At 40.8% G+C, this 55,000-nt stretch overlaps 1 protein-coding gene and 1 pseudogene across 2 annotated transcripts; one reads left to right on the top strand and one right to left on the bottom strand.

The window, feature by feature from the left end:
- The first annotated feature begins 8,796 nt into the window (after window positions 1-8,796).
- On the top strand, window positions 8,797-16,194 carry LOC143287465 (cdc42 homolog). Its single transcript, XM_076595467.1, has 5 exons — window positions 8,797-8,918; window positions 11,314-11,452; window positions 12,219-12,401; window positions 14,013-14,210; window positions 15,607-16,194. The coding sequence occupies exons 2-5, from the start codon at window positions 11,348-11,350 to the stop codon at window positions 15,694-15,696; spliced, it is 576 nt and encodes a 191-aa protein (XP_076451582.1). The 5' UTR covers window positions 8,797-8,918; window positions 11,314-11,347; the 3' UTR covers window positions 15,697-16,194.
- A 7,865-nt stretch (window positions 16,195-24,059) lies between these two features.
- On the bottom strand, window positions 24,060-50,762 carry LOC143287464 (caspase-3-like; annotated as a pseudogene). The gene is made up of 9 exons (XR_013055967.1): window positions 50,489-50,762; window positions 46,908-47,051; window positions 43,942-44,179; window positions 41,183-41,295; window positions 38,612-38,800; window positions 36,585-36,798; window positions 31,735-31,951; window positions 28,884-28,993; window positions 24,060-25,663 (listed from the first exon to the last, which is right to left on the bottom strand). The product of XR_013055967.1 is annotated as a caspase-3-like (transcript).
- Window positions 50,763-55,000: the final 4,238 nt, after the last annotated feature.

Genomic DNA, 55,000 nt, shown 5'->3' with positions numbered 1-55,000 from the left:
CGTGGGATACTGCACACAGCGAGAAAGTTCTGTAGCAACACATATACTGCCAGGTAAGGCAGGGCTTTCACAGTGTTTTTTTGTCCGTACACTTTGTAGTTGAATTTAGTCGTGGGAAATAAACGAATGTCTCACTCAGTGTGAAGAAATGCAGAAACTGAGGAGTAAAGTTGTTACCATCCATTGAAACACTGAGTATCTGATGTTATCATTAATGCCGCGATTGTTTTCACGTCTGGCATGCTTCTTCTGCCAGCCAACATGCTTGATTACAATAATAAGTTACAGATTGATCGTTAACATGTATGCATATCAACAATAACGTATGAATGGCTGCCGTGCGGCCGGTGTACCGGCAGTAATAACTCAGTAAAATGTGCAAACATGTTCAAGATATACCTACTGAAATTACGTGGATCGATACCACTACTCTGACTATAGCATCGATCTGTCAACTGATGATTCCGGCGAGTTGATTATGATTAAAGAAAGAATAACCTACTTTACGGCCGCTAATGTGACTGAGCTAAGACTTCAGGTGTACGTTGGTAGATGTTTTGTACACTGACGATGTGCTTGCGGTTTTGTTTGTTTGTTTCAGTTTCAGTTTCAGTTAATGCACACACCTGGCACACGCACGCCATTCAGTGAAACTGACCCATACACAAGTACATGCACATGTATTCAACACACACACACACACAAACACACACACACACACATGCGCACACACACGCACACACACGTCAGCGGTACACACGTACATACTCATAATGCACGCACGCGCGCGCGCGCGCGCGCGCGCACACACACACACACACACACACACATACACAGACACACACAAGTCATCGATTCATTCATTGTCCAAGCATAAGACACTTAATTCGAAAAGATGTAGTTGATGACTTTTCTAGCAATATTCCATTAGCCACTGAGAAGATTATTCATTGCTAGAATGTTCTCGGAAGTGAATTTAAACTCCTGTCCCGTGGCAGCTGGTATCCTCCTTTGATATATTCTAATTAATGTCGTTCAATTTATTTACATTTACATTGTTGAAAGTTAATACTGACTTGTTTATATGCATACACATATTCTCCTTCCTATGACAACTCATTACACACCGCAATGTCTTTAAACTTTAATTTCTTATACTATACCTTTCCTCTAATACACTAACATGGACACTTTCTTTCACTAATATTCACATACATTCCCTTTCCTTGATCCACTACTTTTCTCCTTTCCGTCTAATAACACTTATACTTATAGTAACTGAATAGACGTTAACTTAAAACTGGAGATAACACATGCACACAAGCTGCCAGTGACACACACTTGCACACACGCACACACACACACACACACACACACACACACACACAGAGTGGCATACACGGCACGCACGCACGCACGCACACACACACACACACACACATTCGTCACAGCACACACACACACACACACACACACACACACACACACACACACACACACACACACACACACACACTTGACGTGACTTCAGTGACTTGACTTCACACACACACACACACACACACACACACACACACACACACACACACGTTCGTCACCGGCAGCACACACACACACACACACACACACACACACACACACTTGACGTGACTTCAGTGACTTAGGACCTCAATGCAAGATCGAAGTTATGGGACCAGCGGAACACCAACCCACAAGGACTCGCACTTGAAGGAATGATAGGGGAAATTCTTCTTAGCCCTTTAACAACCACATCCCCAACTCGCCTTGGAACAAGACAAGGGGACAGTGACAGTGTGATCGACATCGCTCTAACATCTCCAAAATTCAGAGCAGAAATGAATGCAGAGACGCTTCCATACCAAGGCAGCGACCACCTCCCGGTAGCTTTCAGTCTACAGAAACTGTCCGATAAACCCTGTATGAAACTGCGTGATCCATTTCAGTATGAAACCAAAGAGACAACCATCATCGAAAAATTAAGACGCAGAAGAAACAAAAGAACGGCACTGAACAGGATGCAAACTATTCAGCCCCCATGGTGGAATACCGACACAGAGAGAGCCTGGATAGAAAAACATGCGGCTGTCAAACTTTGGCAAAAAGAAAGAACAAAACCATCTCCGGACAAAGATATTGAAACAAAAATGAAAGAAAAAACTAAACAGTTTGAAGTCACTGCTCAAGAGGCCAAAAATGACAAGTGGAAACAGTTTTGCGAGGCACTCAGTTATGACACAACATTGACAGAGTTCTGGCAATTTTATCGTCGCATGGAAGGGAAAACGTGCACAACAACAACCCCAGACATGTTAGACACTGACGGAACCAAGCTTAAGACAAATGAAGAAAAAGGATCTGCCTTGCTCAAACGTTTCATACAACAGAGTGATCAAAGAAACTTAGATGAGAAAAAGAAATATGTTGAGGAGTTAAACCAAACCCTTATGCAGACTGGACCTGATGATGACTTGACAATAGATGATCTAAACGAGGCAATAGCTAAATGCAAGAAAGAATCGGCTCCTGGCCCAGACAAAGTTCGTTACTCAGACATCAAGGAGCTATCGGAAGAAGACAGAAGCAAACTTTTCAATCTATATCAAAACAGTTTCCACAATGGACAGGTGCCGGAGGACTGGACACACAGCTTCTTAAAACCCATACCAAAACCAGGAAAGGACCATCGTCAGGTAAGCGGCTACCGGATCCTAACCATGCAAAACATTGTTGGAAAGCTCATGGAACGCATGATAGCCAGGAAACTTGCAAGGGATCTTGAACACAGGCACATTCTCCCTTCAAATCAAGGTGGTTACAAAACAGGCAAGTCAACATGGGAAAATGCAGCTGCCTTTGCATATGAGGTGTATGAAGGATTTCAAAGAAAAGAAGAAACACTAGCAGTAGCAATTGACCTTGAAGATGCCTACAATAAAGTCCAGTTTGCGCACCTCATGGAGCTGCTACTAAGGTATGGAGTAAGTTTGACACTGACAAGATGGATAGCAGCAGCGCTTCAGGAAAGAACCGTCGTCCTACGCCTCGGAGATTGGATGTCTGCACCTTCTAAACTATCCATGGGACTGCCACAAGGGTCTCCACTCTCTCCTATCCTCTACAATGTCTACACGAAGGGCCTTGCAGACTTAAACAACAATGGAATTGCTCGGGTGCTTACCCTTGCGGATGACGGCCTGGTCTTCAAAACTTCGAAAAATGCTCAGGAAAGAACTGAAGCCGTCCAGAAACAACTAAACAATATTGCTCAATGGTGCAAAGACACAGGATCTTCCATCAATCCAGCGAAAGCCCAAACGTTGCTGTGCACCCTCAACAACAAAACCGCGAGCAAATCACCACCTTCTGTGTCATTCGATGGGATTCAAATTGAGAAAACTGAATGCGTACGCTACCTAGGAATACACTTCGACAGGATGCTGACCTTCAGAAAACATACGGAAAACACTGTTCTCAAATGCAAAAAGGGCCTTTCAGTCTTAAAAGCAATGGCAACCAAAGGAATTGAACAACGCCACCTCTTCCTGCTATACCAATCACTCGTCCTCAGTGTGATCGACTACGGACTTGGGCTAACAACACCGTCTCAAAGCAACCTCCTAAAATTAGAAAGAGTCCAAAATGAAGCTATGAGGCTGATCCTTGGAACAACAAAAGACACGCCCACAGAAACCATGCGATACCTGCTTGACCTTCCTTCAGTGCAGGCCAGAAACAAGTTAGAACAGGTCAAGACCTACTTCAAAGCATTAGAAAACCCTCAAAACCCACTGCATGACGCAGTGAAAGAACCAAAAGGCAGCCGTCTAGGACGAGGAAGATCATGGATGGGGCAAGCAGAAGACACAATCCAGCTAGTATGCCGACTTCAAGACCTGAAAGAAACAAAAGAATGGGAGAAAAACCCCGAAAACCTCAACCATCTATTCAACACAGTCATTTCACCCACTCTAGGAAGACATTGTCGGGAATGGCCAGAGGGCAAAACTGATGCGGAAGTGAAGCTGCTTATAGAAGAAAACAGTAAAGAAGAGGACATCATCATATACACAGATGGCTCAGTCACCAAAGACCAGTCTGGCTGGGGATTCACTGCGAAACAAAATGGAAAAACAATTTGGGAAGAGAATGCTGCCTACAAAGTCACAACCTCCAGCCTAACGATGGAAGTTGAAGCTGTGACACATGCCCTCCAGTGGCTATCGTCCTTCCATACGCCCGGAAACCAACATGCCATGATTCTAACCGACTCAATGAACCTCATACAGAAAATTGAAAACGGAATGGGAAGCCCAGAGTGGCATAACGCAATGCGCAACTTTCAGATTAAAAAACTCACATGGTCATACTGCCCGGGACATGCAGGTGTTAAGGGAAATGAGCGAGCTGACAGACTTGCTGGTAACGCAACACCAACGAGCGGCCTACATCTAGTAAAATCGGAAATCCTCAGAAAAGTCAAAGAATACCAAAAAGAACAGGTACAAGGCCATCACACCATCGATCGCCTCAAAGAAATAGAAGCAGAGAGAGGGAGCGGCCGCAAATCTAACATGAAAGGTAGAGCACGATGCTTTGCAAATCAAACAAATATCGGCATCATTTCCAAACCAACATTGCGCAAATTTCTTCAAAACGGAACAGAGTCTCTGTGGGCCTTTCCAAACACAATAGACCGAGCAACACACTAGACGCCACGTTCTTGGCATCAGAGATCTTTTCCCATCCCTCTTGCGGCCAGTCAGTGGCGGCTGTGTGTGTTTGTGTGTATGTGTGGGTCTGTGCTTTTGAGTGCGTTTGTGAATGCGCGAGAGTGAAACTGTACACAAGTGTCAGGAGAGATATGTGTACGTGTGTGTGTGTGTGTGTGTGTGTGTGTGTGTGTGTGTGTGTGAGGGGAGGTGGGAGTGCAGGGGGAGGTGGGGTAGAGGATGAGGTATGTGAGTGTATGCATGCCTACACTGTGGGAGCAACAGGATATTGGAACGTGTATATATATATATATATATATATATATATATATATATATATATATATATATATATATCTTTGTATGTACGTGTGTGGGGTTGGGGGTGGGAGATATGGGCGTATGTGTGTGTGCTTGTACAAGTAAGTGTTCATCTCTGTGAGTGTGTGTTTGTGTGTGTGTGTGTGTGTGTGTGTGCCGTGGAAGCTGCGATACGTAGACTAGAAATGAGTGTGTGGAGGAGGGGGTAGAGGAGGTGCAAGGTAATGTGTGTGTGTGTGTGTGTGTGTGTGTGTGTGTTGGAGCTCATGTACGTTTATATGTATTTGACTGTGCTTTCATATGTGCTTGTACAAGTAAGTGTTCATCTCTGTGAGTGTGTGTTTGTGTTTGTGTGTGTGTGTGTGCCGTGGAAGCTGCGATACTTAGACTAGAAATGAGTGTGTGGAGGAGGGGGGTAGAGGAGGTGCACGGTAATGCGTGTGTGTGTGTGTGTGTTGGAGCTCATGTACGTTTATATGTATTTGACTGTGCTTTCATATATGTGAAACTGCATGTCTGGTGCATTTCTGTTATGCATGTGTGGGTGTATGTGTGAATGTGTGCCTTCATATTTTACATTTATTTGCTTATTTATCACCATTATTGTCTTATTTATTTATTTATTTATGTTTTATTATTATCATTTTATTAGTATTGCTAATGTTATTACTACTACCTTTTTCTGTATTATAGTTGTTGTTTATTTATTTATTTATTTGTTTATGCAGGCTTATCTATTATTTATTCCCCCGTTTTTTTTGTTTTTGTGTGTGTGTGTGTGTGTGTGTGTGGGTTTTTTTTTTTTTTTTTTTTTTTTCAAGGCCTGACTAAGCGCGTTGGGTTACGCTGCTGGTCAGGCATCTGCTTGGCAGATGTGGTGTAGCGTATATGGTTTTGTCCGAACGCAGTGACGCCTCCTTGAGCTACTGAAACTGAAACTCAGTGACTTAACTTCACGACGTTTGAGTCCGTCCCCTTCCAGTGGGCCGTCGTTCTGCATTATATAATTATACCAGCTTGGCCCGCAACAAGTGTGCCAGGCACATGGAGCTGACTTAACTCTCTCCATACGAACGGCGAAAAATACGACGTTAACAGCTTTTCACCCCAATTGCCATCATCAAAATATTACAAGCGGAAGGCTCTTATACTGAAGAGGTGAATGTTGACAAAGAATACCACAATTCTGACGACGGAAGCTAAAGGTTGGGTCATTCAGACACCCACTGGACATCCGAGGGGTCTGTGTAGAGGAGAAGAGAGGACTGGCCGTACTGAGTGAGTTAAACTGTATAGTGTCTTGAGTGAGCTACCTGATCTTGACATCAGACAGTGGAGCCGATTCTTCTTCTTCTGCGTTCGTGGGCTGCAACTCCCACGTTCACTCGCATGTACACGAGTGGGCTTTTACGTGCATGACCGTTTTTTTTACTCCGCCATGTAGGCAGCCATACTCCGCTTTTGGGGGTGTACATGCTGGGTATGTTCTTGTTTCCATAACCCACCGAACGCTGACATGGATTACAGGATCTTTAACGTGCACATTTGATCTTCTGCATGCATTTACACACGAAGGGGGTTCAGGCACTAGCAGGTCTGCACATATTTTGACCTGGGAGATCGTAAAAATCCCCACCCTTTACCCACCAGGCGCCGTCGCCGTGATTCAAACCCGGGACCCTCAGATTGACAGTCCAACGCTTTAACCACTCGGCTGTTGCGCCCGTCAGACAGTGGAACCGATTCTTAGAGTAAATGGAGGGTGGAGTTTCTACTTGTACGCCTTCTGGCAGGCTGCCGTCCCGGAGGCGACATTAACCTCTGACATGGAGCCCATGCCTGTATTTTTCTGGAGCTGTTAAAACTGTGTCACTATAAGGTCTCTTCAGCATGCAAACCGTGGCATTGGCTTTTTAACGTGCGGTGGATCGTGGTACTATTTGTGTAGGCCTTTCCTCGATAATATCCCCTTAAGTGTTCTAGCCTTGATGGTAGCTTCTCTGAGCATGATCCACAGTTTCAGTTTCAGTATCCGAGTAGCTGAAGGAGGCGTCACTGCGTTTGGACAAATCCATATACGCTACACCACATCTGCCAAGCAGATGCCTGACCAGCAGCGTAACCCAACGCACTTAGTCAGGCCTTGAGAGAGAGAAAAAAAAAGGAAAAAAAAAAAAAAAAAAAAGAAAAAGAAGAAAAAAAAGGTGAATAAATAATAGATAAGCTTACATAAATATATAAATAATAATCATAATATAAAAAGGTAGTAGTAGTATTAATAATAATAAAATAATAATAATAATAATAATAATAATAAGAAAATAAAATAATAAATTTTTTTTTAAAAAGACAACAATGACCCCCGGTTTCGGCTGGTTTCTTGGTGCTTCTCGGCCTTCTCTGTCGGCCCTCTCTGTCATTCACTAATAATTCAATAATTAAACAATAACACGATGATAAATTACCAGTCAATCACAAAGAAAAATCACTCTGTCCACAGAAAAGATAAGCGATTTTTCCGTGCATTCAACGGACAAATCATCTTTGAGCCCTCTCAATAATTTACTAATAATTCAAACATTAAACAATAACGCCATGACAAATTATTAATCAAATTCACAGAAAAATCACTTAGCTTTTGTTCTGAAGCTTGCAGGTTGCCTGTAAAAACTGACCAGGTGATCTTAACACCTGGCGGATTCATTCAGCCCCACTACACGATTTCAAATGCTGCCCACCTAGCTCACAGTCATGAAGGGTCCGCTAAGTGTTGCATAACTTCAACGGCCGATTTGCGCGCGGTTTCGGCTGGTTTCTAGGTGCTTCTCGGCCCTCTCTGTCGGCCCTCTCTGTCATTCACTAATAATTCAATAATTAAACAATAACACGATGATAAATTATCAGTCAATCACACAGAAAAATCACTCTGTCCACAGAAAAGATAAGCGATTTTTCCGTGCATTCTCAGTGCTAGAGTACGGAGTCAGTTGTGACTCACTTCAGTCCATCTAAGGCCTACGTCACAGTTCAGTTCAGTTCAGGACGAAGAGAACTAGACCGAGAACGCTGCCCTGGGTGTTCCGGGCCACTTCAGCGGCAGCTGATACTTACCCATGATGACATCTTCAAGTCAAGGATGTCGAACGTTTAGACTCCACCATCGCTGGTTAGATTAGGGAGGAATAGCAACAACCCCCTCCCCCCCGGCCCCCATCACCCCATCCACACACACCATCCCAGTCACTTTCCTAGCATCCCCAGAACATTACTTTTATCGATTTATTGATTATCTATTTAGGCTAATAATAAGAATGATAATAATTATGATAATACAATGATGATAACAATATATGATAATAATGATAAGTAGAAAACTGAAGAAGAGTAATAAGAATATTATTATCATTATTATTATTATTGTTGTTGTTATTGCATTTTCTTCTTCTTGTCTTGGGGGTCTGGTTCATCCTTATGTTGGCTGTGATCGGCTAGACCCTAAGTGGGCGAAAACTGAAGCGGTAAATTCTGCCACAAAAATCAGCTTCGAATGGGCCAGTATAAATTCTCATGCCCTTCTTTCATCTGTCTTCTACTTTCTGTCAAGTCATTTCTTCCTCCACGCATACCCCCACGCGGCAGAGTAATCAGTATGTTGTTTGTGGCCGTTAATTAATATGGATGTTGGGAATAATGATGAGAGAGAGAGAGAAAACAAGGTCATGATTCATTCTATTTTAAACATATGACATCATTATATGCGCGCATGTCCTCTCGCCACAATTTCTTCCTTCCGGTCGGAGTGCCGAAAGAAATACTTATTTCTTTCAGTAACGCCCATAGCTTTAATATAAGTTTCAGGAGGATAAAGGTAAGAACGTTTTAAATGTATATGTATTACTGTATATAGGATGTATTAAAAAATATACGTATTTATTGACACTCATCTCCCTAAGTTTTCATATCTCACATATTTTTACTTCTGCTGCACCCACCATTCAGCGGCTCAACCAAAATGGCCGATTATTGCTCGGCAGGTTCCAATTTTTTTTTAACGGTCTTGAATTGAGCCATTGTTGGAGATGTTATTGTCCATAAATGATTTTGTTTCTTTTCGAAATGTTGAAATTTAGCATTAATCTTTGTTTAATTATTTTTGCTGTTGTATTTGCAGCACTTGTCAACGATCGACTCAGTGACTGCACTTTACTTCCTGATCTCTTGGAGAACTTGGAAACAATAAAAAGTGAACTAAATTACATTTAACTTCATTCGTGTAAGAGTTAATGGGCTGAATAAAATGAATTTCAAAGTTGTAAGCCCACTGGAGATAAGAAATCACTAGATCTAATGGATGATGATATTATCATTGTGGATTTTTTATCCAGCTAGTTTTGGTAATCAGTTTAATTTTTATTAATAACGTGTGTCCATGTTAATCGTAGTGTCTTATCATCTCTCAGTCTCAGTTTCTGAGTTAATTGACTCGCTGTCATGCAGATATTCCAACTGATAAGGACACACACACGCACATGCACACGCACACACACATACACACACACACACACATACATACACACACTTTCTCTCCCCCCTCTCTCTCTCTCTCTCTCTCTCCCTCTCTCTCTGTGACTATGTAATCGGGTCGATGGCCTCGGGTTACTTAGATATCAACCTCAGCAGTAGTCTACGATGATTGTGCGTATACATACCGTTAGATATTGTTTTGTATTCCTTATGAAAAGCAATAGAATGTTGTGAAAAGTGTAGGAGGGAGGGAACGTTCGAAGGGGTGGGAGAGGGGGGGAGCGTGTTTTCCACTTGGTGATATGAGCATGTTGCTTAAGTCATTAAACCATTTGAATCTTGAATCTTGAATCTCTCCCCCCCCTCTCTCTCCCCCTCTCTCTTTCTCATTAACCTGCATGTACTTATAAGTTAGAATACTCTTGCCTAAGTTCAGATCATTTTACCTTTTGAGAGTACTAAAAAAAAAAAAAAAAAAAAAAAAAAAAAGCAGTTGCAGAAAACTTGAAGCAATTGAAAATCTTTTTATAAAAGGTTCTTACTTTGTTCAAATAATCAGTAACAGTGAATGTCATTATTGAGCTTAAGATACTACAGCACAAGGTAGATAGTGAACATACACATGGCAGGATTCAGTCTCCACTCTCCGTTTCTTTACTTCACTATTCAGAATGCCAAATCACAAAAAATAAAATGTTGCAATAACACTTTTCTTGGGCCTTTTTAAAAATTTTTTAAATTTTATTATAATCTTGAACGTATTAGTGATATGAAATATGAATGATGATTATATTGCAAGAGATAACAAATACAGCAAACACTGTGTACAAATAATATTGTACAAAGAAGTTGAAATTGCATGTATACTTTGTGGCCCAGTGTTGACCGACTTTGGAGATAGATTGGGCTGGTAAGGATGTCAGTCTTTTCGGTTGAAAACTTCTTGAAATGTTTATTGCCATGATTTGAAAAACACCTAAGATAACGTTAATGTGTTATTCTATTGTGAAAAAGAAGAAAAAAAGTTTGTTTTTTTTTCAAAATGTGTTTATGGCAAATTGGCATAGAAATGCAATGCACTGTTTGACTTCAGTTTTACTTTTTAGGCTTTTGAGGAATTGGGAAATGGCATCTGTCTCTTTTCTTTTCTCTTGACCAGACATACATCATCAGATCTCACACAAATAAAACAGAACAAGAAAAAATATTAAGTATTCTGTTTTTAAAATATTTTCTATTGACATTTTATGTAAGAATTGTTAAACATACACAAAATTGACAGAAATTCACAAGATTGATGCCATATAAATCAAGAGTTATCTCTGACGCAGATTTATGTATTGTGACATGAAATTGATGAAACCTGTCACATACATTATACACACTTTTTCATCTGGAACAGTGGAAGTATTAGTGTGTGTGTGTTTTTAGCAGTTGTAACTGTGTTAGTGTGTAAGTTCTATGTGATCTGAATATGTAATGTATATGCATGTCACTGTCTGTCACTTAAAGTTTATGTGTGTACTACTATTAGTTTTGGCAAGTAATTGTTATAGTTTTTGTGGGTTTTTTGTTTTGTTTTTTTAACGCAAATGGTATGTATGTCTCTATGTAAAAGAATTTAACCACCTACAGTAGGTTAAATGAATTTCTTCTTTTTACAGTACTTTTGGAAAAGAATGAAATATTTATTCAGTTTAACTTTAAGTTGAAATTCTCCTACTATGATTATCTTTCAGACCTGTTGAGAGAAGCCAGAGGGCTGTGATAAGGATGCAGACGATCAAGTGTGTGGTTGTTGGGGATGGTGCTGTGGGTAAAACCTGTCTCCTCATCTCCTATACAACCAACAAATTTCCATCAGAATACGTTCCAACTGTAAGTGTCGTTTCTGTCAATTTACAGTCTTAGATTGCCTTATTTCAGGTTTTGTTTGTCAGCCTTTGTTTTGTTTTTTGCCCCCATATTTTTGTTTATGGTTCTTCCCTTTTTAGTTCTTGTTTGTCCAACTTGTATTCTTATTGAAGTTATTCTTTGTTTTTTGAGTCGTTATTTTAATAATATTTTTATTAGTTTGCCTGTTTTGTTTTGGTACTTGTTATGTTTGAGGTTGTTGTTTTTGTGTGTGTGTGTTTGTGTGTGTGTGTGTGCATTGTTTGTTTTTTTTGTGGGTTTTTTTTCTAAGGGGGGTGGGGATAAGGTCATTTATGTCTATCACTGGTGTGTCTCTCTTTTGCTCCTTTGGTTCTTCACTTTCTCTGTTTTTTTGTTTTTGTACCATCCTTTTTTTCGTGTCATTACTTGTTTTTCTTATGATTATGTTCTTTGTTATTAACGTTACTCATTAATTGCCAGCCTATACAGTGATGAATAAAATGTTTGCACTAGATTGCTTTTCACTTTACAGTTTTTTTTTTTGCAAGATTGCTGGTAAGATTAATGGATGAAAGCATGAGTTACAATTACCTGTGAAATTCAGAAATGTTACTTTACGCTTGAACAAATTTTATCTTAATCTCTATGGTGTCATGTGTACTTCTTTTTTTTTTTTTTTATAAAAAAAACTTGATAGTGTTAATAGTTTTTTGTTTCTTTATTCCAGTAAGTGATATTGTTTTGATTTACTGTGCATTTATGTTTGCAGGTATTTGATAACTATGCTGTGACTGTGATGATCGGAGGAGAGCCCTACACTCTGGGCCTCTTTGACACAGCTGGACAGGAAGACTACGATAGGTTGCGACCACTCAGCTACCCACAGACTGATGTCTTTCTGGTCTGTTTCTCAGTAGTCTCTCCGTCATCGTTTGAAAACGTCAGGGAAAAGGTATTGTGCTTTTGGTTGGGCACTATAATGTCATTGATAATTATGTTTTTTTGATTGTTGGATCTGTTAGGATAGTAATTGTTATTGTTTTTTTTTTTTTTTTTTTTTTTTTTTTCCCTAAAATCCTTCAAATCAAAGACACGTAATAGTGTTTTGTCTTTGCAATAGATACTTATGAAAGGACTTGATGATAATCTGCCCAGCATTTCAGCTGGAAAGCCCCAGTTCTTTTGCAGTACTGAAATAAAGTATAAATCTGAGTTAAAGGAATGTTTGTTGTGTTTTTACACAGGAGTACATTCAGGCAGAACGGTTTTACTAACACGGTTACAGACAGCATCAGCAAAATTCTGTTTAGTTTTTTGGTTTGAAATTTTCTTTAAAATTCCATGCAAATTACCATGCAATTATGAGACATTGTGATGCAAATTTTTTTTATTATGTATATATATATGTACACTGAAAAAGAAAGTATAATAATTGGGCAGGTTTACTATGCTCGTCAGTATTTTGTGTTGATTGCTTGTGTATGAACTCTTAAGTCACATCAAACAGCATACACCCAACAGCTATGTTAGGGCTATGTCAAACTCGAAAATGCTGTCTCTCTTTGCTTACAAAAGAAATGCTGCACTGAATTTTGATAATTAAAAAGAATTGTCCACAAACTGTTACAAATGGGGAATGATAGGCCTGTGGCATTGGTGACATATATCTCATTATCTGTCAGCCAACGAATTCAGCAAATGCTAGTTCAAGCGGTTGGGGTTTGTTTTAAAGTATACACAAGTCAAAAAGCCATGATTGTGTCAGGAAATAGTCAAATATCAAGATATCTGATTGTAATATTTGTCAGTGCATTAAAAGTGAAATGTCAATGGATGTTGTCCGGAGTGCATAGTTTAGCGACAAAAGTACTTGTGTGGGCTTTTGTTATATCAAGAATAGATTACCGGTACTGCTATTCTTTTGGCCAGCCTTCCCAAACATCTGTTATTCAACAAATTCAGAAAAATGTTGCCAGACTCATTTGTAGAGGTTCTAGATCTGACAGTATTTGTCCTCTCTTTCATCTCTCTACTGTTTGCCTGTTGTGTTGCTGATCGAATGGATTACACGCTATGCACTCTGACTTATTCTGCAGTCAGTGGGTCTGGCCCACATCATCTTTCTGAACTCCTCTATGTACTCAGTCATGCCAGCTCCACTCTTTCCTGTCTCTGCGGCTGCCTTCACCTCTACACTCCATCTCGCTCACTACGATCGGCTTCGGATCCACTCTGTTTATGCATACCCAGATTCAAACACTCGACTGTTGGCCGCCGTTCTTTCTCGGTCTCTGGACCTTGCAATTGGAATGAACTTCCTCTTTTGCTTCGTCAAGTCTCCACACTCAGCTCTTTCAAGTCTGGCCTGAAAACCGACCTCTTCCCAAAATAGCCTCCCTTGCCCGCCTCTTCCTTGTCTTTAGTTTCTACAGTTTTTCTTTTATTATTGTTGAATTATTTGTTGTGTGATAATTGTTTTAGTGAAAAGAAGTGACAGAAGCTGAAAGTCACACACACTCACTGTAGATAAAGAGATCCTGACAAGACAACCCTTGTTTTGCAGTGGGTACCAGAGATCACACATCACTGCCAAAAGACCCCATTCCTGCTGGTGGGGACACAAATTGATCTGCGGGACGACGCGGCCACAGTGGAAAAGCTGGCCAAGAACAAGCAGAAGCCCATCACACAAGACGCTGGGGAGAAGCTAGCGCGAGAACTGCGTGCTGTCAAATATGTGGAGTGCTCTGCTCTGACGCAGGTGGGTGTGTCTGGGTTTTCTTTTCCTTTCATCTAAAAGTTCTACAAGTGAAAACATCAGAGAGAGGTGGGGATTGACATGAGTTGTGTGCATGCGTATGTTGATTGATTGTCATACCTGGATAAGGATGATGATTGTGGAGACTTTTTGGCTTATGTGTGCAAACTCCATGTGTTTTGTTATCCTGTTTCGGTTGCCCAAGTGTGTGTGTATGTGTGTTTTTATGTATGTTTCATTAATAAATTCTTGATTCCTGTAAATAACCTTATCTGCAGCATAAAATTTGGTTTAAATATAGAAGGAAGAAGTAAATCTTTCTATACACTATGTTTTTGGGGGTGCAAGCCTTTCGGATTCAGTTGGCTTTTCGGATTGTGAAACTTTTTATGTCATTTGCCATCAGATAGCCAAGAGTTTATTAGGATTGTTTCTGGATCATAAATGTGAAAGCATTGTGTGTGTACATTATAACAACTCTGTTTCTGGATCTTTCTTTGATTAGTGAAAATTATCTCTTGTTATGTTGCGGTTTTAAGACTGACAGTGTCACATTCCATTTCTTGTAGGCAATTCAAAGAAGACACTGGACAGACCACACTGACTGCACCATCAACACGTTTATTTTGTGCCAATATAATAAAGACTAAAAGTAAAAGAGGGTACTAAACAGAGTAAACTTGCTGACTTTGAGTCACAATTTACATACACACAGCTCTTTGTCTTCTTGCTTCAAAACTCCGTTTGATGCAATAGCTACTTTTGTCATGAAGCTTTTGAGCATTAGAGTCATGAAAAATACAGAAATAAAAGATAAGTTCAACAGATACAAACACTTATACTTTAACGGTTTAAGTTTGGATAGTAAACATTGAACTGTCAATCAGTAGTGGCTGGGACTGTCGAACCGTGCGTTCACATTCCAGCAGCACGTTTTTTTAATGTTGAGGTGGGTTCACAATCCAGCACTACTTTTCTATTCTACCAAAAGTGTTTTTTGACTGAGCGAAATACTTAATTTGGATTGACTTAAATTATGTTTTCACTTTTTTTTTTTATGCGGTAATTGATATAAATCCAGTTGCTATTTCAAAAGAAAATCTGATTTTGGCTTATGTGTGTGAACAAATTGTGTGTATATAATAATCCTGTTTTGGTTGTCTGTGTGTCTTTTTCTGTTTGTGTGTTAGTGGTAAACTTTTAATGAAATGATTTTTCTCAAAATACTTTGTTAACACCAAATTTGGCTTAATACAAGGGGGGAAAATCAATTCTTTCCACACATACCAACTTAGGTCAGTAGAAATAACATGTGAGCCCCAAATGCTGTGCCTCTTTAAATCTTTGTATAATTTGTGACTGTTTGTTTATAATTTTTGACCTTTTGTTTGTTTTACAGAAAGGCCTGAAGAATGTGTTTGACGAAGCCATCCTTGCAGCATTGGAACCCCCAGAACCTCCAAAGAAGAAGAAGTGTGTTATTCTGTAAGGCGGAAGAGAAAGTAGTGAGGATAATTTAACATTAAAATGATGCCTTGTGGTCAGCCAGTTTGTCGAACTCTTGTCTAAATGATGAAATTAAAGACTGGCAAGAAATAATTGAAGGTGCAGTAACTTTTCAGAAAGTGGAATCTCTTCTCACATTTAGAAAAGTAGGATTCTAGGTGACTGGCATCCACCTGTCTGGGTTCGCTTTCTTTTTGTCAGTCTTTGTATCTAAAATTGTAGCAAGGGGATGGTTGGAATTTCGTTACGCTTTTCATATATGTAGTGTTCAGTAATTCTGCGGTTATGTGGAGAATGACACTTCAGATTGCTTGTAAATTTTGACCAACTGCATTAACGTCTGTTGGGTGTCTGACACGATTTATGGAATTTGTGGATTTCAGGTTCATAGAAAGCATAGAATGTGGAGGTTCATAACTTGTGGCAAAAAGCCATCGCAGTTTATCAAGGTGGTGGATTATTAAAGCTTGGGAATTTAAAATTAAGCCTGAGAATATTTGTTTCTGTGTTTGTTGCGTTTTTGTTTGTTGCATGACGACACATTTTTTCTTTCTCTCACTATTGACCTGACACATGATATTTTAATACTCTTTTGGAGGATCTCAGTCAAATGTAAAAAAAAAAAAAAAAAAAAAATCCAAATTTTCACTGAAAGTAATGGTTTCAACTGTTGATGAAGTGTTGCAAGATTTGTTTGCGATGCTTCTAGACATTGTCTACTTGTCGCTTTCAGTACTAATGACCTTGAATGTAGAACTGAACATATAGATCAGTAATTCGCACGCTTGTGCATGAACATAATCAATGATAGTAGTTAATATTTATAAGTGCTAAGTATAACACTGCTTTCAGTAATGTCAATGAGGAAGAAGAAGTGCATAAAGAGAAATGGAAGAAGGAAGGAGAAAGAGGAAGTAGAAACAAAAGTTTACATGGGCTGTCAGTTGTTGAAGCAGTACAGCTCTCTCTGACCTCCTGTAAAAGGAGTATACATTATTCTTCCACTACATGCAGTACATCTCATTCTCATCTACACTGTTTGAAAGTAAATTCTTGTTGGGGGCAGGAGGGGGGGGGGGTGTTTGTTTTTTGTTGTTTGTATTGTAATTCCTCAACAAGATACTGTAATGCAGTCAATGGGACCCAGCAATGCATGTGAACACTACGGCACATGGTCCTGATTTTTTTTTTTTTTTTTTTTTTAAACCACAAGGCTGATAAAGATGCCACACACCAAGTGACTATGTCTTGCCTTGCTTGAGCTTGAGTGTTGTTTAAGTGTTGAGTCAGTTATGAAGCAAGCTGCATATGTGAATGTCCTGTGCGCATGTTAGTGTACGTTTTGTTTTCCAACCTTTGTATGAGACAACAGGATTTTCTTTAGTGTGACTTTGTTCTGTCCATTGTATTTATTTGAAAAGTGTTGTTGCAAGGATACTCTATGGTTGGACAAGTTTGTTGTTGGGTTTGAGTGAAAGTCTGTGTTTTGTTGTTTCCCGTTCTGGGTTTCCTTGCAAGTTTATGCAGTCTGGATGAACACTTTAAGACAAAAGCACTTGACTGATGCTGCATTTATAATTCTTCCATCCTATCAGGTGAACTTGAGATGCTCCAACCTTTTTATTAGATATTCATTAGATATTTACAATTGCTGACATTTATTTTGTTTGTTTTTGTTAAAAAAACTAAGCCTGAAATGTATTAGAACAGTTCTTATTCTTCTCAGTTGTTGTAAAGACTTATCTTGGTAGAACTTGTTTTCAGCTAGCTCTGACTATTGGGTGTGGTTAGTTAAATTATGCCTGAAGCTGTGAGCAAATGTTGTTTATCATCCACCAACATTGTGTATATGATGATGTTTTTTTCAATTTTCATTGAGATAATTTGAGAGGGAGCTTTTATTCTGACATGATAGATAACTTGAGATTAACAAGGGAAAAAAATTCTTTTTTTGTGATGATAATTTTCCTACAGTAATATACATCTTAAAAAAAAACTTGTGCTGTGATAGAGAAATGGTTGATGGTTAGGATTCTGTTGTTTCCTGTCAGTAAAGTTGTCATTTTCTTCACAACATTGTATTAACAGGTGGTTGCCAAACAGCCCAGTGAGGTTTTACTCAAATGTTTATTTCTGAAACTGGTTAATTTTTTTGTATTATCTCTGACACTGTTTGTTATTGTGTAACCGAATCAAAGCTGCTTTGCCTGGCCTATGGAGATGAGCGGTGTAAATGTGTACATTGATGTTCCTTGTGTGCGAAGCAGTAAACTGTACTTTGGATCTGTGATGTGCACATCTGTTGGGTGGTCAGCTTTGGAGTTATTGGTGTGTAAATGTACTTAAGTTCAGTTATTTGCATGCTTTCCCATGTGTTTGGAAAACTGTGTGATAATCTGAGTGCATTGTGTAGTTGATGTGTGTATGCTGTTGCATTAAGTTCAGATTATTAAAAAAACAACAAAAAACCCCTGAAAATATGAATAAACCTAAATATTAAGGGGGGGGAGTGATATGTATTGGTGGGAAGTAAAAGCAGACGTTGCTTCAGCAGTTGTTTTGATCATTTAATGTATATATATATATTTGTACAGATACTAAATTTCCCTTTTTTCTTTTTAATTAAAAAAATGTAATTTTGTTCATCTCTTATTTTCTTCCTGTTCCACATGTTGAAAGCTATGTCTTGGCGGCCTTTAAAAAAAAAAAAAAAAGTTGTTTCTGTATGGGGGATGAAGGACTGCAAAGAGTCGATAGCAGTGGATAATACAAGGATATGTCCATGAGGTGTTTTGTTTTATTTTATTTTATTTATTTCAAATTTTTTGGTCTCCTTCCCAGCCCATTATCCCCATAAGTATACCGTTTTACCTGCACATTTTCCTTTGCCATGTTATGCCCTCTCTTGTCATTTCTTGTTTGTTTTCCTAAATAATTTTATAATGCAAAGCCTTGTGTCTGAATGTGTTATTCTACCCGGGTCTGAAAAGTGCACGTGAATGTTGCTTGATTCGTGTCACATAGGATAATCAAGCACCTATAATACTTTGTCAGTGTGTGAATGTTTGTGAGTACCACCGCTGAAATGTTCCGTCAGATTATCTGTATCTGCTGCTGTTTCAAGAGAACATTGGGGAGGGTCTTTTAACTTAAAATGATTAATAAAGACAGGCACTTTGTTATGAGAAATTAAAAGTAAGCTAAGGAGGTGTTTTTTTTTTTCTCTCTCTTCTTTCTTTTTTTTTGGGGGGGGGGGGGGGGGGATACAAGGGGAAATACGTATGGATCATTCTGGATCTCAAAACAACATATAATTTTTTTTGTGCTAAGGCCTTTGGGGGTTGTGGGGGGGGGGGGGGGGTGCGAAAGCAAGACAAAAAGTAAACTTGGAATCAATATCTCTCTCTTGTCTTATACATTGCAACCATGATATGGTTGCTCTGTATAAGACAAAAGCACATAAAAATAATAAATTGTGTCAAATGATTCGAGTTATGCTAGGGATTCTTTCATGTTTATCCCAGTAGTGTACTGCTATGACTGAATTGATACATCATGTCTTGCCTTTTCTCTCAGTCGTATAAACCACTGGGGTCAGTTTCTGTGGGGCTGCATGTGTAATGCATGTTTGGTGCATCTGTTTTAACACACCAGCCATTAACAAAGCTAGTTAGTACAAATGATTCAGTACCACAATTGGATCACTAGTTTTTATCCTGGAAAGAAAATCATGAATACAGGTTACACTTCAGTCATCCTTTCCTTGGGGGAATGGAGGAGAGGAGGGGGAAACAGGATTTTCCATAATAATAAATAACAGTAAATATTCATTCAGCAATTTTAGCACTGAAGATCAGCACCGTTTGAACAAATTGATTAATGTAGACGTGGGAACACATTCACTAGCGATGGATCATGGCTTTAAAGCCTTAGGTAAAACCATTGCTGTGGTGATGGGAATACAATAGCTGGGTGATGGGAATAGCTAGGAACAGAGACTTGTCAGTCAGAAAGGTTCACCATTTTATCATCTAACATTCTTCTTTCAAAATAGATATTTCATCCCTTACACACTTCCATTATATTTCTACTTTGTTTTCATTCCTTTGGTTGACCAAAATAGATATACTGGAATTAGGGTCATTTTTTGGTTTGTTTTCTTTGTTTTTTTTCCCCCCCTTGTAAATAATATATGATTACATTGGGGTTGGGTTTTTTTTTTTGAAGTCCAGTATACCACTTTTTTTTCTTTGCATGTCACATTGATGAAACTGTATCCTCAGTATCATGAAGTTCTGTTCCTATCCTGTAATAAAATCCAAAGATCTTTGACAAGTCTTCGCTATATTGTGGTCCGGTCCAGGTTCAGTTTTGAAATGTCAGAAGTAGTTTGCTTTGCTTTTCAAATTGTCACAAGCTTGCTTTGCACCATCCACAAATCCCAATCCCAAGCCCTCCTGGTATGCTTCCTTACACTTGAAATTTGACTTCAAAGTGCTCACATTAATGACAGCCAATGAAAAAGCATATTCCTGCCAGCCAGTATCAGAAACCTTGACACAAAACTGACAGCTAATGAAAAAGCTTTTCACTGCCAACCAGTGATACCTCTTGACACAAAACTGCACACTCCAGAGCTTGTCTGGAAATTCTGTGGTAGTGTTCCAGTGCAACAAATTAGAAAAAAGGGTCGGGAGCTTTACAACTGCAAATTTGGAAACCTGATGGTAAGACTGTCACAGAAGGGATCATTTTAGCCTGTTGTTGACTGATGTTTAATTCTTCACACACCTACACACCAGACAGCAAGAATGACGGTCCCACTGAAGTGCACAGCATGATGCTGTGTGAACGTTACATAACTATTTGCTGATAAATGACCTGATGTCAGGGGAGTTCGCCCCACACACCACTCCATCATGACAGATCAACGCTATGAAAATACGTGGAAGACCAAAAAATGCTTGGGTGTCTTGTCAAACACCTATTAGTTTATATTTCTTTGCAACCGAAATCTGAACTTGTTCCTTTTTTTTTAATGGGAATATTATAACCCATAAACCTCCTATGTAGACCTACTTGTACAGTCCATACATATGCACGATTTTACCAGTGTGTCACAAGAACTACAGTAGTGAAACAGAGCAGATATACAGCATCAGAAGTAAACAATGAACGTTAAAACCATTGCAAAAGACACTTCGCAAAATGTAACTCTTCTGGACGTACAAATCAACAGGGAACATCAGTGATCGTTTGGATGAGAGGTCTCATGTGTAGCATGCACTTCAAACACGTAACACGGCAACAAGATTTAATCCTGGCAAAATTTAGAAGTAAAAACAACCCTAATATACATTGCACGCACGCGCGCGCGTGTGTGTGTGTGTGCGCGTGTGACTGCAGCCTGACTGACTGACCCAGGAAACGAATGATGAGCACCTAAAGATAGCTCTCAGTGGGCTGTACCCATGTAAGCAGACTGTTGTGTAAATGACTTCAGTTTCAGTCTCAAGGAGGCGTCACTACATCAGACAAACACACACTACACTTCATCTGCTAAGCAGATACCTGACCAGCAGCATAACCCAACGCACTTGGGCCTCAAGTGCATGCACATTTGTGTACCTATCAAAGTAGTCAACAGATTTTTTTGCCAGAGGACATCACTCTCATTACCATGGTTTCTTTTTCAGTGCAACAAGTGTGTGCTGCACACGTACACATGATTTATTGTCTCACCTGCCACCTTCCTCAAATCACTCCACATTTGTAAAGTGCTTTAGAGCTTGGTCTCTGAATGAGAAAAGGTGCTGTATCATCCACATGATATTGCTTTTCGTAATTAAAAAAGAAATATAAATTACTGACAGAACACATACAGTAACACTAGCAACACCATTGACATGTCCACTGCAAATGAATATTTTTAAGTGACACTGAATTCACTAAAATGAACAGAAAAAAATCAGTAAGCCTGGCATAGACTGCTCTACGCTGATCTGTAGAAACGGCTACATGTTGCAATGTGCCTGAGGTGATGGCAACGCCCCCTTTAGTGCCAACTTGAAAGAATTTCTTAATTCAGATACATCTGTTAGAAGTGTTGTGTATAAAATAGCCACCAAATGCCTATATCTTGCATCATGTGTTGCAAATTGAAAACCTTGAGTCTGTGTACCCCTGAACTGTTTAGTGATACAGAAGTATAACTTAACTATAAAATAGGAACAGAAGGATCTGGGAAACAGCAATCGTGTCAATGATAAAAACAACAACAACAAAACAACCCCTCATCAATGCAAAAAAGAGCACATTTGGAATAAACTGTGAAAAGGACGAACATTTTATTAAAATAATCTTGTGCAACACAACAGGTCCTACATTCATTATAAGATTTTTTAAAATTTTATTTATCTTTGATTAAAAATCATACATACAACATAAAATGTTAAATGATTAACACAAAAATGTCAAAGCCAAACTTTATGAAAAGGCATTGCTCAGACAGAGCAAAACCGGGTTTGCCAACAGCTGGTCTTAGCAAATGTTTTTGAAATGCTGCTGGCAACAGCTAGCTGGTCTTAGCAAAATGCTTTTGGAATGCAAGTATTCTGCAGTTACCCTGCTTCCCTGAACTGCCTGAAGAGATATCTATAATCAAAAATTTATTTCGTCTGCTGTACTGTTTTCAATTATACACTACTGTTTCACCTCTGACCAAGCACAGACTAAAAACAGCAGCAGCCATGTTTCAACAAAAGAAAGCAAAATGCAAGACAGTCAGTAGAATGACATGATGACTGGTGACTCTCCAACCTCCAGCCCCTTGCCCCCCCCCCTCCCCCTCTCTGAGATTATTACACAACTCAATGGACTTCAATCACACACTGACACGCACGTATTCCCCCAGACTGATCAAGCACGGAATAAAAAGTATTCCCCCTGACTGATCAAGCACGGAATAAAAAGTATTCCCCCTGACTGATCAAGCACTGAATAAAAACTTTGCAATTTTGATTTGCCCCACTCTCCCCACACTCTCCTCCCAACACCCTATTTCTTGTGTGTTTTTTGTTGTTGTTTGTTTGTCTGCTTTTCTGAGAAGCAAAGCAGATGGTGCTTTACGCTGGTGGTGAATTTCTTTCATGCCTTCATGGTTCTGTTCATGAAATAATGCTATAAGCGCTCCTTGAAAATACGAGAATTGTGACGAATATTTTGGAACAGCAAATCTGAGTCAAACAAGTCTCTGAACTGAAAAGGGAATGTTCCTTACAAGTGACCAAGAAGGTACTGTTGTGGAATAATAAGAATAAAAAGATATGGGCAAACACATATGGAAATATGAAAACATACACACAGACACAGGCAGACCTCTTTACATGTGCATATCATCTTCCACCCCCACCTCCCAACACATCAAAGAGTATGCATACAAACACATGTAAACACGTGCGTGTAAAACAAACATGCAGTTAGTATGCCTATGACAATGTTATCTTCATATTATCATGCCAAACAAACATGTAGTTAGTATGCCTATGACAATGTTATCTTCATATTATTATGCCACATATACCATTTTTAGGCAAAAGTTGTGTATGAGTTGCTCTTTTTTTTTTGGGGGGTGGGGGGGGGGGGTCATTTTTTATTTCATTTTCTTTCGTTTGGTTTTTTGGTTGGTTTGTTGTTTTTGCTTGTCTCTGTTGTTTAGGTTATATATATATATATATATATATATATATATATATATATATATATATATATAAAGACAGGTGCATCATGTACCAGACAGACCTTCTCTTGATTATCTGGAGAAGAATTTAATTCATAACAATGTCATATCTATGTGCTCTACAAAACTGAACATAAACGGAAGGGGTGCTGTATAAACCGTCTATGAGCACAGTATTTTCATACCTGTAATTCCATCTGTAGGCAGTTTACTCGTTATATCTCCTTGACACGTATGTGTGTAGTCAACTGAAATATACACAGCTGTACTGAATAATGAATTTCAAACCAAACTGAAGTGGTCAAGGTACCTGACCAAACTAACATTTATCACAACTGGAAATATTTATATAGTAATTCACAATGATTATATCGGAATAACTTAAAATCATGATATATTACAATATCAAACAATTTACAAGTGTTTATAAGAACTCCAGGACTACTGTTTTGTTCTTTGCCATCTGGCAGAGGAGTATCCACAATACTGCTCTCATGAAAGGAGTTCTTTGCTATTTGGCAGAGGAGTATCCACAATACTGCTCTCATGAAAGGAGTTCTTTTGCTATCTGGCAGAGGAGTATCCACAATACTGCTCTCATGAAAGGAGTTCTTTGCCATCTGGCAGAGGAGTATCCACAATACTGCTCTCATGAAAGGAGTTCTTTGCCATTTGGCAGAGGAGTATCCACAATACTGCTCTCATGAAAGGAGTTCTTTGCCATTTGGCAGAGGAGTATCCACAATACTGCTCTCATGAAAGGAGTTCTTTGCCATTTGGCAGAGGAGTATCCACAATACTGCTCTCATGAAAGGAGTTCTTTGCCATTTGGCAGAGGGGTATCCTCAATACTGCTCTCATGAAAGGAGTTCTTTGCCATTTGGCAGAGGAGTATCCACAATACTGCTCTCATGAAAGGAGTTCTTTGCCGTTTGGCAGAGGAGTATCCACAATACTGCTCTCATGAAAGGAGTTCTTTGCCATTTGGCAGAGGAGTATCCTCAATACTGCTCTCATGAAAGGAGTTCTTTGCCATTTGGCAGAGGAGTATCCTCAATACTGCTCTCATGAAAGGAGTTCTTTGCCATCTGGCAGAGGAAGAGGAGTATCCACAATACTGCTCTCATGAAAGGAGTTCTTTGCCATCTGGCAGAGGAGTATCCACAATACTGCTCTCATGAAAGAATTCCGAGATGCCTACTGCTTTCTTGATTTTACAGAGGAAGAGCTCAATTGTTGTGAATACTAAAAACCTGACATGGATACTTGTTCCAAAAGATGTGCCCTGCAATGCCCATCATCAGGCATTACACATAAAACAACAACTTGATACCAAACTGCAAAAAGAGGCAACAGTCCAACATCTGTGGAACATTAAACTACTGCTGGGAAAACTGCTGCAGGTATGAAGACACAACCTTTGCAGATCAGAAAAAACAGGAACTTTTTTTTTTCATGACAGAAATGCAAAAAAAAAAAAAAAAATTAAATGACCAAATACAATTACAGAACTATGGGAACCTGTGGTCAATGTGTGTGTGTGTGTGTGTACGTGCACGTATGTGTGTGTGTGTGTGTGCGCGCGCGTATGTGTGCGTGTGTGTGTGCGTGCCCGCGCGCGTGCGTGCGTGCGTGTGTGTGAAAGTGCGTGCGTGCGTGTGTGTGTCTGCGTGTGCGCGCGCGCGCTTTGTACGCATGCATGCACATGTGGCATGATCAGAGACATAGGACCTTTTGCACACATGCACCAAGAAGATCTCGTAAACTTTAACTTTTTTTTTCTTTTTATATTTTAATGGCTTGTGTGATGGTTTTAACAGTAATTGCTACTGTACATATTCTTTGAATCATGATTATAACACAGCATGCATACTCATGACCATAACTCCTGTACGTAGCATCAAGCATATCAATCACATATAAGAGTCCGTCCAACATTTTCATCTCTTCCTTACACACCTTCGGAAGGCTGAGAGAGGATGCTACCACTGTGAGTTTTCTGTTGTGGGACTGACTCCTGAGAGGCACTCTGATCAGGGGCAGGTTTCTCGGGTGTGACGTTGGATTTGCCGATGTCCACCTCCGAGTGTGACTCCATGATGCTGTGTTGGAGGCCCGGGAAAAAGTAGAAATCACTGGTCAGCGAGGAATTGTAGATGGACACCTGTTTGTAGCCTTTGGAAGTCTCCGCCCGACTGACCAGCTTGTTCACCTGACATCAGCACACAAGTGTATGTCACGAAATGTGTGGTTTTAGCATGTGTTCTCTTTTTTTGTGTTGTCTTTTTTTTTTTTTTTTCAGATGTAAAAGAGTTTGGTATTCAATGCAGTTGATTTTTGTTGTTGTTGTTGTTGTTGAGCAGTCCTGATATGACTCTGTTAGAGTATTAGGAACAAATGTCAATGTTAAACAGGAATATTACAATGTTGCTCTCTCTTTTCTCAGCAGCACAAAAACACCTCAAGTCTGAATGCCACAGTTGTTCAGCACAAACTTCAAACAGTTAACAAACATGTTTCTTTTTTTTCTTTTTATTTTAAAGAAATCATTTTAAAGTCTTTTCCCTACAATCTCTTAAGGCAATAAAAACGTTTTAAAAGGAACAAGAGAGGCAAGGCCTTCAAGACTCACTTGTGATACACTTAAAAAAAAAAAAAATCTAATCGTTAAAATGTGTTCTGTATTTGTTATTATAAAGCTTTAGGTTAAAAAAAAAAAAAAGTCCTAACCAGATTTGAACCCTGCGTGTTCGGGTGAGAAGAAACTGTCTTACCCATCACACTATCGTGGCTCCTTAACTGATGTTCTAAAATTTAATATTTAAACATACTTTTTTAAAGGGCGATAAATCGATTGTGGTATTTGCAGTGAGAACGCTGTTTAAATCAGATTATTCTGGTGTATCTTGGGCATTCAAAAAATTTTAAGGGCAATAAAAAAAAAAAAAAAATTCTTTTTAAGTCCGCGGTAAAGGAGATGTGGCTATCGCCGCAATCACACTGCAACAGTTAGCCGTTTTCTTTAGATTTAGATAGATGTACAAGTTTAGTTACACCCGCCGGGAATGTAGTACGACACGGTCGATCGATTCAATTTCTCTTTTATGTTCATTCTAGTTTTATAGTTTTAAAGTTGATATGAAAATTTAGTATTTTGTTAAACTAATAACATGTAGAGCCAAGTACAAGTACTTCTAAACGTCCTCGAAAAGTCAAGACTGGAAATTTTTTTGTTTCATCAATTCAAGGGTATTAACTCGCATGGTTTACAATTTTTAACTGTGAATTCCGACTGATTCTGTGGATATTTTTATGGCAGTTTGGGGCATAATCCAGTATGTGATGAGGCGTTCACAAATCTTTCTCTGAATAAATATTTAATGGTCTCCTTCTCCAACTTTCCATCACATGTTATCGTGTATTGTCAATTGAATATAGGATTGAACGGGCAGGTCAACAACTTGAAACAAAATGGCGTCGTTCTCGTTCGTGAAGAATATGAGCACGTGCTTTGAATGTGTATAAATATGTGTACGCAACTGATTTTTGCCCATGACCTTCAGGGCTCAGCCAATAGATCTATATAAAGTCCACTCATCGTATTGATTTTAGTATTTTCCTGAAAAAGACCACTTGGGCGAATGAACATAGTGAAAGCTCTGTACAATGAGAGTAAAACACACAAGCTTTTTATGTATTGAGCATAATTTCAAAATGTAATGTTTAAGATGAGAAAGATCAGTTTAAAGCAAATTAAGTCCCCCAGCATTAATTACAGATTAATTTCCCTTTTTTACTATCTGCACCAAACCGTTTGCAATATCAGATCAAAGTGCCAAGTTTAGAGAATTAAAAAAATAAAAAAATAACAGTAAATGCGGTTTGCATATAATTTGGCTTCTTTTAAAAAAAATTTTTTGTGCCCATCCCAGAGGTGCAATATTGTTTTAAACAAGATGACTGGAAAGAACTGAATTTTTCCTTTGGTGTCAACTGACAAAGTATTTGCAGAGAAAATGTCAATGTTAAAGTTTAGCACGGACACACAGACACACACACATAGACAACTGAACACCGGGTTAAAACATAGACTCACTTTGTTTACACAAGTGAGTCAAAAATCCAGTGTTTCAACAAGTGGAAGACTGTCATTCTGATCAAGTGTGTAGCAGGCAACAACCAGAGATAGTGTGACATGCATAGCACAAGACTGTCGATACCCAGGTCACTGTCATACTTAAGCCTTTTGGACTGTAAGACGCAAAATTAAATGAGTCCATGTGGTGAACAGTTATCATTTTGGCAGCCATGTTTCAGGGATTTTTTTTTTTTTTTTTTTTTTTTTTAGCACTGGATATTTCCAGAATTGATAGGTGTTGACATGGATAATGCATTCTATGAGAAGCACATTTCACCTTCTGACTGCAATACAGGCAAAGGGGATTACGCCACCAGCAGTTTGGCACACTTGCTCAAGTAGGAGACTGGAAAAATCTCCACCCTTAACCCACTAGACCCTGCCTGGATTTGAACCACAAAAAAACTCAGTGATCCACATAACACAAGTTGAACTCTATGACTGCTGGGCCATCCAATCTTCTTCTTCGTTTGTGGGTTGCAATTCCCGCGTTCACTCGTACAGTATGTACACGAGTGGGCTTTTACGTGTATGACTGTTTTTACCTGCCAGGTAGGCAGCCATACTCTGTTTTCGGGGGTGTGCATGCAGGGTATGTCCTTGCTTCCATAACCCACCGAACGCCGACATGGATTACAGGGTCTTTAATGTGATAATTTGATCTTCAACTCGCGTATACACGGGGGGGTTCAGGAACAAGCAGGTCTGCACAAAAATTATGTCGACCTGGGAGACTGGAAAAATTTCCACCCTTTACCCACCAGGCGCTGTTACTGAGTTTCGAACCCGGGACCTTCAGATTGAAAGTCCAACGCTTTAACCACTCGGCTATTGCGCTTGTCAGCCATCCAATCAAACTTGGCTTCCATCAAGACAGACCTTGAGCTGGGTGGGTCACAGAAACCTGCAAGCTCTGTCTTGACCATTCCTGTGTGGGTTCTGCCACTGTTGCCAACACATCAGCTGCTGTTAACCAGGAGTGTACATACATGCATGTAGGTTTGTACATGCATGTGCGCGTGACTGTTGATGTTATTCTTTATGCAATTGGAGTTCAAAGTCTTCGTTTTGGGCAGTCATTAATTTGAACCCTAAACACAGCTTTTGCAGAACACAGCATGGTATCCTCACACACACAAACACACACATTACTGCATGCTTGACAAACAAAAATTAGCTAACCTAAACACACACATAACAGACAAATCAGTTAATTTGCTCATTTAAAAAAATCACACCAACAATCAACTGTAAACCAACTCCATATCTAACTTGTCAATGTCACAATACTTACTCTGGTCATGAGCTGATTGATATCATACTTGTACGCAAAGCGTGAGAAAATGTACGCAATGGCCTGCACAAACCAGGTTCCCCAGTTGGTGTTTCTCCATGAAACAAAGTCTGAAAGTAAAAAGACAGACAAAACAGACCCGGCTGATATCACAAGGCAAATTTTCAGGAACATCTTTTTCTTCTTCTTCTTCTGCGTTCGTGGGCTTCAACTCCCACGTTCACTCGTATATACGCGAGTGGGCTTTTACGTGTATGACCGTTTTTACCCCGCCATGTAGGCAGCCATACTCCGTTTTCGGGGGTGTGCATGCTGGGTATGTTCTTGTTTCCATAACCCACCGAACGCTGACATGGATTACAGGATCTTTAACCTGTGTATTTGATCTTATGCTTGCGCATACACATGAAGGGGGTTCAGGCACTAGCAGGTCTGCACATGTGTTGACCTGGGAGATCGTAAAAATCTCCACCCTTTACCCACCAGGCGCCGTCACCGTGATTCGAACCCGAGACCCTCAGATCGAAAGTCCAACGCTTTAACCACTCGGCTATGGCGCCCGTCTTCAGGAACATCAATCTGCAAGTAAACCAGTGAATATTCTTTTTCAAAAGAGCGATTTGTGCCAATTTCAGCAATAGCAACATGTATTCTCTAGTGGCCAGTTACCGCCATCAAACCTGTCCGCTGACATGGCAAGTAATCTGTGGACACAAATATACACACTTTTTATTCTGCATCCCATCCAGCCAAAAGAACTTACACACTTCAACTCATTTTGTCACATGGATCTCTTATATCAATTCTAGTTACATTAACATTTTATATCAATTACTTGTTAGTGAATGTGTGTGTGTGTGTGTGTGTGTGTGTGTGTGTGTGTGCGTGCGTGCATGCATGTGTGCACTGCACGTGCATGTGAGTGGTTGCACGTGTGTGTGTGTGTGCGACAATCCAGAGAACTAGATAATCTTTCAAACTGTATGGAGATAAAATCTTAAAAACTGGAGCTCATTTTGCTGACAAATGATTAAACATATACCAGACTTGTACCTCATTCTCCATCTGACAAAATACATACAAAAGTTTTGCAAAATCAAAGACTCTTCCATACTGGTGGCTACTGGCAAAAGGAAATTTTCTATCTAAAATTACGTTTAAATAACATACTTACCGTGACCCAACTAGTGCAGACTCCGGCAGGGGTCTGACATTCCTGTCCTGTGCAAACTACTATCCGCTTATGCGGAGAAAATGAGAGAACTACGGCCGATAACCTCCCGGAAGTAGGTAACGTCCCCTTTGTCCCCCTGGCTAGCGCCCTCTTTTGCCGGCAGCCAAAACTGAGATTATGTGTAGGACTGCCTCACTTCAGTGAATGAATCCCAAAAGAGTGTTAACTCTCTCCATACGAACGGTGAAAGAGATGACATCAACAGCGTTTCACTCCAATTACTGCCATCAAAATATTGTAAGCGAAAGGCTCTTATACTGAAGAGGTGAATGTTGACAAAGATACCACAATTCTGATGACAGAAGCTAAAGGTTGGGTCATTCAGACACCCACTGGACATCTGAGGGATCTGTGTAGAGGAGAAGAGAGGACTGGCCGTACTGAGTGATTTAAGAACAGCCGCCCCGCCATCCTAAAAAGCAAGTGACGACAAGTTCTCCCTGGAAAGTCTCATCATGTACCCCTGGTTTCACTTCTCCCCGCAACTCCTAAATCTGAGCTGGGCGACAAAACTCTCACAGAGACTGTGACACTCACCCCAACAGACAGACTTCATGTGCACACTCCCCTCTCTTTCCACCATTCATACAGGTTTTTTAATCCAAAAATTTAAATATATTTATATGAAAAAAAAAACCCACCTTAGGAACACAGAGGCAAACAATTTCAAAGTTATAAAACAGAAAACTGGACAGTAGTTTGATTGACATCTTACGCCACTTGAAATTTGAATGAACAGTCTGGTCCATAGATGAGAACTGTGATTTGCTGTGAGAAAGATCCTTTCATTTTGGGTAGGTTTTGTTTTCTTTTAATCACTGTTTTTAAGTTGAAATTCAGGTGGGATATTTTACTGCTGTGCTTTATTTGTCAATGACAGAAATGATTTCCACTCCCCTTACGCCCACACCCACACCCCATCCCCACCAAAAAAAGAGAGAGAAAGTCTAAAACGTTTGCAAACCTGGGAAATCTTATAAAGAACATTTCAAGGATTAAAACCACCATGTCTTATTTTTTCTTAAAAAAAAAAAAAGAAAAAAAAAGAGGGAAGGCCTTCAAGACTCACTTGTGATAAATTAAGTCCCCTAGCATTAATTACAGAGTGATTTCCCTTTTTTACTATCTGCACCAAAACATTTGCAAAATAAATAAAAATTCCATGCTTAGCAAAAGAAGTTCCTGTTTGAACAAAAAATGATAATAATGACTCCTCTTGTTGTTGGGTCAGAATAAGAGGTCAAAGTGCCAAGTTTAGAGAATACAAAAAATCTAAATATAACAGTAAATGCAGTTTGCATATAATTAGGCTTCATTTTTTATTTTTTTTGTGCCCATCCCAGATGTGCAATATTGTTTTAAACAAGATGACTGGAAAGAACTGAATTTTTCCTATTTTTATGCCAAATTTGGTGTCAGCTGACAAAGTATTTGCAGAGAAAATGTCAATGTTAAAGTTTACCATGGACACACAGACACACGGACACACACACACACACACACAGACAACCGAACACTGGGTTAAAACATAGACTCACTTTGTTTACACAAGTGAGTCAAAAATGTAACATATACAAACCCCATCATTCTCAACACCACCTCGGCCCACCTGCTCACCTGGGACAGTTGCCATGGCAACAAAGGTGTCCGACCTGGGGGACGGCTGGCCGTCAGAGGCGGCGTCTGACTTGGTCGTGTCCCCGGAGCTGGACGCCAGCCATCTTTGCCGTTGCCTCATGCAGGTCTTTGTCCTCCTCCTCCCCCCCTGCCCCCTTCTCTTCAGAGGCTGTGTCCCCCTTGCCTTTAGCGGCCGGCTCAGCGCCATCAAACTTCTCTGTTCATACGGCAAAGAAACCAGTCAGGCAAGGCGAACTTGTAAGCAAAGTAAAATAAGTGGAAAAAAACTGTTGAAAAGAGGCAAAGACTTCGTGTGTATTTTCTGCTGCACAACAACAACAAAACCAAAAACACTGGTGGTGGAAGGGGTTGGGGTGTGTGTGTATGTGTGTGTGTGAGGAGGGAGGGGGATGGAAATGGTGATGGGAGGTTACCACTACATAATGATCCAAACCATATTATTGCTTGCCATCAGAAATGCATGTTTGTAAAACCCCAAAAAAGTGTGCTGGAAATGGAGCAATTCTATCGTTAACAGCATACATCAAACGGCATTTCATTGTTTAAAGTATTTTATGATTATGATATAGATATGTCAAAATTTCAAACTTCCCATCTTTATCACAGCTTCCTTCTCTCCAAACAATGGCAGAAGTTGACCACTGTTTATATTCCTGAGAAACATTATTCAGTTCAATGATTGACAGTGGTCAGTAACGGACAGTGGCCAGAAATTCAGATTTATTCATTTTTGGTGGTCATTTGGGAACATTATGTAGTAAGAGATATAAGCTTATGCACAAATTTTTTTTATTTAAATTTTTTTAATTAGCATCCTCTTTCCAATAGTATATTATTGAGATTCCTCTATTGAAATTCAGTTGAATGCAGGATTCTGACAATGACCAAACTTTTCAAGCAAGATGGCTGCCTTTGAAATTACCTGTATGTCCATTCCACTTAATTCATCACCCTCTTAAAAATATTCATACACAGTAAACATTTAAATGGTATAGTTTGTTTCATTCTGTGTGCATTGTCAAAAAAGAGTTTTCTTTTTATTGCGGGCAAGAAATAAAATATGCCATTTTTAAAGCAAAACAAATGTTCCACTTCCAGCAACAAACTGGGAATGACCTAATAAAATGTTGCAGATCTGGAGGTTAAACAGAACAAACTGTTCACAATCAAGAAATACATTTTAATCTGTAAGATTTAAACCTATCACTGGTGTGAATGGAAAGATTTTTTTTTTCTAGGTTTAATCCAAATTAATTTTGTATTGACAGACAAAGAACTTGCAAAGAAAATGAATTCCTTAACGTTTACCACTGACACACACACACATGCACAGACAACCAAAACACAGGGTTATTATATTACATAGATTCATGTTGTGTATAAATACACATGTGAGCAAAAAACCACCATAATCAAGCAACAACAACAACAAAAAAAGAAAAAAAAGTCAATACACAAATCCATATAATCCAGATATACCCCCACCTATTTAATGCTCATCAGGTATGTGTATATTCCAGCATACTATTATAACTGGGTCAAAGGTATCTCAATCAATTCCCTCATGTGACTTTCTAATCTAGAAGTCTTCTTGGCGGTGCTGACCCCATGAACTAACAAATGCAGAAAGAATGTATAACTTGGTCCACGCACACTGACACCCCCTTCATGATACTGAAACACAACAGCACAAAAATGTGCACTGTAAAATTCAGACTACTAGCTGCAACTTTTCCCACAAACTTTGACCCTTGCAGCTAAAATAACGGTGCGGCTTGTTTACAGATTTTTCTCGATGTTGCGGATTTTCCGATGATGCATTCAGGTCAAATTAAGTTGTTGCCATCGGTTTCCAGTCTATTTTTAGATTCACATTATGTTTCAAAACTGGTTTTGACTCTTCATGAAACTCACTGTAAAAGCGTGCTATTGATAACTGTTTACGTTTTTTCACTCTAAATTTACACACGGTCTTTACACACAAGAAACATAGTATTTCAGATTTATGAATGCAAATGTCTTTCTGTCTGAGCACAAACGACTCTCTGCCTCCTGACTTCGAAGAAAAAAATCGCAAACTTTCAGAACTACTCACAGGAGAAAATAGCAGAGAACTTCATTGCTTGTCAGGACATAATTAATATGAATGAGGTTCCTCTGACCTTTGACCTATCTCTCAATCAGACTTTAACAAAAAAAAAAAACAAAAAAAAGGCGTGTTGTCCATCAGCTTGAAAACAACTGGTCGTAAGAAAACCCATTTTACTAGCGTCCTGAACTGCACGGCATCCGGAGAAAAACTTCTACCAATGGTCATATTTAAATGCGTTACAATGCCAAAGGAGACGTTTCCAGAAGGAACTGTTATTGAAGGGAACAAGAAAGGGTGGATGGTTTCAGTTTCAGTTTCAGTAGCTCAAGGAGGCGTCACTGCGTTCGGACAAATCCATATACGCTACACCACATCTGCCAAGCAGATGCCTGACCAGCAGCGTAACCCAACGCGCTTAGTCAGGCCTTGAGAAAAAAAAAAAAACAAAACACTAATGAACACGTGGCTCATTGAGTGCTGTGACAAGCGAATGGAAGGGTTCTTCCGATGAAACAAGACCATGTTGGTTTTGGACAGTATGGGGGCCCACCTTACTGATACCGTAAAACAAGCAATCAGATCGATTAACTCACTCGGGACGACAAGTTTTCTCCCTTGCTTTTCCCCACAGACGGCCCATTTGTAAGGGTTTGGAAAAAAATTACAAAAAATACAAAATACTGTGTAAGAAAATGAAACTTTCAGAACTGGTTTATTACGTGTTGAAAAATCAAATTTCTCATCTTATTTTTATAGTTTTGCCATATGTAGAAAATACTGCCAATTTTTCACCCTGAATCACCATACCCATGCTCGCTTTCTGCATTAAATTCGCTTTCTTCTTCGTCATCATCCACCTCTTCAATGTCCGACCCTTCAGTTTGTAGCATTTCACGTACTTCGGCAACCCTAAAACGTTGCCGTCACTGCCTTGTTCGCTTCACAACATTCTGAGAAGAGCCCGCTTTGCTAACAGGCTGGCACGCGAGCAAATGTTATTCCATTCCTTCGTCCGAATCCGAATACGTTTTGTGTAGGAATGCGTGAGCATTCCTTCGTCCGGAGAGAGTTAACTCCATCCCAGCAGTGATTCCCAGGTGGCCTGCCCAAAATCTTTAACCTCTTGTTATCAGTGTTAATCGTGCTTTCAGAGTGGCACTGTCTATCGATTGGGAAACATGGATGACCAGTGGCGACAAGTCTTTTCACCAAAACTGGACGTATGCGACAAGCAAGCTTCACAGAGGTCTGTCGATGGATTCTGACATCAAGGGGAAAAGTAAAACAATCTACAATCATCAATGGCTTTCGCAAAGCTGGACTCTTGAATGTAGCAGATGACAGAGCAGCCACCAGCTCCAGCCAGCAAGACTCGGATTCATCTGACAATGAAAACGAGGCCATGGTCAGCTATGCCATGGCAGAAGAAGCTGTGCTTCTGTTGTTCAATTCTGACACTGAAGACTAAGCTTTCAGTGGCTTCAGTGGAAATGATGACGACAATGAATGAATAAATGTGACTACCAGTAATTGTTAGTGTGTGTGGTAGTGTGTATCTTTGATGTCGCTGTATCTTTATTTTTGTGTTGCTTTGTCACTGAATTTGTAACTGAAGTTGTGCTTTGCACATGTCTGACAAGTTTCTTTTTTTTTGTTTTGTTTTGCTGCTGCCCTGTCATCTGCACCATTTCAGTGGCTTTGCTCCAACGCTGCTCATTCCAAGTCCCCCAAACACAGCCACACCCGGGTTCGTCTGTCACACTCCCAACGTCAGCAGTCCGCAGGGAACTATCAATGTTACATCACCAGGAGGCCACACACCAGAAGAGACCCTGCACTGCTGCTGAGTCACTTTGGTGGTGTTCAGTGGTGCCTGTTCTGATTTAATGTACTTAGGATACCATCTACTAAGCCCCCTACTGACGACAATAATGGCTTAGTCATGGAGCCAGACTGGGTGAGTGTCCCTCCTCAGAGTGGAGACCGCCACCACGTCCCTCCAGCAACAGCCCCCCATGAATCTGCAAACACTGAAGACATTGACAGGACTCACCCCAAGCACGGAAGTGGATGGGCATGAAAGGCCACAGACTTTGGAACATTTTTGTTTATATTGGTAATGATGAAGGAGGAGGAGGAGGATGACAGTGATGACGATGTTGCTATGGAGGTCCATTTTGGTTTGGGACTTCATGACAAGGCTGTACTCAACGCTTCCTTTCATAATGATATCCCGATGTCAACCAGGCCCGAGAGATACACACACTTGCAGTGCTAGTCATTTAATTAGAGAAACACACCCAAAGACGCATCTGTGAAGTGGATGACACTCAACTATGTGGTCCAAGTCTCCCCATTTTAGCCCATGGCACACTCAACTCTGGGTAGGAGCCAGCCGCGCCTTATATGATCATGCGCTTAACAGTCCAAATTTTATGGTATACACAAAGCATGTATCACCCATATCATTTTGTACTGAAATTTGAAAATGTTGAAAAAAAATACTTGATCGAAAGGAGGAACTGGGCACTCACAAAGTACAAACACAACACCCACAGAAAAACGCACACACACACAACACACATGTACACACACACACACAACACACATGTACACACACACACACACAACACACATGTATACACACACACACACAACACACATGTACACACACACACACACACACCACACACATGTACACACACACATACACCCTTTGACTTAATAATGCACTCACTTCCTTGGCAGGCCTGAATGAAGAAAAGCTTTGGCTTTCCGATCAGTGACTGACAGTTGTCAGCTACAGCTGCTTTCAGCTCATCCAAATCAGCAGTCTTTCCATCCACCCCATAAACCTTTCCGCGCTCTCCATGCGTCAACACGCAACAGACGAAGCAGTTATCTGTGGGCTTAACCTCTACCGCCTGAGTCTTCACCTCTTGCACCATTTCCTGAAAGACAGATCAGCAACCTTGTCATGGAATGAATAAAAACTATTGTATTGTATTGCATTGCATTATATTGTATTGTATTGCATTGCATTGTACTGCGTTGCATTGTGTACTATTGTATTGTATTGTATTGTACTGATGGGCACAATAGCCAAGCGGTACAAAGCGTAGGAATTTTAATCTGAGGGTCCCAGGTTTGAATGTCGGTAATAGCGCCTGGTGGGTAAAGGGTGGAGATTTTTTCCAATCTCCCAGGTCAATATATGTGCAGACGTGCTAGTGCCTGAACCCCTTTCGTGTGTGTATGCAAGCAAAGATCAAATACGCATGTAAAAGACCATGCAGTCCTTGTCAGCGCTCGGTGGCTTATGGAAACAAGAACATACCCAGTATGTACATCCCCCCAAAATGGAGTATGGCTTCCAACATGGTGGGGTAAAAATGGTCATACACATAAAAACCCACTCACATACATACGGGTGAACGTGGAGTTGCAGCCCAATAATGAAGAAGTGTTGTATTGTATTGTATTGTAAGATAAGATAAGATAAGATAAGATAAGAATAACTTTATTATCTCCAACTGGAGAAATTTGGTCAGGTGCATTATCACAACATAGACAAGTAAACAACAAGGGGACCATAACTGTAAAAGTCAACAACAGCTTTTACGAATATTACGAAGACACAAATGTAAAAAATATCACATACACCGTTTCATACATACATCCACACACTGCAGGTAATAACTGGTATTCTTAATGCAAAAACAGCAAGAATTAAGAAACATTATTTGAATATAATTATAAACATAGCCTACTATACTGCACATTGATTATAATAGACAGATAAGAAAAAAGATAAATTGCGGAAAACCGCAACCAGATAATCAGCACACACCCGCACCCACCCACCCCCCACCCACCCCACACACGCGGATTACTTGATTAAACAAGAGTAATAAACATATGTTCTCAAATAAAAGCATTTCACATATTCGCTTTTAAAAACATTGCAATTATTACATCGTAATTATTAACAGAAATATATTTAGAATATGGACGTTAGCATCAGACATATTCCATTGTACATTCATCCTGCATATTGCACATTATTCTTCCTACATACATATTCTTCCAATACATTGTATTGTATTGTATTGTATTGCATAGTATTGTATTGTATTGCATTGCATTGCATTGCATTGCTTTTTTGTCACAACAGATTCCTCGATGTAAATACGAGCTGCTCTCTGTGGGGAGAGTGCATCACCACAGTGCAGTGCCACCTTCTTTCTCTGTCAACAAGTTTTTGTTTTTTTTTTACTATCAAAGTAGATTTTTTCCTAAGAATTTTGCCAGGCATCATTCTCTTGTTGCCTGGGATTCTTTTACATGCGCTAAGTGCGTACTGCACAAGGGACCTGATTTTATCATCTCATGCGACAAATTAAAGAAGTGCAAAAAAATCAAACCCAACAACAAACAATCTTTGTTGTCCGTAAGAATTTAGAGTGTGTGACTGGCTATGTATACAAGTACACAAGATGGCTTTGATAACTTCAAAAGTGTTTTCCCTTCTTTTCTTTTTTTTCTCCAAGATAATGGAGTACTTTAGAAAAAAAAGTCATGAAAAACAAAACTGTTTCCCCTCACACCTGATTAATGATAAGTAAAATTTTGTAATGCAAACCAACAGCAACAAAACAGTACATCAAACGAACATGCAAAAGTAACTAAGCCGCATTAAACTTCACAAATGAAACTCACCACAATGTGGACAATGATTCTTCAATGAAAACAAACCGCTCTTACCTGTGCACTTAGGTTCACTCTGGACACCACCTTGAAATGAAGCTGCCTGAACAGATTATTCAGTGCTATGGTATCCTTGGCTGTGCCAGCTCTGTCATCCAGGTTTTCTCCATTGCTTCTGGCTTCTTTGAAGTACTCATTGCTGATCAGAAGACAGATGCCTCGGGTAGCATTGTGCATTGCGTAGACCTACAAGCACAAGAGGCGAGAATGGCATAAACTGACTGATTGGTATGGATAATTATATAATGCCTATCTTTGTCAGACACTGAGCTTTAAGTGCTTTACACAAACACAGGGTTGTTTCCACAACAGGCTGTCTGCCTGGGCAAAGCTGACTGAGAGTTGCCTTTAACTCTCTCCGGGCGAAGGAATGCTCACGCATTCCTACACAAAACGTATTCGGATTCGGACGAAGGAATGGAATAGCATTCTCCGAAAGTAAAATTCCATCATGCGCTGTACACGTGATTTTGTGATTAGCCAAGCAGATAGCGCTGTTCTGGGTCACTCCACAATTGAACAGTATGATTGGTCAGCCTTGGATGTGTGGCCCATCTCGCACACTCTGACAAAGTCACTGACCGGTTGTCTGCTTGCGTGCCAGCCTGTTAGCAAAGCGGGCTCTTCTCAGAATGTTGTGAAGCGAACAAGGCAGTGACGGCAACGTTTTAGTGTTGCCGAAGTACTTGAAATGCTACAAACTGAAGGGTCGGACATTGAAGAGGTGGATGATGACAAAGAAGAAAGTGAATTTAATGCAGAAAGCGAGCATGGGTATGGTGATTCGGGGTGAAAAATTGGCAGTATTTTCTACATATGGCGAAACTGTAAAAATAAGATGAGAAATTTGAGGGGTTTTTTTTTATATGTAATAGCTCAACACGTAATAAACCAGTTCTGAAAGTTTCATTTTCTTACACAGTATTTTGTATTTTTTGTAATTTTTTTTTCCAAACCCTTACAAATGGGCCGTCTGTGGGGAAAAGCAAGGGAGAAAACTTGTCGTCCCGAGTGAGTTAAGCGCTCATCATTTGTTTCCTGTGCCATTCAGTCAGGCTTCAGTCATGTGTATATGCATGCGCATAAACACACACACACACACATTGTATTGTTTTTGTTGTTGTTTTTTTTGGATAGAATTTCTTGTGTTTTGCTTGTAATTGTTTATTTCTATATTATTCTTTCCAGGCCCCCACTTCCCCATTTCTTCCATTTTTGTATTTTCTTCTTCTTTTTTTTTTCTGAGGGCAGGATCTAAAAACGCTGTATGAGCTCATTCTTTTACCCGCAATAAAGATCATTTTGACTTCTTCTTCTTTCCCTTCTCTGCCGCCTTCATGATTGTAAAGATTCTGTAGATTCTAGACTTGACTTGACACGCACACACATATATGTATAGTGGAGTGGATTTTTACTATGAAATTTGGCCATGTGCTCTTTTACATGTGCTAAGTGCATGCTACACACAGGACCATGGTTTATCGTCTGATTCAAATGACTAGCATCCAGACTATCACTCAAGGTCTAGTAGAGGGGGGGGGATAATTCTGTATGATTTGATCCTGTACCCCTTGATTTTCCCACATTCTAGGCAAAGTGTTACCACAAAGCCAACACTCAAATTATCATGACAGGTAAGCACCAGAGTAGGACTGTACAATACATACATAAAACAGGGACAGTAACATGAAAAAAATAAAAATAAAAAAAAGAAATCCTGTCGCCTTCCCCAACAGCTACGATTCCCATTGACATCTGGATGGAGTGAGGAAAAGCTGAGTGAAGAGCCTTTCCCAAGGACACAACAACCATGCTTCTTCTTCTTCTGCGTTCACTCGTATGCACACGAGTGGGCTTTTACGTGTATGACCGTTTTTACCCCGCCATGTAGGCAGCCATACTCCGTTTTCAGGGGTGTGCATGCTGGGTATGTTCTTGCTTCCATAACCCACCGAACGCTGACATGGATTACAGGATATTTAACGTGCGTATTTGATCTTCTGCTTGCATATACACACGAAGGGGGTTCAGGCACTAGCAGGTCTGCACATATGTTGACCTGGGAGATCGTAAAAATCTCCACCCTTTACCCACCAGGCGCCGACACCGTGATTCGAACCCGGGACCCTCAGACTGACAGTCTAACGCTTTAACCACTCGGCTATTGCGCCCGTCGAACAACCATGCTGACAAAGGGCCTCGAATCCTCATCACCGGTGAACACTGGATCAGAAGTCCATCGCCTAACCAATTCTGCCACAGCGCCTCCCACAGAAACAGACATCCATGAGGAAAAACCACACAATCAAAAATTATTTTCAGAACTACTTGAAAAAATAGTATGTTGACTGACATGAAAAGCAAACACCAGAGGCAGAACTGTGCAACAAATACACAAGGAGGGGAGAGAATAAAATAAGCAAAATCTCTTCCTTTTTTTTCCCTTAAACCCCCCCCCCCCCCCAAACCGAAGAAACAAGCACACCTATCCTCTCTTCCCATCCTGACACTGACACACACACATCTTATAACTCTCAGAGTTTGTGGCATTTTAGTTACAATACTTACACTTCCAATGCATTCCCTGGCTCTGTCAAAGCGTGTTTTCATCCCACCGTCTCCTTCAGGCACTTTGGTCACCTCTACCCTGAATGGGTCATGGGAGTTTTGGTCTGGCCACTCTGAACAACACGAAAACAAAAACATAAGCTTCCGTTTCCTGGCTCTGCCAAACATAAGGAAAGAAAGAACTTTCAGAATGTCTGCTTTACTTAGGGAAGTATGTTCCATAACCTTGTTTCCATAACCCACTGAACGCTGACATGGATTACAGGATCTTTAAAGTGCGTATTTGATCTGCTGGCGTATACACATGAAGGGGGTTCAGGCACAAGCAAATCTGCACATATGCTGTCCTAGGAGATCAGAAAAATCTCCACCCTTTACCCACCAGGCGCCGTTATCAATATTTGAACCTGGGTCCCTCAGATTGAAAGTCCAAGGCTTTTACCACTTGGCTACTGTGCCCGTCAATCATTATGTCAAGTTCATAGCTGGTTGCACAGTTGTTATAAAATTGTGCTGAAGTGAAGCACACATCCCCGTTGATGCAGCTGGGCTAAAACATGCCAGCCTGGGAAGGCAGAACAGGCACAAGGCTTTAACTCACTCAGTACGGCCAGTCCTCTCTTCTCCTCTACACAGACCCCTCGGATGTCCAGTGGGTGTCTGAATGACCCAACCTTTAGCTCCCGTCGTCAGAATTGTGGTATTCTTTGTCAACATTCACCTCTTCAGTATAAGAGCCTTCCGCTTGCAATATTTTGATGATGGTAATTGGGGTGAAACGCTGTTAACGTTGTCTCTTTCGCCGTTCGTATGGAGAGAGTTAAAGGCTAGAAGGGTTAAGACAAATGCTATTATAAAACCTTTCTTTTTTCTCTCTCTCCAGTTTTTATCATTTCATCAGTTTCAACAATTACTTCTCTTCTTCCTCTGCATTTGTGGGATGCAACTTCCACATTCAATTGTATTCAAACCGGCTTTTATGTGTTTTTACCCTGACATTCAAGCTGTCACACTCATCTTCTGGTGTGTGTATGCTGAATGTGTTCTTTTTTCCCATAATCCACCAAGTAAGTGCTGGCATGAGTGTATTTGATCTTCTGCATGCAAATCAGTACACAGAAAGGGGGTTCAGGCACCAGCAGGCATGCAGATATGTTGTCTTGGGAGATCAGAAACTCTGGGAAATTTCAGCGAGGACCCAGCATTCAGCCACTGCACTCATCTCAACAATAACAATATTGCATGAGACGTGGGCATGAAAATAATAATAATAATAATAATGGATACTTATATAGCACACTATCCAGAAATCTGCTCTAGGTGCTTTACAAAAACGCTCTGTTAACATAAAACATTACATCTATGTTACATACACACACCAAAATATGATGACACGCATTTTAACAATACATGTGTATCTAACAGCTACCCTAACACATACGCACACATAGGCAGGCACAAACGTACATAAACACACGCACACACAATACACATTCATATACATGCATGTAGTTATGCACACATACATATGTATACATACATAGTCAAGCACAGCTAACGCAAAGGAAGTGGACCTGCCACAATTGAACTTACTGCTGAGGGAAAAGGTGAGTTTTGAGATGAGATTTAAAAGATGTGAGGGAATCAGAATGACAGAGGTTATCAGCGAGCTTGTTCCATGTCTTTGGCGATTGAAAAGAAAACGATCTGTGTCCACAGGTCTTACTTCTGACGTGAGGTATCCTGAGAAGTCGAGTATCAGAGGAAGAACGGAGCTGGCGAGACGGGGTATAGATATGGATGAGTTCAGAAAGATACTTGGGGCCAGATCTGTTGACTGCAGAAAAGGTCAGAGTGGATAGCTTATAGTCTATTCGACCAGAAACAGGCAACCAGTGGAGAGACCGAAGGAGAGGAGAAACATGGTCAAATTTAGAAGCTTGAAACAGTTTGCTGTATGTTTTTTTTTTCCTGTCCAATTATCTGCACTATTTCAGTGGCATCACTCCCACGCCACTCATTCCAAGTACCCCATACATGGCCACACCCAGGTTTGCTCCCCAGTACCAACACTGGCAGTTCACATGGAACCATCCATGTACGGTCACCAGGAGGCCACACACCAGCACTGGTGCTGTCACTTCGGCGGTGTTCAGTACTGCCCGTTCTGATTCTAACATATGCAGGATACCACCTACTATGCCTCCTACTGATGACAATAATGGCTTAGTTGCAGAGCCAGACTGAGTGAGCACCCACCCCCTGAAACAAGATTTTGTATTTGTATTTTGTATTTCTTTTTATCACAACAGATTTCTCTGTGTGAAATTCGGGCTGCTCTCCCTAGGGAGAGCGCGTCGCTATACTACAGCGCCACCCTTTTTTTTTTTTTTTCTGCGTGCAGTTTTATTTGTTTTTCCTACTGACGTGGATTTTTCTACAGAATTTTGCCGGGAACAACCCTTTTGTTGCCGTGGGTTCTTTTACGTGCGCTAAGTGCGTGCTGCGCACAGGACCTCGGTTTATCGTCTCATCCGAATGACTAGCGTCCAGACCACCACTCAAGGTCTAGTGGAGGGGGAGAAAATATCGGCGGCTGAGCCGTGATTCGAACCAGCGTGCTCAGATTCTCTCGCGTCCTAGGCGGACGCGTTACCTCTAGGCCATCACTCCACTGGATGTACATATAACAATGCTCTCAAATCGACCAGCTGACCAACCAAACTAAAAGCAAACAAACAAGAAACAACACAACTCACTTGTGGGCAGTTCCTCATCCTCTGGCAGAGGAGGCGACACTGCAGAGGACTCCTGCATACTGGGCTTTTGTCCTGCCTTGGACTTCCTCTCGACAGCCCGCTCTGGACACAGGAAGTCGGCCGCTATGCCTTCACCACACTCCACCAGGACATTGTAAAACACGTCAAACGCTCTCGGCCCCCTCTTGGGCAGTATGTCCAGAATCTCACGCAGTCGGTCCGATCCTGAGGGTTTTTCCTGAGAGCAGAAGGGAGGGAAATCTTTTTTTTTTTTTATATTTAAACATCTTTTCAGTGTTAGGAAAGTGTGCATGTGTGTCTGTATATGTGCAAGTGTTTGGGATGAAAGGAGGAAGGTGAAGGGAGGGCCTAGGGACAGGAGAGTGAATGAATATATAGCTGAAAAGTCCAACAACAAATGTATGCACTATCACACATTCATCTTCAGACAGGCACTTAGAACTGATAAACTTAAACTGACCTGATGGGGTACTCAATGCCAGACATTTTACTTGTAGCGTTCAAGAAACACTTAGATTGTCAAACTGAACTGTTCTTACCAGCACAATAGCCAAGTAGGACTTTCAATCTGGGTTGGAATCCTGGCTGTACCTGATGGGTTTAAGGGTGGATAATTTTCCTATCTCCCTGGTCAACATATTCGGGGATCTGCTTGTGCCTTGATCAACTTCATGTGTACACATATGCTGAAAATCAAATAGGCATGCTCTCTTTTTCTCCTTTTCGTTCTTAACTCTGTGAAGGGTCACTTGGGTGCCACACAGAAGAACTGTTCACCAGATTCCTCCAGGACTGTCGGTTGTGTCAAAGCCTGGGTCTTTGCAATGTTGCAAGTCAGTCATTCTTTCCAGTCTTCCCCTCCATCCTCCCCCCCGCCCCCACACCCCCACCTTTTCAGTTCCTTGGAGGATTGTTTGAGCAAGGCCAATGGATCTTGTTACAAGGCCATAGCAGCATGTGTATGCACACGCAAAAGATCAAATACACGTTTAACATCTCAATACTATGTGGCGGGTGTCACTAGACATGTATAGACAGGTATAGCAGGCGGTGGGTGTGTCTAGACAGGTGATTCTCTGACAGGTTCAACAGGTGGTGGGTGTGACTAGACTGTATACAGGTGACTCTCTAACAGGTATGACAGGTGGTGAGTGTGACCAGACAGGTGATTCTGACAGGTATAACAGGTGGTGGGTGTGACTAGACTGTATACAGGTGACTCTCTAACAGGTATGACAGGTGGTGGGTGTGACCAGACAGGTGATTCTCTGACAGGTATAACAGGTGGTGGGTGTGTCTAGACTGTATACAGGTGACTCTCTAACAGGTATGACAGGTGGTGGGTGTGACTAGACAGGTGATTCTCTGACAGGTATAACAGGTGGTGGGTGTGACTAGACTGTATACAGGTGACTCTCTAACAGGTATGACAGGTGGTGGGCGTGACCAGACAGGTGATTCTCTGACAGGTATAACAGGTGGTGGGTGTGACTAGACTGTATACAGGTGACTCTCTAACAGGTATGACAGGTGATGGGTGTGACTAGACAGGTGATTCTCTGACAGGTATGACAGGTGGTGGGTGTGACTAGACTGTATACTGGTGACTCTCTAACAGGTATAACAGGTGGTGGGTGTGACTAGACAGGTGATTCTCTGACAGGTATGACAGGTGGTGGGTGTGACTAGACAGGTGATTCTCTGACAGGTTCAACAGGTGGTGGGTGTGACTAGACTGTATACAGGTGACTCTCTAACAGGTATGACAGGTGGTGGGTGTGACTAGACAGGTGATTCTCTGACAGGTATAACAGGTGGTGGGTGTGACTAGACAGGTGATTCTCTGACAGGTATAACAGGTGGTGGGTGTGACTAGACAGGTGATTCTCTGACAGGTATAACAGGTGGTGGGTGTGACTAGACTGTATACAGGTGACTCTCTAACAGGTATGACAGGTGGTGGGTGTGACTAGACAGGTGATTCTCTGACAGGTATAACAGGTGGTGGGTGTGACTAGACAGGTGATTCTCTGACAGGTATGACAGGTGGTGGGCGTGACCAGACAGGTGATTCTCTGACAGGTATAACAGGTGGTGGGTGTGACTAGACAGGTGATTCTCTGACAGGTATAACAGGTGGTGGGTGTGACTAGACAGGTGATTCTCTGACTGGTATAACAGGTGGTGGGTGCGACTGGACTGTATACAGGTGACTCTCTAACAGGTATGACAGGTGGTGGGTGTGACTAGACAGGTGATTCTCTGACAGGTATAACAGGTGGTGGGTGTGACTAGACAGGTGATTCTCTGACAGGTATGACAGGTGGTGGGTGTGACTAGACAGGTGATTCTCTGACAGGTATAACAGGTGGTGGGTGTGACTAGACAGGTGATTCTCTGACTGGTATAACAGGTGGTGGGTGCGACTGGACTGTATACAGGTGACTCTCTAACAGGTATGACAGGTGGTGGGTGTGACTAGACAGGTGATTCTCTGACTGGTATAACAGGTGGTGGGTGTGACTAGACAGGTGATTCTCTGACAGGTATGACAGGTGGTGGGTGTGACTAGACAGGTGATTCTCTGACTGGTATAACAGGTGGTGGGTGTGACTAGACAGGTGATTCTCTGACTGGTATAACAGGCGGTGGGTGTGACTAGACTGCAGACAGGTGATTCTCTGACAGGCAAAACAAGTGGTGACTAGTCAGGTGTGGACAGGTGAGGGCTGTCAGTGGAAGGTGGGGTTTGAGTTGACTATCAAGGAATTAAACTAAGTATCTGTATGGGTGAGAGGTGGGGTGTGTGTGAACAGATAATAGAGATAAAACAAACGATGGGATCTGTTTTATCACACACACACACACACACACATGACAAGCAGGTGTGCACACAACAGCACTGGAATCAACATCAGTCATCAAGGGCCTGAAGCAACACTCACAACTCGTTCTTTCATTGCCGCAGTAAGGATTTCTTCAGAAAACAGTCCAGTAATGATGCCATCGTAGTCACTGATGTTCTCCAGCAGGTTTTTGCGCTGCCTCTGGAGGCGTCTCTTGTGTTCAGGGTCCATGCCTGTGTGAATCTGTCAACCGGTGAACAATCATGTTCCATTATACACAGTTCACTTACATGATTGTGTGTGTCTGTGCAAACTCATGTTTGTGCACATACACACGAACACACACACACACGATCAGCGTCTAACGACGCATCGCCGCGGTCCGTATCGGGAGGAATCATGAGCTCCGGGCCTGGGAGAGTCTCTTACCGAGTCTCAATCCCAGCATCATGATTCCCTGCCTTCGTGGTATGGCACACGAGGCATGGAACCCGCGCTTAGGCACCCAGCGAAAATCCGACCCCCAACAGAGAAAGGAAAGACAGGATCGACTTAGAGGCAGAAAAAATCGAACGAATCGAGGGTGCCGAGTCGAATCGAGTACACAGAATGTAAGAATACAATAAACACAAGCCGCATGCAACAAAATAAGGCCAAAAGGATACGCTGAACAGCCGAAAAAAGCGTAAGACGAGACAGAGCGTAAACCTGACAAGATGGCGTGGAGAGCCTTGGCCAAAGGAATGATTAAGCGCTTATAGTTTTTAGAGGCGTTTGATTGGCTGAGAGCGGTGGGCCCATCTTTTCACTGTTAGCCGCGCGAAATTTGGCCAAGCAGAGCAAACCAATAGGCCTAGTTTGCATCAGTTTGACATGGTACAGTATATGACACCAAAATAAAGTTTACCCCTGTAGGTGGGGAGGAACATAATTAGATTTTGATTTTTAATAATTATTGTTCACACTTCTGACCATGAGAGAGCGCCTTACAAAGAGTCGCAAGGCAAGAGCAAGCCAGGATTATGCAAGCGTGGTATAAGGGGTCACCAGAGGAAAGTGTTGTAGCGCGGTACAGTACTTGTGACCGACTGCTGCCACGCTGATGCTGTCCTATGCCCCTGTTATTAGGACACTGTGGCAGATGACAGATACCATACAGAAAATAAGAGAACTCTTTGGGGTCAAAAGGAAACAAACATTTTTAACTTCATGTCTTTTATATTAAATTGGTAGAAGACGCAAGTTTGCTTTTATGAATGTTTTACAGTTTCTTACCAGTCATGACATTTCATAAAGAATGAAAACAGTATTATACTGACTGCAAACGTGAATTTACAAAGGCAGCATAGGATCCCTTAGTTCGTAAGTACAATTTTGTTGACATTTTACGCAATGCACAACTTAGATATACTTCATGCTCTGCTTATTAACATGTAGTATATAAATATATCTAAATACTTGCTAACCAGGTTTGTTTCAATGAACATTGTCAGAGCACTGTCCAGACAATTAATTCAGAAAGCATGGAAGACAGATGATGGCAAAATCGACCAACATCATGTCTTGATGTAAAAAGAACGGTATGAAATACATATTTTTCTTTGGAAATGAACTGGTATCTGGAGATGTGACTCACAAAACCTGGCGCAGTGGACATGTCAGTTTACCGTGGGAAAGAAAATGCATCTGGCTGGAGTATGAAGGTGGCAAAATGAAGTGCATCAGATAGTCATGAAGAGCATAGACTACCTGGAAGATGAAAATGGGTCAGTCTCCAGAACTTTTTTTGGAAATGGGGGTCTCTCAGTCTGATTCAATATAAACATGTGTTTACTGTTTACAATGATTATTCAAATGTTTCACATGTTATCAGGATTGCAACTGAACAGTGAAATGTCTGCAACAATTTTGTGAGAATCTGTTTTGTTCTTGTGTCTTAAATGTGTTGAAAATTATTAAAAACATCCAAAATGTTGGTGCCATTTTGTGACATGGCAATGTGTCTGAACATGAAGTGGTCAGAAACAAATAAACTTGTACAAACCTTATTAAAATTCAGTTCATACAGACCTGATCTATATAATATATTCATTTGTTGTGATAATAAAATCATTGCTGATCTATATAATATATTCATTTGTTGTGATAATAAAATCATTGATCATCAATAAAAATGGTACATTAAGTTTGAAATATTACTCAAAAAACCTGCGTGACAGACGTAAACAACCCATTTCTCTTGACGGTTTTTTTTTTTTTTTTTTTTTTTTTTTATTCATTCAAAGGCAAGCACATTCATTAATTAATACACTACATGTTCTTTACTTGCTAGAGGTGGTAAACACATCCATCTTCGACAGCACATCCATTCACTTTCTGGTAAAAATGTCTTGGAATTCTCTTCCAGCCTCTGCATCTGAGGCTCCCTCCTTGGCATTCTTCACGAAGGAGCTCTCTCTCCTGTCCCTTTAGCTTGCACTTGCCTAAGCTAAGCCTCTTGCTCAAGTTGGATTGATAAAGATTAGAGCTGTGTTGGTTTATACTTGGGGACCACTACAGCAATTGAATTGGTCTAACAGGAGATCTGAAGGTAAGCACAGTTCCTAACATGGCTTATTATTATTCACTTCTCTTTTTCAGTTTACTTATCCTCCATCAGTTCTTTTCTGTTTTATCTGCACCATGCAGTGCTGAACATAAAAGTATGGGTACACTGTCAAGATTGAATTTGAAGACATAAGATTGATGACAGTCATAGTGTCAAGAAAATGTCAATATTTCCCTGAGCAACCTGGTTCATTGGCAGCCCAGACCACTGCAAGCTTTCCGCCACATGCAGCCTTATTAACTATGATCTGTGAACAGCTTATCATTACCTCAAACATCACAGTAACAGTATGAAGGCGTTTTTCTTACACGCTAATAAAACAAGGTTCTTGCAAGACACACTAGGAAGGTGCGTTTCTTTTTTCCACCTCAGGGCAAGACTGGTTATAGGTTCTCACAAGTCAAGGATAGGTAGCCTTCTGAGCAATTTGCCGTGAGGTAAGCATAAAACCTACTTCCTGCCTCACAGTCGTTTGCACACATACTCCTTGCCCTAGCCACTCACTCTTTAGCCACTAGCATGCAAACATGCTCCCAATTAAGAAACACGTCTCTAGGCAATTAAGTAATCTGCTGCCAAGTCAGTTCCATTTTGATGTCTTAAACCAGAAGTGAAAGTGGAAAAGCAACTGTAAGATGGTTCATTTGAAATCAAATTAGACTAGTGGATCATTGTACATAAGATGGGTAAATTCCATACCTTTCTAATACATTACTATTCCCCACACACAACTTCCTGCTGTTGATATAAAACAACAACAATGCTTTATTCAGAAACAGTTCGTAAATTTTCAGTGGTAAAAATAATTCACCCCCCTCTCCCTCAACAAAACTGATTTTCAAACTTTATAAAGGGAGGGGGCGGTCTAGAGAAGTATTATATATAATACATCACATTATGTCAGTGTAACAAACAGTGGCATAATGTACTTTAATCAAGAGGTACTATCCGTCAAAAAAGATCACTCACATGAATTCAGAATCTCTCCTGCTAATCCGGAAGCGCAATCGAGACAGAATGCCTATGATCGCCTACAGTTATAATATAATCTTTCGTGCCACTGTTTCCTCACCTTTTCAGTTCGGGGAATTCCTTTGCCTTATTTCAGTCGACGGTTAGATCAGCAAATGGAGGAATGCCACCCAAAACAGAAAGTAGCACAGCGGATCAACGTCTTTTCTGAATTCCCGTGAACTATTCCTTTTTGCCCGTCCACGTTATGCAGTCATACAATATCCCAAGATATGTCCCTGAGTGATAATTAATTCCGTTGGAACCAGTTCATTACTGCGAATCACTCATTCATTCCATTCGCTTTTAGCCTTGGAGATTCTGACATCATCCGGAAGTGACCTGGTACTGTTCGCTGACGTGCTTTTTGAGAACTGCAATATTTTGAGAATTAAAAAAAAGAAGTAAATTAGTAGTTATCACAACATTCGTCAACATTTCATTTATCATTTATTGTTATTGTTATCTTAATATATGACATTTATAATGATGATGTTATGATGATGAGTTCAGTTCAGTTACTCAATGAGGCATACCGCTTTGACTCAGTGGGGAAACACAAACAAGAAAATGGATATAATTATTACTAAATTAATATATGAATAAGTAAACAAACAAATAAATAAACAAACGAATAACATGAAAGAGAAAAGCGGATAGATAATAAAATAAAATGAAATGCATGAGAAAAACAATGAATGAATGAATAAGGCAAATAAATAAGATCAGTGAAAAATTCAGAAATGATAATAAATCGATAAACAAATAAGCGAATAAATATAAATAAATATACAGACAGACAGACAGACAGACAGACAGACACACACACACACACACACACACACACACACACACACACACACACACACACACACACACACACACACACACACACTCCCTTGACACGGCCCTGTCCGGTGCCGGCGAGCATGGATAAATAATAGAGCAGGCCTTCCGAGAGGCGGGATTTACAAATCGGGGAAAATGGTCATAAAAAGAAACATACAAAACACAAAATACATTCACTTTGTGGAGGTGTTATCTGTTGAAGATGTTCTTTATTATTCATTAGAACGAAAATTAATATGTGTGGTTGCATTCTAGCCGTGTAAATTACTTTCAAACTTTTCCTGTGTCGGGCGTGTTTTATAACTTTGTACAACGATATATACAGCTGTACAGTTTTTGCAGCGCGAAACGAGGGTCCCTTCTTTTCCTCTTTCAGCTGTGGCTCACGCTCGGCCCGCAGCGGGAGGGAAGGGAACGGGTGAGATGCGTAAACAAACTTGACAAGCTTGACAAGGCCGAGCTAAACTATCCTTGCAACAGCGGTAGAAACGCTATATAATAGAAGATCTCCACATGACTTGACACACACACACACACTCACTGCACACACATTTGACACCGACTTGACACCGGCAGTGACACTCAGTGACACACACACACACACACACACACACACACACACACACACACACACACAGTACACACACAAATCGTAGCCCCTACAACTTGACGCATTTTCACCGAAAAGTATGCCGTGCCCGTCTGTTTTGTTTATTTTGTTTAGTTATTTGTGTATTTATTTTCGACGAAGTGTTTTAACAACCTGAGGCTGTTTCTCAGTCAACTTGCTTAGTAACTACCAACTGACTCAAGAGAAAATTGTAGTTTGCTGGTTTTGTAAATTCTACAGATGTACTTCAACTGACGGATCACACACACACACACACACACACACACACACACACACACACACACACACACACACACACACACACAGAGACACATGTCAGTGATACTTGGGGATTCCCGTTTCGGTGCAAAAGTTATTCTCCTCCCCCTTTTTTTCTTTCTTTCTTTTCTTTCTTTCTTTTTCTCTTTCGTCCTTTCTTTCTTTCTTTCTTATGTAGGTGTGTATATGCAAGTGTGTGTGTGTGTGTGTGTGTGTGTGTGTGTGTGTGTGTGTGTGTGTGTGTGTGTGTGTGTGTGTGAGATGAGACACTAGCAAATCGTGAACCTCGCTTGCAGGAGTCAAGGACGTATGACTTGGCAGGCGTGTGCTGGTTTCATGAGGGGGATTCCCCTTGTTTCCCTGCCCGATCATAAATTTAAAAAAAAAAAAGCCTGTGTTTTCAACATTACACTTATGGTCACACAGTATCCTGGCTGACAACCAGATAAGAGAGTACTGGGACGGGTACAGAAAGAGGGAGAGACAGACGGAGACAGGCAGAGAGACAAGACAAGACAAGACAAGACAAGACAAGAGAGAGAGAGAGAAACGGAGACAGAAAGGCATGACAAGACAAGACAAAATTCTATATCGAGGGTAATAGACAAGCACTGGAGAGCTTTTTTTTCATCCTGTCCCCGCCCTGAAATATGGTTTACACTACACAATACTACACTACACTATGTGTCATTGCATGCACTACACAATGCTACTTAAACGGTCATAGCATGCGAACACAATACTGACATAAACTCCGACATAAACATGGTAATAATAACACACACACACACACACACACACACACACACACACACACACACACACACACACACTCACACACACATGAAATGGTGTCCGATGCTTCCTCTAGTTCAGTATCGAAGTTGATCGTTCCGATCTCCAAGTCAACTTGTTTATCGTTGTCATGTGTGTATGCTTGAGTCTGTCCAATCAGAAAGTCCGTTTCTTCGAATGCCACAGTAATAGTAGGAGCGTATGGCCCTGATTTTGTCAAGTTCAACAGACGTCCCTGCTCTGCATCTTTTGTTGCTTTGGTGTTTCCTTATTTCCTGGTGTATTGATGAGCTTGCTTTTCGTTGTCGTTGCTTTCTCTGATTTTCTCTGTTTCTCTGGGCCGGATTCGGAACATTTTGCTGCTTCAGCGTGTGTGTATCCGGCCTCCAGGCAAGTTTCTGTTTGTGTTTCTTTGGCAACCGTGGAAACAGATTTCGTTGATTGTATTTTCACTTCATTTTGTGTCTCCACAATCTTCTCCAAGGAAGAGTTACGTTTGCAGAGAATTGTTACTGTCTGCTTCAGATCATCCCGGAGTAGAGCATCCCGGCGCAATGTTGAGGCCTGTCGTGGGAAGAACGTCGATCGCTGTACTTTCCAACGTCGTATCGGATTGTTTAGTTTTTGCTAATGCGGTTTTTGAACCGCTTCCACCCAATTTAGCTTGTCTGCTAGCCGCATAGGTGTAGTCGCCACACGGGCATTGATACTTCTTGATCGCATCCTCTTGTATTAAATTTCATCAGCTTTTGCCACTGTCTGGTGTGTGTGTGTGTGTGTGTGTGTGTGTGTGTGTGTGTGTGTGAGATAGAGAAAGAAGGCAAGAGAGAGAGAGAGAGAGAGAGAGAGAGAGAGAGAGAGAGAGAGAGTATGACACTTAAATGTGATTGGCCATGAGGTCCTTATAGCAACGGTGAATGCGTCAGCTCTTCATTACATAACAAATCATAAGACTACACGATTGAATATGGTGAAAGCAAATACTGAAACAAAAGTTGAAGTTCGAGACACAGAGAGTTTGTGTGTAGTGTGTGTGTGTGTGTGTGTGTGTGTGTGTGTTAGGTAGTGGAAAGGTGATGTTTTATCGGGTTTAGTTCGGAATGGTGAATGGGTGGAAGGACGAATGAAGAGACGGAGAGACGGACAAACAGGCAGAAGAACAGACGGACGGACATATGGACGCGGGAGGAAAGGACGGACAGACAGAAATACTCACAGGAAGACAGACAGACAGACAGACAGACACACAGGGAGAGGTTCATTGATGGCATGTGCTTTATTTGTGTGTGTGTGTGTGTGTGTGTGTGTGAAATTGTAGAAAGGTGATGTTATATCGGGTTTGGTTTGCTTTGACTGTGTTGTGTTACTTCTTTTTTTTTCCTTATGTATTATATGAGATAATACAGTTATTCTGATGCTGATTCTGCCCGTTTGTCTGTCTGTCCGTCCACCCGTCACTCAGTTCGACCGTCCGTCCTTCACCCGCACGTCCGCCTGTCCCTCCATACGTTCTTCCGACCCGCCCTCTGTTTGCCAGTGTCTAATTGTCTGACCGTCCGTCCGACTGTCCGTCTCCGTGTCTATGAGACTGTCCGTTCGTCTGTTGCTTTGTCCGCCCTACACTCCGTCCGTCCGTTAGTATGTATGTACGTCCATTGTTCTGTCTGTCTCTATGTACGAGGGCGTAGTGAAAGCTCCAGCACACAAGAGGCAGGCAGGCAGGCAGGCAGACACAGACACACACACACAGATGTACACACACACACACACACACACACACACACACACACACAGATGCACAATCACACACACACACAGATGCACACACAAACACAGACACAGACACACACACAAGAACAACAACAACAAAAAACAAACAAACAAAAACCAAAACAAAAACCAAGTGACGTGTTTGTACTAACCTTTATTCATTTATGGAATTCGTACAAGCTCATTCACACTGCAGAAATACCAGAAACGATCAACAAAACAATGAAAAAAAAAGAAAAAAGAAAAGATGTCTAAATCAATGAACACAGG

This window comes from Babylonia areolata, chromosome 11 (genome assembly GCF_041734735.1).
Source record: "Babylonia areolata isolate BAREFJ2019XMU chromosome 11, ASM4173473v1, whole genome shotgun sequence".
NCBI lineage: Eukaryota > Metazoa > Mollusca > Gastropoda > Neogastropoda > Buccinidae > Babylonia > Babylonia areolata.
This window is presented reverse-complemented; position numbering and strand designations above follow the sequence as displayed.

Bases quoted from the DNA above. Each gene is read 5' to 3' on its own strand.
- LOC143287465 (XM_076595467.1), top strand. From the start codon at position 11,348: ATGCAGACGATCAAGTGTGTGGTTGTTGGGGATGGTGCTGTGGGTAAA. The intron at 11,453-12,218 runs GTAAGTGTCGTT...TTATGTTTGCAG, and splicing joins CATCAGAATACGTTCCAACT to GTATTTGATAACTATGCTGT. The intron at 14,211-15,606 runs GTGGGTGTGTCT...TTTGTTTTACAG, and splicing joins AGTGCTCTGCTCTGACGCAG to AAAGGCCTGAAGAATGTGTT.